The 60,948-nt window shown below is 47.9% G+C and overlaps 3 protein-coding genes across 3 annotated transcripts in view; 2 read left to right on the top strand and 1 right to left on the bottom strand.

Moving 5' to 3' along the window:
* Positions 1–249: 249 nt before the first annotated feature.
* Positions 250–19,517, bottom strand: Lman2 (lectin, mannose binding 2). The gene is made up of 8 exons (XM_047556029.1): positions 19,133–19,517; positions 18,842–18,960; positions 8,734–8,851; positions 7,958–8,037; positions 7,616–7,777; positions 7,390–7,504; positions 3,885–4,004; positions 250–1,516 (listed from the first exon to the last, which is right to left on the bottom strand). Exons 1-8 carry the CDS (start codon positions 19,326–19,328, stop codon positions 1,473–1,475), a joined length of 954 nt encoding a protein of 317 aa, XP_047411985.1. The 5' UTR covers positions 19,329–19,517; the 3' UTR covers positions 250–1,472.
* A 5,909-nt stretch (positions 19,518–25,426) lies between these two features.
* Rgs14 (regulator of G protein signaling 14) lies at positions 25,427–39,292 on the top strand. Its single transcript, XM_047556059.1, has 15 exons — positions 25,427–25,603; positions 32,315–32,336; positions 32,527–32,705; positions 33,070–33,162; positions 33,244–33,387; positions 33,757–33,900; positions 34,031–34,142; positions 34,492–34,604; positions 35,061–35,264; positions 37,293–37,369; positions 37,625–37,751; positions 37,840–37,921; positions 38,027–38,073; positions 38,153–38,267; positions 38,561–39,292. Exons 1-15 carry the CDS (start codon positions 25,559–25,561, stop codon positions 38,761–38,763), a joined length of 1,707 nt encoding a protein of 568 aa, XP_047412015.1. The 5' UTR covers positions 25,427–25,558; the 3' UTR covers positions 38,764–39,292.
* Positions 39,293–52,358: 13,066 nt separating this feature from the next.
* The window catches only part of Slc34a1 (solute carrier family 34 member 1), an 11,953-nt gene continuing 3,363 nt past the window's right edge, over positions 52,359–60,948 (top strand). The window contains exons 1-9 of the mRNA XM_047556410.1: positions 52,359–52,467; positions 52,617–52,766; positions 52,854–52,982; positions 53,056–53,199; positions 54,162–54,273; positions 54,395–54,590; positions 54,671–54,766; positions 60,170–60,239; positions 60,455–60,622. Of these exons, the coding sequence (XP_047412366.1) occupies positions 52,359–52,467; positions 52,617–52,766; positions 52,854–52,982; positions 53,056–53,199; positions 54,162–54,273; positions 54,395–54,590; positions 54,671–54,766; positions 60,170–60,239; positions 60,455–60,622 (1,174 nt within the window). The remainder of the gene's footprint in view (positions 52,468–52,616; positions 52,767–52,853; positions 52,983–53,055; positions 53,200–54,161; positions 54,274–54,394; positions 54,591–54,670; positions 54,767–60,169; positions 60,240–60,454; positions 60,623–60,948) is intronic.

Below are 60,948 nucleotides of genomic sequence, written 5' to 3'. Positions count from 1 at the left end.
GTTTATAGATCAGTGCAGAGCTCTGGAGAATGACAGTGAAAGGTCAAGGGGAGAATAATTCTTATTTGCTTCACTGGCTTCTACACTACCTATATTTTTTGCAATAAGAACCTATTTGAGGGATGGGGTTGTAGCTCAGTGGTAGAGCACTCACCTAGCATGTGTGAGGCACTGGGTTCGATTCTCAGCACCACATATAAATAAATAAAAATAAAAAGGTCTATCAACAACTAAAAAAACAAGAACCTATTTGACAATGCTAACCACAAAAAGCAGGACTACGACAGGAAGACAGGGTTTGGTTTTTTTTTTTTTTTGTGAGATGGGAAGACCCAATGTTACTGAACTGTGAGTGGGAAAGAGATGATAAAGACAAGAGATGGAACTGGTAAGGACTCTTTGGGGACAGATTTGGACTGGGCAGGGACACAATGCAGCAGGCCGTGACCTGGGTGGAGGTGACCATGAAAGGTGACACACGGGCATGCTCTCCCTTCAGCAGCTGGCTTCCTTCCACTGTTATCTTTATTCCCTTACGGAAACCAAAGGGAATACCACGGCTGACCCAAACCTGTCCTCCTGACCCCACCAGTCCCTCCAGGTCAACCAGGCCTCCTAGACTGTCACTGCGTCCTACCACCTGCCCTGGCCTACCCTCGGAGCCTGGGTTGAGGCAGTACCCTCTGCATAGTACCCCAAGTCTTCCCTACCCCATCCTTTCACCTGGAGCGAGGGAGGTGGCAAAGGCTGAGAGCTGCAATGCAGTGGCCAGCTGGAAGTTATCAGAAGAAAAAGAAAAGCCCTGAGGGCGTCACGCAGCTGAGGTTGGCTATTCCACTTTATTTAGCAAATAGTCACACTATGGGCCCCACCCAACTGCTCCTCCAGCCTCGCCTGAGGTCTGCCTTGAGAAGCTCAGGGGAATGGGAAGGCCCAAGTTCTCCAATTTGGGCCTTGTCAGTCACCACACAAAACACACACCTTAGAACAAAACCACTGCTCTGGGTCCTCAGGAGCCACCCCAATGTAGCCTGGGGGATCCTCCAGTGTTCAACGGCCACCTACAGGGCCTCAGCTCTGCCCCAGGTACAGAAGCTCCTGCTCCTGAGATGCCACCCAGGGCAAGAGGCTTGTCTCCAGCTGTGGAGTTGCTACACCCTGATCCTGGGCCTGCCACCTGTCCCTGCTGGGCAAGAAGCAAAATGTATGAAAATACTATTAATCATTTCTTTGAAACGGTTAAGAAATAAGGTCGTCTTATTTTTCTTTTACAATCCCAGTAAAAAAAAAAAAAAAAAAAGAGTTCACATTAGTGCCTGGGCCAATGGTCAGGTTCTTCCCTGCCAAGCCAGGTGCTCAGTAGAAACGCTTGTTCCTCTCCTGGCGCTTCTGAAACACCACAGCACCCACAACGGCACAGACGATGATACCCAGGAGTGCGCACAGCAGCAGCAGGAACACCCTCCACCCCGTCAGGGTCCACTGCGGAAGTTCCCCGTGGGGTCGTCCACATTGTCTGAGGGAGAAAAAAAAGGGGGAAGTGAACAGGCAAAGAGGCAGGGGCCTGCCCTGGGTTGGGCTCCAGGAAACAGGACTAATAGGACCACATAAAGCCACAGTCCTAGCACCAGGGCCACCACACCCACCCTACACGTGGGACCTCAGTGAAAACCAAAGATTTCTGGGCTCCCTCTGAAAACTTGATTCTGTACAGGGAGGCCCAGGAAATTACTTTATAAGGCCCCAATTCCTCCATGTTGTAATAATGTGAGAATCTCCCTCCCCATCTGGAGAAACAGCTCTGACCAAAGACTGCCCCTACCCATAGCTCTCAGTGACCTCCTCGGCTAGCCTATAGGTCCTGAGCCCCCACCCCACCCTGCAACTCTCTCTGGGCACACCACTCTTCTGCATGCCACTGTCGATGAACCCTACTGGGTGCCATGCCTTGTCACACGTGGTATCTCACAGATTCTGATGACCCTAAAAGGTGCACCTGTGATCTCCCTTTTCAAAGCTGAGAGAAGGAAATGACTTTCCTGTGAGTAGGCTGAGTGGAGGAGCTGGATCAGGACAGAGCCTATTTCTGCCATTTGGCCTCCTCCACACCATGGGGTCTACACAGGCCTTTCCCGCCAAGCCTCAGATTCAAGTCTGGCCTCTCAGCTGTGTTCATGCTGCTCATTTGACAGAATGTCAGCTATGAGTCAATCTATAGCCTCCAGTTCTGCACAGCCCGACCCCAGGCTGGCCTGCTGACCAGCCTCTTTGCCCCTGCACAGTGATGACAATGGTCACTGGCTGAACCACAGAAGCCTGAGAGATGGTGCTTCCCTGACAAGCGGCTCAGCTTTGGAGCTCCCAATCCTCCCTGGTCCCTTCTCTGCCTCAGTTGCTAACTGAGCCCCAGCAGCAGGGCCCGCCTGATAGAGCTAGGCACAGAAGGAAGCTTTGAAACATCTGCCAAAGGAATAAGTGGATCAACATGTCTGAAAACAAGTTAATCCCTTCTTTGTTACAAACTTAGGGATGTTAAATGGGGCAAAGCAGGTAGTGTCTCTGAAAGTACTCAGCAGTCAGGATTCTTCTCCTCTAACCAGATGATAGTCTGTAGCTGGATGTGTTCCATCCCTAAAATGTTTAAAAGCAATGTGAATCTTTAAAAAGTAAGATGTTAGTGGGGTGTAGTGGTATACAACTATAATCCCAATGACTTGGGAGGCTGAGGCAGGAGGATTACAAGTTTGAGGCCAGTCTTGGCAATTTAGTGAGATCCTGTCACAAAAATTTTTTTAAAAGGCTGGGAATGTATGTAGCTCAGTGGTAAAGCATCCCTGGGTTCAATCCCCAGTATCAGAAGAAAAAAAAAAAGGTGAAATGTTGCTGAGCATGGTGGAATACATCTGTAATCTCATCCACCCAGGAGGCTGAAGCAGGAGGATCTCAAGTTCAAGGTCACCCTCAGCAATTTAGTGAGACCATGTATCAAAAATAAAAATGGTTGGGGATGTAACTCAGTGGCAGAACATGCCAAGGCTCTGGGATTAAATCCCCAATACTGAAGAAAAGAAAAAAAAAAAAAAAAAAAAGAGGGGGGTGGGAGAGAAAGAGGTGGGAGAGGGAGAGTGAGGAGGGAGGGAGAGAGGGAGGGAGGGAGAGGGAGAGGGAGAGGGAGAGGGAGAGGGAGAGAGGGAGAGAGAGAGAGAGAGAGAGGAGAGAGAGATGAGAGAGAGGAGAGAGAGAGAGAGAGGGAGGGAGAGAGAGAAAGAGAGATATCATCTAAAATACTGAACTCTGTCTTCTAAAATACCAGAAAGATAGGGGGTTGGGCTCAGGCCTGCTTGATGCAACTCCATCACCCACTGGCCCACAGGGTCCTGGGACCTGGAGGTGGAATGGCGTAGAGGTGCCTCATTCCTCCAACCATGACATTCACTCCATGCAGCAGAATTCATGCCATGAGAAGAACCTGGACTTTGGAGTTTTGCAAAAACCCAAGTTCAAATCTTGCCTTGTCCTCTTTCTAGATGAGGAAACCTAAGGGTTTCAGTCCCTTCAGCCCCTTGACTTTAATGGCCATTGCCCCCAGCGCCCAGCACAGATAGGAGTGAACACATGTGCTCTGGATGTACTGATCACTGGCTGCTGCCTCAAAAATAAACATACATGGAGGAACCCTCATAGTTAGACTGCCTTTCCTGCCTCAATCATTTACTTAAAAACTCACCAGAGCTCACTGGACCCAAGCTCCTGGCCTCCAGGAACTCCAGGCAGGACCAGCCAACACCACTCACCAGGGACAGGGCTGATCAAGAGCCCAGACCACAGTCAGAACTAGACCAGGAAGGGCAGAGAGCTCCAGCAGGGAGAGTGGGTGCACATACCTTTAGGTGACTTGAGGAAGTTGACACCAGGTTCGATCTTAGTCCAGTCGATGTTTTCCTCATCAGGCGTGTGCTCTACCATCAGTTGGAACAACTTGATAGAGATGATGTCATGATTGTCTGCAGGATCAAAAATGAGCCTGTGATGGCATAGAGCCAGCCTCAGAGCCATGGCCCAAGGCACTCCTCAAAGAGAAGCTGCTATCCCTGACATGGAGAGCACTGCTCAGCCTGTGGTTGGGCTGTTTTCTCCCTACCTACCACCAACCACCCAGGCAGGCAGTATTCCAGGGACTGAGTGTCTAGTTAGTAATAGAGTATGTGTTCAGCAAGCACAAGGTCCTGGTTTCAATACCAAGCACCAAAGAAATGAAGAGAAACCAAGGAGGAGGAGGCAGGGTGAAGAGGAAAAGAGCTTTATGTCTACAGGTATGAGGCCCTCTTTGAGGCTCAGTTTCCTCTTCTGTGAAACAGGAGTAATAATCCATCATGGGTGGTACCATAGCAAGTAAATGAGAACACATATATCACATGGAAGACACAATGCAAGGCAGAAGGTATATATTTAAAACAGGAACCAGATAAGGGCTGGCAGAGAAGCTGATCCTCCTGAGGGCAGGCAGCATCCAGCTAAGGGCCCAATCCCAACACACACTCAGAAATTGCACCCGAGGAAACCTGGGAAAGGCAATGGTCCAACCAGCATGAGCAAGAAAGGACCACCACTTGATAGTAACAGCTCACCCATTTTAGTGGGGGTGAGGGCTTGAGTCTCAGAGCCACAGTATGACGCCCAACTGCCTAACTCTAACTGTAAGCTCAGCAAAACTCGCTAAAATCTGAGGAAAGGTCTTTTATTTGGGGAGCAGGAGGGACAGTACTGGGGACTGAACTCTAATACCCTCAAGGGCCCTCTAATACCAAATAACAACTCTAGCCACCTGACCCCCTTTTCCCCTTGAGACAGGGTCACGCTAAGTTGCTGTGATTGGCCTAGAACTTGTAACCCTCCGCCTTAACTTCCCAACTCATTGAGGTACCTGAGCCTCAGCTAAGAAAGGCCTTTTTTACAGGGAGAATCTCTGGGGTCATGAGAAGGGAGAACCTACAGAGCAAGGCGGTGGCAGCTAGATCAGGCAGGATGAGGGCACTGACAAGTATGCACAGTCCCTGGAGGCAGTGAGTAGCTAAGGGGAAAGATCAATTTTGAAGTCAGACTCTAGTTCCCACCTGACTCCTGTCCCTTCCTGTTTGTAATCTTGGGAAAATCCCTCAATTCTGAAATTCCCAGGGTCTTGTTTATATAAAAAATGAAAAGATCATTTCCTACCAAAGACTATATCACCGGATTGCCCACAGGCTGCCTGGTATCAACAACTCTCCAACAAACCCACAGACACTACCACTTTTGGCATTTTGCCATTTCCACCACTCTTTACTGGGTCCCTCCACACAGCCTTGGAGAGCATCCACCTGCCACAGATCTGGTTCTGTTCCCATCAAGAACCACTTGCAAAGTGGGTACAGTGACATACATCTACAATTCCAGCTACTTGGGAGGCTGAGGCAGGAGAATCACAAGTTCAAGGTCAACCTAGGCAACTTAGTGAAACCTGTCTCAAAGAAAGAGCTGAGGATGTAGTTCAGTGGCAGAGCACTTGTCTAGAATGTGCAAGACCCTGGGTTTAATCCCCAGATACACAAAAAACAAAAATGAAAACAAAACCCTCTGTAGACCCAGGCAGAAACACTTATCAGGTAACCAGGGGAGAAGATGCAGAAAAGGTTATGGTGGCTCCATCAATGAAATGAGACTGGCCATAAGTTAGTAAAGCTGGAGATAGGAACAGGGGGCTTATTAGATCAATCACCTCTTTGGTGTATACACTGACCCTCCTCTATTAAAAAGTTTAAAGCAGCAGGTGATATACTCCTATAATCCCAGCAGCTCTGGAGGCTAAGGCAGGAGGATCATGAGTTCAAAGCCAACAGCAAAAGTGAGACACTAAGCAACACAGGGAGACCCTGTCTCTAAATAAAATATAAATTGGGCTGAGGAGGTGGCTCAGTGGTGGAGTACCCATGAGTTCAATCCCTGGCACACCCCCCAGAAAAAAAAAGTTTAAAGCAGCAGGCATGGTGGTGCATGCCTATAATCCCAGCTACTTGGGAGGCTGAGGCAGAAGGATTACAAATTTGAGACCAGCATAGGCAACTTAAGACTTTATCTCAAAATAAAAGGCCTGGGGTGTAGTTCATGGTAGAGCACTTGCCTATCATGCACAAAGCCCTAAGTTTGATCTCCAGTACCAGGAAAAAAAAAAAAAAAAAAAAAAAGCAAAACACAACTTTAAAACAAAACAAAGGACATGCTGGGACTAAGTGGACCCATGTAGTTCTCTGGAGAGGAGTGGGGTTGCGGGGAGGTCTCTGGTAAGTGAACAGGTTACAGGCCCTGAAAATGTTTATCCTGAAGATAAATAAACTCTTTGTCAGATCACCCACATCATGTCCCAGTTCTGGTCAGCAGGAGCTAGCCTTGATTTGATGCCTTCTAAGCATTCAGGAAAAGACAATCACAGCTGAGGGCCACCATTAAGTGTTTCCAGGGCCTGGTGACCTGGCAAGGTTCACAAAGGCCAGAGGCATCACAATGCTTACTGAACACCCATTGCTGGCCAAACAAGACATATCCCTGACTTCATGGAGCGAGAGAAAGGGTGTGAGTATATGTGTGTGTGTGTGCGCGCACGCGCGCACAATAAAATCAAATATATGACTGACTCAAAGATAGTAAATGCTATGAAGAAGGGTAAAGCCTAGGGAGTGTGCTGGGGACTGAAGGAGTAAGTGCAAATTCTAATGAGGGAATACAGAAAGACCCCACCAAGGTGGTGACATTGAAGCAAGACTCTAAGAAGATGAAGGTCAGACAGCAAGTCAAAAGCCAGAAGCAGGAGGACACTGGTGTGTCCAAGGAACACCTTAAACTAGGTGAGAAGTAAGCCCTGAATCAGATGTTGCAGGGTTGGGGAGGAGCCTGGTAGACTACGCTGGGACTGTGCCATGCAATGAATTTACCAATACATTGGAGGTGGCACGTGGAAGAAAAAGAAGAGTCCAGATGACACCAGGGTTTTTGGTCTAAGCAACTAGAAGGTCAGAGGAGTCATTTACATCTTGACTGACAAGGTATGGCCTTGAGTTGTGGGTATGTTAGGGCTCAGATGGGCAGCTGAGTGGACACTGGCTACTGCTTATGTAGGGTTGAAGATAGAAATTTGGAAGTATACAATGTCTAGATTCAAGTCTATCTCCTAAAGATAAACATTGCTAATGGATTGCTCAAAGGCTAAGCCATGGGCACACCAGCATTTATAGATAGTGGGAAGAGGAAGATGGTAAGTGTGGAAATCAAAGAAGGTGATCAACTACGTCAAAAGGTTCCAACAGACCAGGGAAGACTCCGCCTGAGTATGGTGGGCTCCTCCATCAACCCACTCACCAGACAGGTCTCCGGTGCCAGCCGACGCTCCAAAGTAGTAGCCAGTGGGCAGGCGCACTCCCGTGATATCAATGCAATTTTTCCACTCGTTCTTGTCCTCCAAGTCAGTCATCACCTATGGCCATCCAGCATGTCAAACACACCTGCAGGCCCCAGCTAGCCACTTCCCCCAGCCTCTACAGAACCAGCAAAGGCCCAGTAAGCCTCCTCCCTCACATCTGCTCACCGTCAGACGGCCCCGGGAGTAGCGCACAGCCAGGAAGGTATCATGGTCCCGGTTGCGGAAATCAGCAGTGCAACCCGCCAGCTCAGTCCAGCGTCCATCTTTGCTATGGTCGTAGGACAGGGAGCCATTGTTCACCATCACCGAGATGTACGGGAACACACGCTGGGAACAAGACCCAGGTTACTACGTTACTATCCCATTCTGCAGGAGGAAGCAGGCACGCCCACCATCCCAACCCCTGGAGGCTGCTTTGTTATAGGACCAGGGAGAAATTCCAGTCCCCACCCTCTAGCCAACTGCCTAGTCCTTGCTTTCCTGCTCCACAGGAGAGCAGGGCCCTACCTCAGTGGTCTCATCATTGGGGTATGTGTCCAGAAAGATGGCTAAGCCGTGGAAGTTGTCTTTGCTTCCAAACACAGGCCCTGGAATTATAAGGAGATACTCACACAATGGGAGAAATTGGAGATGTCCCATGGGTAGTTCAAAGGCAATGTGGGTAAGGGGTGGGATAGCCCAACCACTGGTCATTCACACAGGAGACAAGGGAATTCCTAAAGATGAAGCTGAGGTGGGGGGGGGGGGCAAGGAGGGACTCAAATGTAGCAGGTTTGAAGCCTGAACTATAAGGGGACAGCCACCTGACCATGTGCTGTGAGGTGTCAAGGGGTTACCCAGTCTAGGAAAAATGGATAAAGACACAAAGGACCCTCTCAAATCATGGCAGCACATTTTCTATAAATGGCCACACAGGAAACATTTATAGCCTTGAGGTTCACATACAGTCTCTACTGGATGGTCTTCATATTCTAACACTTATAAAAAACACAACCCTTTAAAATGAGAGAATGGTTAAACCAGGCCACTAGGGGGTACAGCACTGAGCTGCAGGACCAGCTGTTTCTCTTCTTTCCCTAAGAGGCCCTCCTTCCAGAAGAGTAGGACTTTATCTTCAAGTGGGAGCAGACTCCTAACAGGATTGTGCAGAGTAGAAGACTCTTGGCCCCAGAAGCCCAGGTAACTTCTTGCCTTGCCCACCCTGACCTCCCCAGTGGGCCAGCAGCCATAGGGGCCCCACCCTCCAGGGCTTAGTGGGGTCACCTGAGCAAGTACTGCTCTACCTGGTACAAGGCGGTCCCGGGTGTACCACAAGGCGATACCATCTCCATGGAGATTCTTCTTCCCTGTGCCGTGGACTTTGAAGTGGACGTGCATCTCCCAGTCCTTGAGGAAGCAAGGCTGGATGGGGGTGGGAAGAAGAGAGCACTGCTAGCTCAGAGGTCCCCAGGATCTTCAAACAACTTTGTACAAACCTTGCCCCACAGAATTATCTTCTTGCTTCTACTAAGACTAGGCACTTACTCACAGACACAGAGCTAAATGGCAGGGTCACAAATGTCACTGACCCCGGATTCCCAAGCATTTTCAGCAGAAAGAGAAGGGATTGCTGGGCCCCCAGATGAGAAGAGGTAGGCCATGCAGTGTCCCAAGGCTGCCTGAGGCCCTGCCAGGCCTTTTCGCACCCTGGTCTCCACACCAGCCAAATCTCCTAGACTGTTTCACCTCCGTCCCCCCACTGTTCCTACCCTGGGATCTTGAAGAAGGGTTACTACCCCTATTTGAGCCAGATATTTTAAATAAACAAAAACACATAGTGGGACAAAAAACTCATCTACAACAGATGTGAGAACAGTCCTGATACATATCCAGCTCTATTTGACCCCAAAACTTCTGCTCTCTTTTCTATATATCCTATGGCCTTCAGGTCTTTAACATAAATTACATCAACTCCTTTCTCCTACCCTACCCCCCAGTCTTCTGTTCTAACCAACCTTCCAAAGTGAGGAAAATCAGGCTGAATCAGTGCCCAAAGGACTCTAAAGCCTAATTCCTGGTCAGGACACCTCCTGCCAACTAGGCCCAGCTTAAACGAGGTACCAGTACCAGTGCTGGAGGCTGACCAGGGAGGTGCTCTGGGGCCTCTTGGCCATCATGTGAGAGAAGCAGATGCTCTCTGACAGCCATGGACATCAAGTATAGAGCTGAGCACTGCCTATAGCAAGGCAAATGGCTGGTCTTATGCATCAAGCTGCTCATGAAAACTAAGATGTCAACCACTACTATGAGCAGGAAAAACTGCAGAAGTTAAAGATGTGTATAACCACATGATTTAAAAAAAAAATCAGAAAGGCAAACTAAAACAAGATATGATTAACCTACTGATTGGCAGCTATTAAAAACATTATTATCTCAGGCTGGGGTTGGGGCTCAGTGGTAGAATACCTGCCTAGCATGTGTGAGGCACTGAGTTCGAGTCTCAGCACCACATATAAATAAATGAATAAAACAAAGGTCTTTCAACATCTAAAAAAAATTATTATCTAATGTTGACAAGTATGCATAGAAACAAACATTCTCAAACAACTAGCATGACTGTAAATGATCCGGTTTTCTTAGGGGCAAGTTGGTTACAGCTTTTTTCTTTTTTTTAATAATATTTTTAGTTGTAGATGGACACAGTATGTTTATTTTATTCATATTTCATGTGGTGCTGAGGTTTGAACCCAGTGCCTCACCAATGTGAGACAAGCACTCTACCACTGAGCCACAACTCCAGCCCTTGGCTACAGCTTTTTAATAGAACAAGGGAGACTCCAGTAGTACTCATCACCTAAAGATATCAAAGATACAAAAAAAAGAGGCTGGGAATGTAGGTAGAGCATTTGCCTAGCATGCAAGAGGCCTGGAGTTCCTGCAAAGAGTATCAATGATCTGGTCCTGTGGGGAGGGTTATGAAATAAAAAAGTAAAACATGAACTGATATTAGTGATAGAACTGGGCGGAATGTTTACTTTCTATGTTTGAATATTATACAATGAACATTGCTTCCATAACCAGGAAAAACTCAAATCAAAAAATCAAAAACAGTGTGTCTCAATGTAGGCAATCTGGTTTGTTCATTCATCAATTCGCTAGATTCAATGTTTCATCTTGGGGCACCAGGAACACAAATAAGAGCCTGGCCCCCAAAAACATGGAATTAATCAGAACCCACATGGCAGCTCACAAGGAGTATAAAACTTCAGAGTCTTTCTTGCTTTGGACAATTCACTAGTTTGGGAACATTTGCAGAATGTGAAGGGAGTGACTAGGAGGTGACAAGAACTGGCTCTCAAGGAGTCTGAGGACTGTGGAGGCCTTGCTCTGAGTGGGGTTTGCACAAAGACTGAAACCCAAAAGTGAGAGTACATTAGAAAGGTCCTCAGGGATTCAGCTCAGTTTTGAATCCTCTCCACCCCTGGAATTTAGACTAAGGTGACTCAGGCCTCAAATTTTCTATAATTGTACAAGTGCAATGTCTGGCATACAATCATAAAAAAACTGGTATACAAGTGACAAGATATGAATAAAAACCAGACAGAGAAAGAAAAAGAAAAGAAGCCAATAAGTCTAATAAGACTTTCAAATAACTCATGTACTATGTTCAAAAAGATAAAGGACAAGATTGGGAATTTTGGCAGGTAACTGAATATTTTAAAAACTCACACTAAAAAAAACTGTGAATACAATAACACAATGGGCAAGTTCAACAACAGATTAAAAATAGTTAAAGGGAGAATTAGTGAACTCAAGGTCAGTGGATAAAAATATCCAGAATGAAAGCAGGAGAACTAAGAATAGCAGATATAGAATTGTGGTAAAAGAAGTAAGAGTAAGCTGGGGTTGTAGCTCAGTGGTAGAGCGCTTGCCTGGCACGTCTGAGGCACTGGGTTCGATCCTCAGCACCACATAAAAATGAAAAAATAAAAGATCCATTTACAACTACAAAATATTAAAAAAAAAAAAAAAAAAGAAAGAAATAAGAGTGAGAGAGTCTAACTTACATAAAACTGAAGTCACAGAATGAGACACCAAAGAATGGTACACAGGAATAAAGAGATGTCTAAGCACTTACTAAAACTGATTCGAAGACATCACATCACAAACTTTAAATATTCTACAAACTGAAGGAGATGAATAAAAACCATATGCTATGTTTTAGATAACATTTGAGTATATCCCCTAAAAGTCCATTATTAGCAGCCTGGTCTTCAGTATGGTGATAATTAAGAGGTGGTGGGAGCTTTTAGTTGGTCCTTGGTAGATTCAATAATGGCTTCTTCAGGTCTCTGCATGTCATCTCTCCCTTTCATAGGTATTCCAGCAGTGATGCCATTTGTCCTGAAGTCATGTAGCCAATGGAGCCCTTGCCATAGTCAGCATCATGCTATTTGGACTTTTAGGCTCTTAAACAGCAAACTAAAAAAAAAACCTTTTTTCTTTATGAAAGTTATTCAGCCTCATATATTTCATTATAGTAACAGGCAACAGATTAACACACCATACCTAGACACAAACACACATACAAACAGAGGCAGAGACAAATAAATAATTTTATTAAATAAATAAATAAGGGAGGGAGGGTTAGAGAAAACAAAAACAAACCATCTAAAAAGCAATCAGAGGTATAAAAAAAAAAAAAGAAAGAAAACATACTTTCAAAGCAGTAACAATTGGCCTGATACCTGATTTCTCAACAGAAACAATGGGAGCAAGAAGACAACAGATGGATTACATTTGGAAAAGAAAGGAAGTAATAGCCACTGTAGGATTCTATACTTAGCAAATGTACCCATTAAGAATCAAAGGGGGTGGCTGGGGTTGTGGCTCAGTGGTAGAGAGCTTCTAGCATGTGTGAGGTACTGGGTTTGATCCTTAGCACCACATCAAAATAAATAAAATAAAGGTATTGTATTCATCTACAACTAAAAAAAATTAAAAAAAAAAGAATGGAAAGGAAATTAAGACATTTTTGGACAAACAAAAAAATTAAAAGATTCACTATCAGTGGATTCATACTATCTTTCATTCTTTGTGAAGATGGAAAATAATCCAAATGTAAAGTCAGAGATTCAGGAATGAAGAACAATAAAGAAAAAATATGAAGGTAAAAAAATCTACATAAATATTTGCATAAAACAATGTGTTGTACAATTTAAAACAGAAGGCATTAAAATAAATGATGGCAATAGGGTAAAGAGTTTAAAGTGTCTCAAGATCCTTGCATTATGCAAAGGAGGAGGCTAAAATACATATTACTCTTAAGACTTTGGTAAAACACAAACATATACTTTAAACTCTATTAATAACCACTATAAAATTGAGATAAGAGCATGCCACTTTCAAGCTAATAAAAAAAGGAAAACAGAATAATAAAAATTAATGCTAAAGAAATCAAACCTGAGGAGAATAATGAATAGTGTTTAAGTGATATTAATAGAAGGCAAACTTCAACAACCAAATTATATTATATTGTGTGCACGTATAAATGTTTAACAAAAAATCCCACCATTATGTACAACCACAATGCACCAGTTTAAAAAAAATGGAAATAGTAAGACAGGAGATTAAACTTAAGTGTATAGGTAATTATATGTAAATGAACTAAATGTTAGATTAAAAAATAAAACATAAGGGCACATAGGACCTTTTTATACTATTTCTTACAATGGCATGTGAATCTACAACTAATTCAAAATAAAAGGTTAAACTTAAAGGGTAACTAAATGATCAAATATCTAAATTTAAGAGTTAGCCAGGGGTGGTGGTACATGCCTGTAATCCCAACAACTTGGGTAAGGTGAGGCAGGAGGACTGCAAGCAAGTTTGAGGCCATCCTTAGCAATTTAGCAAGACCCTAGGCAACTCAGTGATACCCTGTTTCAAAATAAAAATTTTAAAAAGGGCTGGAGGTATAGCTCAGTGGTAAAGCATCCTTGGGTTCAATAACCAGTATATTTTTTAAAAAAGTTAAAAACAGAATTACCATACAACCTGCTAATTTTACTTCTTCTTTATACCCAGAAGAACCAAGAGAGACTGAGACGTCAATTCACCAATGTTCACAGCAGCACTATTCACAAGAGTCAAAAAGAGGGAACGATCCAGTGACCATCAACAGATGAATGGATTCAAAAAATGTGGTTCACAGAAATATTACTCACACATAAGAAGGAATGCAGTACTGATACATACTAAAACCAAAAGAACTTTAAAGAAATTATGTTGTTAAATAAGCCAGACACAGGATAAAAACTGGATAACAAACTTTAAAAGGAGACTCTTAATGACAAAAGATATCATTTACTTGAAAACACAAAAAATCTGTTTCTGTATATGCCTAATTTGACCTCAAAAATATATAAAACAGAAACTGACAGAATCACTGCTAATAGAATATTAATAAGGTAAATTATTAATAAGGGATATTTTTATATCACTCCCACACAGAATTTTATCCTCATATATTAATGCTTGAAAATCTCTTATTTGTTAACCTATCACACTATTTCCAACTTTTTTAAGCCTCCCTTAGTTACTGATAAAAATGAACAGAAGAAATGTCAGGAAGGATATAAAAGATTTTAACTCAATCAGCAAACTTGACTTAAAGACCTAAACCACGTGGTACACTTTGTAAGCAGAGAATCCACATTCTTTCCAAGCATGCACAAAATATTTCTTAGAAACCTGAGCATTGGAGAGACCATGCCCAACTCCTAATAGACCTTCAAAGGACTGAAATTCTTGACCATGATGCAATCACACTAGATAGCAATAATTTAAACATTTAAAAGATTACCAAAACAAACCTCAGACATTTGAAAAAAATTAAAAACATATAACACATATGCAAAAGTCAACCTAGAAACCACATTTCAAACCATCTGGGCTAGGAGTTCTCTGCATCTGGGGACAATGCACTAAGAAAAGACCCCAGTTTGGTGAGGTGTGCATTGAACAGAAGAGCAACTGAAAAAGGGAAGAGGGAAAGGAAAATCTATATTCCTCTTCCAGGCATGCTGGCAGGGAAGTCAGCTTCAGGAAAATTCATATATGGAAGTGGAGAACTGACAAAACTATCCAAGCCTTAGAAAGTCTCCATGTACCCCAGATTAAAGACTGCAGAGAGGGAGGGGGAAAAAATATATATATATATGATATAAACAATACATAGATATGTAAGGACATTAAAAATATATAATGCAGGGTTAGGGATATGGCTCAGCTGATAGAGTGCTTGTCTTGCATTCACAAGGCCCTGGATTCAATCCCTGGTATTAAAAAAACAGCTTCAAAATCCACACCTAACCTCCTTCAAATTCTTCAGAGGCTTATGTTGTCTATGTCATATAAATATGTGTATGTATGCATAATATATTTTTGTTGTAGTTGTTTTGTGGTGCTAGGGAATGAACCCAAGGGTACTTAACCACTTTTTATTTTTTATTTAGAGACAAGGTCTTGCTAAGTTGCTGAGGCTGGCTTTGAACTTGCGATCCTCTTGCCTTAGCCTTCCAAGTTGCTGCAATTGCAGGTATGTGCCACCGCACCCAGTTGAAAGCTCAGAAATTTTAACACCAATAAAACCAGAATCACCTGGCAGGAACAGACAATTTTACAGTCAGGTAGTTTCTCCATCTTTGCTTCTAACAATGTGGAAGGCAGATGCAATCTAATTGTCAGATGACACATCATTGATAATTCTGATAGAAGATCACTCACGACACAATTTGGGGTTTACAAACTAAAAGAAGTTCAAAATATTGAATGGCCCCTTATTCCAACACTCCAACTCTACCTACTATTTAAGTGAACAGTTTCTCAGAATTCACATTAAATTAAAAAAAAAAAAAAAAAAAAAAAAAGTGAAGTGGTATTGAAGCTTGTCTCATTTTTCCACTAGCATCTATCCATACAGGTGAGACTAGGAAGACAACATCTCATTGACATGTATTTCAATAAATTTCTACTTCTGTATAATAGATATTCAAAAACTGTGTAATGCATCCAGGCACAGTGGTGCACACTTGCAGGCTCAGTTACACTGGAGGCTAAGCCAGCAGAATCCTTCAGCGCACGAGTTTGAGGTCAGCCTGGGCAACACAGTGAGACTTTACCTCCACACTAAAATAAAAATAGAAAATTGTGTACTGTACTTATTTTGATCAATTATGAACCAATAATCCCAAAGAAAATATTAAAACTTAAATATTAAATCTTCACAAAGTTAAAAAATTTAAATCACAACACATATTTTGAAGTTGCAAAGAACTATGAAAGGATAAGGAATAAGAGATTTTCAAATAGTAAATATATTGTATGAAGATAAAATCCTGTGTGGGGAATGACATGAAAATACAAGTTCAATTTAAACAGACTGAGGTATAATGTAAGTTTATTCATATTGCCTAAAAGAAAAGTAAACATCCAAGAAGCAATATTTAGACACCACTAAATATTTAAGAGTACTGAATAGTTTTGCTGGAAACTTTATCCTTTGCTGCTGCTTCTTTTTTTTTTTGGGGGGTGGGGGAGGTGGGCTGGGGGGGAGGTGCGGTGCTGGGAGCCAAATCCAGGGCTTCAAGGCAAGCACTATCCTACTTAGCTACACCCTCTTCCCCTTTGCCAATAGTTAAACATAAGACAATTTTTCAATAACATTTTAAAAGGGATGTATAATTTTAGATTAGCAGGTCAGAAAAAAAATGTTTAAAGGCCACTGCTCCAGCCTCCACACAAGACTTCCTCAGGATGGGGCCTGGGCAGCCTCTTCAGCCTCCCCAAATCCTGTGTTCCAACTAACAGGCACTTGGAGTTCTAGTCATCTCTAAGCCACAGTTCAGAAGGCAGCTCAGGGAGTGTATGCTAATTTAGTACCTCTCCCAGATGGAGTGTGAAGAAGACAAAAAGAAAACACTGAACACAAAATTATGAGCAATTTCTTTTGGAAATTTAGTGAGCACTCCAAACATTTATGGACTATCAGCAGGGCCCAACAGATAAGGTCCCTGGACCTGAACAGGAAAGTGAGGGAAGGCAAGGTAATTTTTAGACTGAAAATTTAATTAAAGGTAAGTACAGGGCTAGGGCTGGGGCTGGGGTTTAGTGGTAGAGCAAGTGCAAGGCACTGGGTTCGATCCTCAGCACCACAAAATAAGCAAACAATCTACAACTAAAAAAAAAATTAAAATATAAAAAAGATCAGTGCAGAATGCCCTCAGTCCTGTGATATCTCCAAACCACTGATAAATGCTAACCATCAGCTACCTACAACCCTAACTTAAGCCACTGCTTGGATGTGTCTATTGTTTGTGGCCAAACCCAATTTCTAATAGTTCTAGTGCTATTTGTACCTTGCTTTTTTTTTTTTTTAAACTTAATGCTATATAGAACTCATTTTTATGAAAAATATAAGGCTACATTGTCATTTTTAAATACTAAGCAGGCTAGGGGTGTAACTTAGCGGCAGAGTGCTTGTCTGGCATGAGTAAGACCCTGGGTCTGATTCCCAGCATCATTAAAAAAAAAATTGAAAATCTACAACCCTAAGACTTAACTCCCTGGTGACACTAGAGTTGGAGGGCTTCTGGTCCGAGGTCCTTAGATACGACACCCGGAAGGTGGAAGACATAGGGCAGAAGTGGCAGAGAGAAAAGGAGAATGGCAGCGGAGGAGTGGTTTTGGCACTGGGGCTGGGGCAAAATAAGACGAAATGTGATTTGTGGAAGATAAGGTGGTTAATGAAGTGCTCTCTGAGTGGGTGGCTATGAACTGAGACTTAACAGATGAAAAGAAATCAAGCAGGCAAGAAGAACCAGGAGGCAGTGTCCCAGACAGAAAGAACAACAAGTGCAAAGGTCCTGAGGCATGAAGGCAGCCAGAGGCTGTAATGAAATTAACAGAGTAACGACTGGAGATGCCAGGCACCAAGAGTCAGACTGCAAAATGCAGTTATTCCTTCCCAGGAGACTCCAGGCTCTGAGGATCAGAGCAAAAACTGAAGAAAGTAACCCCAGATGCCCCCAACAGCAGTTTAGTGGCATGGAGCAGGAGGAGAAGAGGCAATGAGAGGACAGGCAGATGAAGTAACACAAGGACAGTGTGGGCTCTCAGAACTAAATAAGAAAGTCAACCAGAAGGGACAAAAGAGTAGAGTGATGAAGAAAACTAGGACTCTAGCCAACAGTATGGGCTGCAGGAAGGGTGGGATCAGGCAGGCTGGGGTGGGAGCAGGTTGCTTCCCAAGTTTGTACCCAGCTCAAAATTACTCCCTTTTCACTCTTTTCCTAACCTAGACTTACTCAGTGTGGAGACTATCCTGATCTTGGCCACTGTTCATATATGACATGCCAGAGATACCTCAGGCTCCCTGAACTCCAGAATAAAGGTCACAGAAACTAAAACTGCCCCCAAGTCCAGACTTTCCATAGTACTGATGACAAGACCCTTGACCAAGCAATGGGGAAGGGGACTAGGCTTTACGAATGTCAGAGTGAGGGCTGGGGAAGATAGCTCAGTTGGCAGAGTGCTTGCCTGTCTAGCACGAGGCCCTGGGTTCGTTCCCTAGAACCGCAAAAAAAAAAAAAAAAAAAAAAAAAAAAGAATGTCAGAGTGAGACTAGGATCCTGGCTCAGTGGTAGAGCGCTTGCCTCCAATGTGTGAGACACTGGGTTTGATTCTCTGCACCACAAAAAAACGAATAAATAAAATAAAGGTATTGTGTCCATCTATAATTAAAAAAAAAAAAAAGAATACAGAGGTGTTCCTCCACTGTCCAAAAGAAAGGGGGTCATGTGTACCAAGTGTACTACTGGGCTCAGAGAACAGACAGATCAGTTTACTGTTTCTGCCATTTATTGGCTGCATTACCTCTACATAAAGACAGAAAGCCATCTATTTCAAACAGCCCATTTGAGAATTAAATGCAATCATGTCTGACAAGGTCAGTGCCTATCACACAGCAAAAATACCCAATAATGATCCAGTTTGTTTCATTCTTCCCACTATTAAAAGGGGTTCAATTCAGACAATCTGAAAGTTCCACTATTTTATGGCTATGAGACTTCAGGTAAGGCACTTTCAACTCTTAGTAAAATGGAGATTACATCTCTTACTGTGCATGGCTTTTGAAAATAAGTGTCAAGTGTCAAGCACAGCTCCTGACACATAGTAACTACTCGATATACATTATTTTTTATCACTGGTGAGTATAAATAACCAAAATGGGGAAGAAATGGGCAAGGGAGGAGGAGGGCACGCCTATAAACGAAGTTCAGGACTTGGCTGCTTGGAGAGGCAAGGAGTAGTGGCTTCAACGGTATGACTAGCCTCTCGAGAACCACTCACCTGGTGGTTCCAAATAGAGCCCTCTTTGCTACGCTCATCAGGGGTCAGACGCACATACTGGCTCGTAAGCATAGTGCTGCCTTGGAAGTCCCAGAGAGGCATGGAGCTGGAACCAACCCCTGCAGGCAGAGAAATGGGCATAGAAAGGTGCGTAAGAGGCCCTGCCAGGACTGGTATTGAGAAGGGTGGGGAACCCACAGAACTGCTCGCCTTTAAAAAAAAAGGCACGCCCTCCCCCACCCCAGTTCAGTCTTGCCCTCACCCTTCACTCATTCCCTTCCCGGGCCTCACCTTGGTAGGGCTTAATAAGTGAATGCTCCCGCTTGAGGTGTTCACTGTTGCCGTCAGTTATATCCGCAACCACTGACGCCAGCAACAGCAGAAGATGTAGAAGTGTAACGGGGCCAGGGCCGGGGCCAGGAAGCCCAGGTCTCCCTAGGCACCGCCGGCCCCAGCCCCAGCTCCAAAACCAGCTCTCCGCCGCCATTCTCCTTTCCTCTCGGCCACTTCCGTCCTAGGACTTCCGCCTTCCGGGTGTCCTATCTAATGGCATCCGGCTGGAAGCCCTCCAACTCTAGTGTCACCGGGGAGTTAAAAAACAAAGCCTCGCAGCCAAGGGGACGGCAGCTTTATTAGATGGGCAGCCCCCTGTCCTGGTTGAGTGCCGTTCCATCACCTTGTAGGTTCCAGGCACCTGCTAGCCGGGCTCGGCAATGGATTCTCACGCGCGACAGAGTTGCTGCCAATCATAGAGCAGCACGTTAGGTTTGTAAGCCAATGAGCAGAGAAATGGTTTGAGCCGACGGGAAGTGCGCGTGCTTCTTCCGAGCGGAGCATCGCGGAATTTGTAGTTTTTATCGGCTGCTTTCGCTGACTGGACCCGCAGCAGTACGACGCCCTTGGCCTCTTGCCGCTACTCAGTTCTCAGGAAAGCTCTTTCCCAGTTTAAAGTGGGGGCTGTTGGGGGAGGTGAACTCTAAATAGAGGTAGCAGGCCTGATGCCTTGGACTCACTGAGTAGCCTTCGGTAAGCCTTTAAGGCGACTCTCACTTTATCTGTTCCAGCTAGTTCCAGGCGTTTAGAGACTTAAAATTCTCCACTGTTTAAAGGCCTCCACTGCCTCCGACTCCGCAGGTCCAGTCGGGTTGAAGCAAGGGAGCAGACCTGTGTCTTGGCCAGGGACCCTAGTGATGGTTTGAACCCATCTGGATCCAAACCATGACGATGCCCTATCTTGGAAGAAACATCCAAGTTTGGGAAAGCTTGCCGTGGATAAGAGGTTGAAACTAGTTCAATAAATTATTTAATTACTAATGCTTCTAAGTCAGGGTTCTTAAATTCACATCGGAAATCCCGATTGACGCTTTTTCAAGAAAATGTTGGAAAATCTAGACCCACATTCCAGCACGAGCACTGCAGACTGGGGCTGAGAGGACTGCCTCTCTATAAACGCAGCCCTCTTCCAACCTAGCCTCCTGTTGGCCACTAATTTACATCAATTGTCTCAATTAATGATTCCTGTTATGAAACCACAGGATGTGATGTTGGTTGGGCGCTCCTTTATTTTAAAAAGCTGCCCTCTTAAATGAATGAATTTATTCAGCATTGAGTACTGAGACTTCTTTTCTGGGTCATTTATTTGTTTTATTTTTGTGGTACTGGGAATTGGACCAAGGAGCACTTTACCACTGAGCTACATCTCCATCCCATTAAAAAGCAATTTTTTTTTTTTTTTTTGAGACAGGGTCTCCCTAAATTACTAAGACTGACCCTGAACTTTTAATCCTGCCTCAACTTCCAAGTAGTTGGGATTATAGGCATGCACCCCCATGCCCAGCTCTGAGTCATATATTTTAAATTACTGTTTTGTGATAAAGCAATACATTATCATGGTGTGCTTGTATATACACCACAGAGTATCTTAAGGGGGATTGGCTCCAGGGAACCCCCCAGTACCAAACTGGGATGCTTGAGTCTCTTACATAAAATGGCATTGAGGCTGAACATGGTAGCATAGGCCTATAATCCAGTGACTTGAGAGACTGAGACAGGAGGATCCCAAGTTTTGAGGCCAGTCTCAGCAACTTAGCAAGGTCCTAAGCAACTTAGTGAGACCCTGGCTCCAAAAATAAAAGGGGTGAGGATATAGCTCAGTGATAAAGCACCTCTGGGCCAAATCCCCAATACAAAAAAAAAAAAAAAGAAAGAAAGAAAAGGAAATGGCATAACATTTGTGCATATATAGAACCTATGCACATCCTCTCCTATTTAAGTCATATTTAGATTACTTATATCTAATACAATGTAAATGAAATGTAAATAGTTGTTACATTTACTTATTTAGGGAATAATGATAACAAAAGTCTGTATACAGTATAGATTCAAAAATTTTTCCTAATATTTCCCATCCACAATTGGTTGATTTGGTGAATGTGGAACCTGCAAATTCAGAAAGCTAGCTGCATATATGTATACGTATATGTATATGTATATGTATATGTATAGAGAGATGGAGAGACAAAGAATACAAACATATGTGCAACAAAAGTCCTCCACCTCCCCTCCAACAGGTCTACACTTCTGGAGATTTATCTATACCTGTGCAAACAAGGACATGGATGTTCCACTGGACCTCCATGAGGACTGGGATTTTTGTCAACTACAGTCACTGCTGAATCCCAGCATCTAGAATAGTGCACATAAGAAGTGCTTAGTTGGTGAAAGAATATTTGTTGCAGATCCTGGAATTGGGTCATGAAGAATGAGTAGGAATTTACCAGGAGGGAAATGGCATTCTCAGTAGAGACAACATGAGATACAAAATCAAGGAGGATGCATCAGGAATACAACAATTTGGAACAGATAAGAAGTATGTGACTGGAGACGGGGAGTAGCTGAGACAAAATTCAAAGGATCTTAATTCCCCACCAAGGAGTATGGCCATTTTGAAGAACTCAGTGAGATGGTTTTAAGTACAGCAGTGACTGAAGTGTGCGTTTCTCTTGCTGGAATGGGAAGAGACTGAAAAACTGAATTCATTTTGGCCAGATAAGAGAGGGCAAGTCCTAAGCCAAGGATGTCTCTACAGTGAAGAAGGATCAGAAGTCCCAGTCAGAAACTAGATATTAGTAACTGTTCTGCTGTGGGAAGCCAGAGAGAGGGAAGTTGACAGTGTTCTGTGGGTCCAAGTATTCCACAGAGTGGAGAAAACTAGATGAGGGTTAAGAGATGAGAAATCCCAGGATTAGCTGAGGTCCCTGTGCTAAAGCTGTGGGTAGAGTTAGAATTGGCATCCCTGTTGGAGAGTTGGGGAGAGGCATTTTGGCAGTTGCAGGAGACGACAAACTTAAGAGGAGATACTTGGACTGGGGTTGTAGCTCAGTGATAGAGTACTTGCCTACCACGTGTTAGGCACTGGGTTTGATCCTCAGCACCACAAAAATAAATAAAATAAAGGTATTGTGCCCATCTACAACTAAAAAAAAAAAAACTTTAAAAAAAGCAATTAAAAAAAAGAGGAAATACTTGTGACTCATTCTTTGAGGGGAGGAAAATGAACTATTGGCTCCTGAGCTGGTGGAGGCTTAAGCCCAGGTCCCAGCATCCAAGGTGCATTTGCCATTAGCAAGTCTCTAACATGATATAGATAGCCGTGGACAACTCACTTCTCTCTGAGCCTCAGTTTCTTGATCTATAAAATAGGAATAATGAACACCACTCACAGAATGGTTAGGAGGATCAATTCAAATCCTGTCAGAAGGCACTGTAAACTGTAAAACATCCTATGAGCCTTGACCTGGATCTATATATAGCACAGCAAATAGACTCCACTTATGGCATACATCTTAAACCCCCTCATAGGTACTCTGAGAAGACCACCATTGAGCCAAGGTATGGCCCAGTTACAGAGCACTTGCCTAGCATGCATGAGGCCCTGGGTTCTATCCCCAATACTATAAAAACAAACAAACTCATCTTTTAAAAAATACCATTGACAATGATCTATGTCTGAAAGCAACCTCATCTCCACCCCCTACACAAATTAAGTCTAACTGAATCCCTCTGTCTGAATAAACTGAAGCAAGATATTTGAAAGAGTTGAATCAGGTGTATTAACTAGGGTCATGCTAGTTGCTGTAACAAATAAACCCTAATGTGTACAATGGCTCAAAGAAATTTGTTTCTGGAGAGCTGCCATAGCTGTCCAGGGCTCATATTCCAAGTTGATGGATGGCATCCTTCATGAGCTAATGCACAGACATCACTTTTTCCTTTTTATGACTCCACAATCCTCTAGGGCCTCATCTTCTATACACAGTGAGTTAAAGGAGAAAGATGTGGAGGACACACACCTATTTCTTCAAAACCTGGTCCAGAAATGGCACGTCATTCCACTCACACTTCATTGATGGGAACTGGTCACATGATCATAAGTGCCTATAATGTTCTTACTTTTCTTTTTTCTTTTTTCTTTTTTTTTTTTTTTTTTGCGGTGCTGGGGATTGAACCCAGGACCTTGTGAATGCAAGGCAAGCACTCTACCAACTGGTTATATCCCCAGCCCCACAAGTGCCTATGAGGGGTCCTGGGAAGTTGAGATTAGCCATGTGCCAGGGAGAGCAGGTGTGTAGTGAGGAGTGACTCGGTTTCTGCCATTGAAGAATTCAGGTCATAACCCTAGAAGTGGGCAGTGGGGCAGAGATAGATTATGGAGCAGGGGGTACTACCTTGTCTCTATAAAAGAAGTATCCCAAACCTGAGTGGTAGGTGCCTTGAGGTTCCTAAGTAAGCCCACACTTGGAGTAAAATATGAGTCCTTGTCATGGGAACGTGTATGTGTAAGTAGGAGGCAAACTGAGGACTCTGGTTAAAGGACCTGAGTTCATGTGTATCGCGCTCCCTCTGCCCGCAGAGAGAGACACGACAAACGTCTGAAGCTTTGGAAGTTTATTGTGCACAGTCCCTCTCCTATACTTCTCTTACTCCTAGCTTCCGCGCACTCCCAGCTTCTCTTCTCTCAGCTTCTTCCTCCGCCTCCGCCGCCACCGCTTCTTCCGCTTCTGCCTCTCTACTCTCCCACCCACCAGGCTTATATACACTTCAACCAATCAGGGGAGAGTACACGAGGTGAACGCGGACAGCTGCAAGCATAGGATAGGTACACGAGGGGGGCATGCTCTAGTCACATCGTTAACTAGCCAATCATTGGAATTCGCTGGTTGTTTACTGTATAGCTGGCCGCTTTTGGCTCAGCGTCAGGCGCCATCTTGACCATGCCCAAGGCTGGGGGTCCTGGAAACCCCGACACATGTGGGGTTCAGTCAGGGCTGAGGGTAGAGGTTACCCTTCAGGCAACAGTACTTGCTATGAACTGAATGTTTATATCCCTTGCAGTATTCATATGCTGAAACAATAACCCCCAATGGGATGGTATCTGGAGGTGTTGGAGATGAGAACTTGGGAGGTAACTAGGTTATGAGTAGGAATCTCTTATGGTGGCATTAGCACCCCTTAAGAAGAGACAGCAGGGTGCATATTTCCTCTTCTCTGCTTTTTCACTTGAGGATATAGACAGTCATCTGAAAACCTGGAAAGGGGACTTCATTAGACACGGAATCTGCCTGCACCTTGATCTTGACCATCCCAACCTCCAGAATTGTGAGAAATGAGTGTTTGTTGTTTAAATCACACAGTTCATGGCATTTTTCTTATCGAAACCTGAACTGAGACAGTCCTACACCAAGACAGGATTTCTATGTGAATGAAAATGAATGCACACAGCCTTTAGCATAGATGTACCTGATCTGTTCTCTTACCCAGGTAGGTGAGATGCACGTACCTGGTTATGTATGTCATTGGGGTGTCTGTACATATGGGCCTGTATACAGGTGTGCTTGTCACATGTGCCTATCCAAGGAAGTGAGCGCCTATGACTGAACACCCAGGCCACTGATGAGGGAGATCCCAAGTGTTTATGATATGTACACCTGAGTGGCCTGTGTGTGCATGGCCATGAACACAAGGTGTCTAGTGTATGTACACCTGGGCACATGCATGAGATGAGAGCCTATAGGTGTCTGGGATTAGGGTGGTAAATCTGCACGGTCACAACTGCTGGGGCACAGGTATTGAGCATGGCACTGCTCACACACAGTAGGTATGAGATCAGGGTGTGCTAAGCAAAGTTCAGATGTGGATATGCAGGACCCAGAGCACATGTTGGCATCTCCACAGGACCCTCTGCCAGGTGCCAGGTATGTAGGGGCCAAATGTGTGACCATGCACTCTGTCATACATAATCTTGGAGCTCCCAGGACTGAGCCAGACCAGGCGGGTCTCCTCCCTGGGTGCTGGGAGGCCTCTGCTGTGTGTTGATGTCTGCGTGGGGTGCTGCCAAGGGTGTGTTGGCAACGTGTGTGTGTGCGTGTGTGTGCGTGTGCGCATGAATGTGTGTGTGTGTGTGTGTGTGTGTGTGTGTGTAGGAAGAGGCGTTCGCTCTCTTAGACCTTGCTTCTTTCTGTGGTTTGGTTTCTATAGAGACACTTCCTGTGGCAGAAAAAAGAGGTAGTGAGCTGGTGTTTCAGGATGTGAGGGCCCGGAGGAGCAGAGCCGGGCTCTCTCTGACGCCTGCCTGCCACTGTGCAAGCTCTGGCCGGCACTGCCCACAGTCCCCATGGTGGGCGGCCCCCGCAGCAGGGACCTGTGATCAGCAGCGGCATGCCAGGGAAGCCCAAGCACCTGGGCGTCCCCAACGGGCGCATGGTGAGTGCCAGCTGTGGGCCAGGGCCACAAGGAGGGGGTGGGCACACCCAGGGTGGAGCCCAGGAGGCACACCCGGTAGGGACAAGCAAGAGCCCATGGGCTGACACCAGGCGGGAGAAGTAGGGCACAGATAGCCACAGGCAGTGGACCTGGTGCCCTTGCCCCAGGACCCTTCTGGATGGCCCTGCCAGGAGCCTGGTGCAACCCTGGGAATGAGACGAAAGCAGAGTGGGCAAAGGCTTCTGGTCCAGCATGCAAGCCCAACACGCTACTCCCTTACCAGCTACTGATGCTAGCCTCATCTGGAGCAGCTTGCATCCCAGGCTAGCAGGGAGAGCTGATATGCCCCTGGCCCACTGCTCACCTCTATTGTGGTCCAAGCCCCCACATCTCACTCAGTCCCTGTCCTCCCCTCCTCACTCCATGCCCCAGGTGCCCAAGGTCAGGTTAGGGGCAGCCCCTGCTCGGTCACTGCCCTCTATTTCCACTGCTCTGAAGGCTTTCTGCCCAAACTGGCATTCTTTGGGCAGTCTCAGATGGGTCTTCAGGGTTAGGCCAGGTTGGACAACTTCTACTTGTTCTATTCCTGGGCTTCCAGGAAGGGTGGGGGTATCTGAGCATTAGGATACCTCTGGCTGCAGTTGCTCCATCCCTTACACCCTCTCCCGAGTTACTTAACCCCCATCAGAGTTGCCTTCAAAGGTTCTAACTCTTTTCATTCATTCAGCAGATGGGGCAGGCTGTATAGGCCTCCTTTTCTCCCCTAGGGTTCTGAATTACTTGAAAGAGCCTCCCAACAACTCCAAGAAGACAGTATGTAGCACCCCCAAAATGGGTCCTAGCCTAGTACCACAGGACAAAGACAATGGATCTAGAATGACCTGGGTTTCAGTTTTAGCTCTGTTGTCCCTTACTGGCAGGGGTCCTCTCTGACCATCAGTTTCCTTATCTGTAAAATAAGGAGACTGAAATGTATCACAATCTTGTTAATATGACTAAGTAGAATGATGAATATGAGGTCCTTGACCCATTGTAAGAGCTGGGCAAATGTCAGCCCATTCTTCAAGGCTCTCCTGCCTCATCAAGAACCACCCCCAAGCCCTACCCCTGTTCCAGTTTCCAAGATCTGTCTCCATCTCTCCTCCCAGCATCTCTTTCTTGTTTATCTCTAGGCTGGCTTGGTTGGGAGACAGACAAATTTTTCAAAGCTCGCTCAACTCCATCTCACTGTCTTTACCATCAACCCAACTTTGAATGTTCAAGGACCATGAGGCCTTGTGCTTCCACCCCAGGGGAATGATGCTTTGCTTAACCTTCCCCAAATGTCCAGGCCACAAAACTCTTGGAGTAGCCGCAGGCCCACCTCAGAAGGTCAGTTGGATTGATGTATAAGAACAGAGCCCAGAACTGCAGGGCAGCACAGGGGGCCCAAAGACAGACCCAGCCTCTGGCCCTCCAGTGCTATCCATGGCTTCTCTACCCCAAAGTCATTCAGAGTAGGAAGAGTCCCCCAAGCTTTGACCCCAGTCCTATCAAGCCCATAAATGCACTGGCTCCTTGCAGCAGCTGTCACACACAGGATATTTTCACCTTCCTGGACCCATAATGAACTCTCTCTGTCAGCTCTTGGGATCCTCAGCATCACAGATTGCCTGCTGGCTGGCCACTGGATAGCTCTTTGAGGCTGTGCTCACCTGGGGGAGGGAGCAGTGGACAGGCATTGGCAACTGTGGCAGGGATGGGGATGGAGAGGCACCTGTTGGCCAGGAGTCTGATTCCTTCCAGAAGTTACCTCCCAAGGGAAGCTCAGAGGAATAAATAATGTGCCCAGGTCAGTTGTCAAGGAGAAGGGTCAGCATTTGGACACCTCCCCTCAGCACTACCTGGCTCTGGTTTTCCCCTCTGCCTGCCGCCACCCCCACCCTTCGTCATCCCCTGCTGATGCAGCTTCAGTTCTCAGCCTTTCTGTCACTCAGCTTATCAGGGAGTTGCAATGAAATTGTCATTTAGAGATGGCTCTTGGCCCCCTCCCAGGAATATCTTTATGCACCCCAGCTGCCACTGCACTTGGGCACTCTTGCTCACTCAGTCACTCGACCCTCCTCAGGGTCTACTGTGTGCTGCCCCTTCTTCGAGGCACTTAAGACCCAGGCCAGTGGCCCCAGTTCCTTCCCCCAAACATCTCTCAGTTTGGTAAGGCACAAAAGACATGGGTGAAATAAAATAGTGAAATAAAATTCAGTTTTGAGTTAGAGCTGCAGGTCAGGGATAGGGAAGGCTAAGAGGGGCACAGCAGGAAGAACTGAACTTCGCCACTAATTTCATGCACTGGAGAAGACGGTCCCTAAAGCTAGATGGAGAAATGGTGTCGAGATGCCTGCATGTGGGCAAACAGTTGGTGCAGATGGACTTGGACCAAGGGGAGGCTTCAAGTTAAGCCTGGTGAGGGGCAGTTATCACATTCTGTCACTGTCAGAGGGACCTGGTTAGTGTTCCCCTCCTGCCAAGGAGACCTACCTAGTAAATTCCATGTGTCTCTTTCTGTGTTCCTGGTGTCCAGCTTAAGGACAGGTGCTCCGGGGCAGTGTGGCCTTACAGAGGGGCTGATTCTGGGGTCAGCTACACAGGGCTGGCTTAGGATGAAGGGACCAGGCACCCAGGGTTGCGTGTAGACATCCCTGGAGAGACTCTCAGGGCATCCATTTTCTGAAGAATGAAATAAGACGATGGTAGAGGTGTCCTGGACAGAAGATGCTCAATAAATCTCCCTCCATTTTAGATCTGATCCCTTCAAAGGACACAGTTTAAGAGGAACCCCTAGGCTCTTCACCCCTCCTGAGCCTCCAGCCTCCTCTGCTCACAGGGAAGCAGTGTGGGGAAAAACTCATGTTCCAGAGGTGGACTAATCTCAGATCTGCCACTTCCCACCTCTAATTTCTTTGGTCCTCAGTTTCCTCATCTATAAAATGGGGGCAATGATACATGCTGCAGAGCATACATTTACATATTCTTACATGAATGGAGTGAGAACATGTGTGTAATGCCAAAGGGTGCCTGTCACACAGTTGGAGCTCAGGAAATTTGGGACCTCATCCTCACTTTAGTATCCCTCAGGTGCCAGCTGGTCCCTGAGGGTCCACTTCCTAAGGTCAAAGCTTGGCAAACTAAAGCCCAACTGTGGTCAGGGGTGTCACTGGTCACCACACCCTTCCTCACCCTGTCTTCCCCTTTTCTTCCATTCACTCTCCACTTCTCCTCAAGCTGGCAGAGACCAGTGAGGGGTGAGGGGGGCAGCCCTGCTCAACAAGACTTTCCCAGGCCAGGAGGAATCTGAACCCCACTTTGCCACAGGATGCAGCTTTACCAGAACACACTGGTTTCTTCACACACAGGGCCTCATTGAACCTTCACAGCAGCCTCAGGAGGTTGGGAAGGCTAAGCCCCCTGCTACCCAGCAGGAAATGGAGGCTCAGGGAAGAGAAGGTACTTGCCTCCCAGTGGCCAAGCTGGAATTGAACTCTATCCCTCCTCCATCCCAGTTCCAGATTTCTGTCCCTATACCTGCTCAGTCCCAACTGTGCTGTCAACAACTAGTGGGGCCAAAGAGGCTCCAGATGAAGGAGGCAAAGGCAGATGCTGGGGCTTCCAGTGACTGAGTCTTGGGGATGAAGGGTCACTATGGCCCTGAGGGCTGCTTGGGAGCACCCAAAGAGGGTGCCTTTGGAGCAGGGAGTTCACCTCAACCAGGCCCACCCTCTAGGAGCTACCAGACCCACATGGGAGAGGGGGCCAGACTTGGGGTGGCCTAGGCTTGGTCCTAAGGAAGGTTCTGAGGGATTGGTATTGAAAGATGACTGAGGTCAATGGGCAGGGATCTGGAACATTTCAGGGGTGCGTTTGCCGAGAAGCAGCTACTCAGAGAAAACAGCCTAGTAGGAAGCAGGAGTGGGTAGGGGTATGGGGAAAATAGAAAAGTTCCAGAGAGTGTAGGGTGGAGGTAAGGGGGAGGGTTCGTAGGCCCAGGGAGGGTTTTAACTGTACCCTGGCACCTGCAACAGGACTTAGTGGAGTCAGGGTGGGCAGGGTCCCAGATGGACCATGGGGAGGGGCAGGGCCTGGAGCGCCCCACTTAAGGGCACAGACATTCCCTTGAACTTAATGTAGAAATGAAACCTCTGAGATCTGAACCCAAGGGAGCACGGGCTGCTCGGGTTCCCGCACCTTTGGCCAAGTCTGTGATTTCTGGCCACAGAGGGCCCCACGCAAAGGGGAGGCTGAGAAGCAGGCAGGACAGAGGCGTGAGGGAAGGGGCAGGCCAGACAGCCCCGGCGGAGTGCGAGGGCGATGACTCCCGGAGAACTGGGGGGAGGGTGCCGAGGTCTCTGAAGCTGGGAACACAGCGGCAGCTGCAGAGCAGCCCCGGGGAGGAAGAAGGCACGGAAGAGGGAAGGCAGGTGCGGGCTGTCGAAGCCTCCAGGAAGGAAAAAAGCGGGCCGGAAAAAGAACCTCGCAGCGGGTGGGGAAGGGATTCCACGTGCCCCTGTTCGCACCTGCCTCGCGTCCCCAGGAGTTAGGACTTTCTCCCGTAACTGTGGGAAGCACTGACATTCGTTGGGGAAGATGACTCTGATGACGCGGGTCACCTGGGGGAGTGGAGAGGTAGGGCAAGCGAGGGCGGGGCCGGGGGAGGGCGCGCAGGGCGTGGTGTGCCGGGGAGCTTGGCCCACGCCCAGCCCTCTCGGTGCAAACTTTGTCTCCTGCTCAGCAACTTCTTACTCCATGCACCAGATGGGAGAGGGGGGCTCAGGGAGGAGTGCAAGGTCTAAAACTAGAAAAAGGCAGCATCAGGCATCAACAATAATATCATCAACAGTGAACATCTATTACCTTACAGATAATCTGCTGAGTTCTTTATGTTTACTTATTAAATGGAAACTTCAAAAGTCGCCCCAATTTTAAGAGAAGAAAATAAGGCACAAAGAGGTTATGTATATTTTCCAAGGTCACAAAGCATAAATTTGAACTCAGGCTGTCTGGGGGCAGTGCGTACTTTCCACTGCTTTCAAAGTAAGGTAGATGTAGCAAACTGGTTCAAAGGCCCCCTGAGGGGAGTCTAAGTTCCTTTTAGGGAAGAGGATGGCAGCTCAGTGCCAGTCAGGGTTGCTGTGCTGGGAAGAAACTCAGGACACCTGGAGCATCACAGTCTTAAAAAGAAGACATAAAGTTAGGTTTTTACATAAAATCTATTGATTTTTAAATGTAGGAAAGTTCTTTAAACTTATTTAAAAAAAAAAAACTTCTGGGGAACAACAGTATAATAATAAGATTTGGCTTACAGATGGCTACTCTGTGATATGGATGTTACCATGGTGGAAGCCAGGAGTAGAGAAACAGGACAGGGAAGGCTTTCTGGGGGAAATGTTGCCAGGCCTGTTTCCAGTGGGGTTGAAAGAAGGAACAGGTGATGGAAGCTCTTATGACAGAGCCTAATAAAAGTGTAGGAGGTGAGAGGGAGGGAGGAATTGGGGATGACTCAGGTGATGGGAAGAAAGATGGGGAATGTAAGAAAGCTGATTCGGTTCTCCATTTTGGTGGAGACAGAGGGGTTTCCATTTGGGATTGGTTGAGTTTGAATAGTTCACTTGGTAGAAATGCTGGTAGGAAGTTGGCTACATATGGTTGGAGCAGGAGATCTGGGAGTAGGGTGGGGTGGACAAAGAGCCAGGACAGAAGGGTAGTCTAGGGAAGGGTAGAGGTCATCCTGTATGGGTAGGGGATCATGAGGAAGCCAGGGAGCTGCTAGGAAGGTAGGAAGGGAACCTACAGAAACCCAACAGTAATTTTGAGAGGAAGATTTTTCTGTTTCACTAATGATTGGGATTCCCAGAGAAGTTAGTTCCTGTATGTTGTGGGGGATGATGGAGTTGGCCTATACAGCAGTGCTAGTCATAGTGTGACCCAGTGGCATTAGCATTACCTGGGAGCTAATTAGAAATGGAGAGCCTCGGGAGCCTATCCTGGATCTACTGAACTTCTGACAGTGGGTCCCTCCTGGTCATTCTATGCTAAAGTTGAAGATCCAATGTTCTATACTATAAAAATAGCACCCTGTGCCTTGCCCAAGGTGGGATGGGACCTGTGGAAGACCTGCACCCCAAGAGGAAACAGTTGGAATAAGGTGATCATTGACTAGAGAGACCTCTCCTTCCTCTAAGACAACAGCAAGTATTGATAAAGTCTTTAACATGTGCTTGCCACTGTTCCATATGCTATAAATATATTAAATGGATTCAGATCCTCACAACAGCCCCAGGAAGGAAGCTACTATTCTTAGCATCATCCCCTATTTACAGACAGAGGCCAACAAGTGAACTGATTTGCCCAAAGTCACACAGCTAGTTAGTGGCAGAGATAGGATTAAAGTTGCAATGCACACTTGGGCTTACCCATCAAGGGCTGGGAGAAGAGGGAACCAGGGGCCACCACAGGTTAACTGGCATAAGTCCCAGCACACAGTGGTTGGCACATGATGGAAAAGAAACCTGGGCAGCCAAAGCAAAACCCTGACCAAGCAGTGACTGACTGGGGACACCCAGCATGCTTCTCCAGGTAGAGAAGAAGAACACAGTTCCAGCTCCCAGGAGGTTGGAACTGTCCCTTGGAATTCCTCATTGAGCTCTGCTCTGATTTTTTACCTTGGATCTCTCCTAGGTTCTGGCTGTCTCAGATGGGGGTAAGTGACAGAATGTGGAGACCTGGCTAGGGGGCAGAGGGGAGGGAGGTGGAAGTGACTGGGGATACTCTGTCACTTAAGAATTTTCCAGGGAAAGTGTCTGTTGAATAGATGCCTACTTGGGGGTGGGGTGGGGCCTGGGACCAGGGAAGGAAACCAGGCTCACCCCCACTTGTCCATCCACCTGCAGAGCTGAGCAGCACAGCAGGGTCCCAGGGCCAGGGTGAGGGCAGAGGCAGCTCCCTCAGCATCCACAGCCTCCCCAGTGGCCCCAGCAGCCCCTTCCCCACGGAGGAGCAGCCTGTGGCCAGCTGGGCCCTATCCTTTGAGCGACTGCTGCAAGACCCACTGGGCCTGGCTTACTTCACAGTAAGTTCTAGGGTGGGGTGAGATGGGAAGAGCAGATGGCAGATGATTCTGCAGGAGGAGGGGCAGGAGTAATGGGAGAGGGCATGGATGGAACTTCAGGCTGGTGGGCGTGGGGCTCTTTCCTCCTCTCCACCATTCAGTCTTTCTTTGGCGCCCTCCCTCTTCTCCCAACTGGGAACTCTTCCTTCTATCTCTCTTCATCTCTGCTTATTTTCTCTCTGTGCCTCCGGATCTGCAGCCATCTGTATGTCTGGCCCTATCTGTCTGGCTGGTCTCTTGGTCCAGTGTCTGTCCCAATCTCTTTGAACACATTCCCCAATTCAGTCTCTGTGTCTGACTGCCTCCCCCTTTCTCCTCCTCCCAGGAGTTCCTGAAGAAGGAGTTCAGCGCGGAGAACGTGACTTTCTGGAAGGCCTGTGAGCGCTTCCAGCAGATCCCAGCCAGCGACACCCAGCAGGTGGGCTGGGGGGAAGGGAGCTGGGTCAGAGAGGTGGGGCCGGGTCGACCCCGACCTTCTTCCCCTGTCCTCCTCCCCCAGCTAGCCCAGGAGGCACGCAACATCTACCAGGAGTTCCTATCCAGTCAGGCATTGAGTCCTGTGAACATCGACCGGCAGGCCTGGCTGGGTGAAGAGGTGCTGGCCCAACCCCGGCCGGATATGTTTCGGGCACAGCAGCTTCAGGTGAGCGGTGTCAAGGGGCCCTGCCTGCGCTGAGAGAGTGTGGCCTTGGAAAGAGACAAATGGGAAGGGGGCGAGGTCAGATGCAGGAGCCTGAGCTGCGAAGGGAAGGGGATTAACCTGGATGCGGAGCCAGAGCCAAATGCTGGAGTCTGCGGGAGGTACTAGAGGCTACGGTGAAGGACCGGCTGAGGGCGGGGCTTAGCTCAGTTGGGTGCGGGGCCCAGAGTAGGGGCGGGGCCCAGGCCCTGGAGTACCCCGGAGTTGTACCTCGGGAACTGATCCTCTGTAGGTTGGGGGCGAGCCTGCCTGAGGGAGTACTCGCCCACCCACCCAGCCCCCTGCTGACTTCCGGTACGTTTGTCCCGGTAGATTTTCAACTTGATGAAGTTCGACAGCTATGCCCGCTTCGTCAAATCTCCGCTGTACCGCGAGTGCCTTCTGGCGGAGGCGGAGGGGCGCCCCCTGCGGGAACCCGGCTCCTCCCGCCTCGGCAGCCCTGACACCACAAGGAAGGTGAGGATGAGCGGCGGTGGGAGGCTGGGGAGCCAGCTGAACGTCTTCAAGAGGGTACACCGCTGAGTGCACATCTATGGGTGTGAGCCCATGATCTGTGTGTGGGCTGGGGCCTTCCCTGTACCCGCAGAAGCCGAAATTGAAACCTGGGAAGTCGCTGCCTCTGGGTGTGGAGGAGCTGGGGCAGTTGCCAGTAGCTGAGGGTCCTGGTGGTCGCCCGCTCCGCAAGTCTTTCCGTAAAGGTGAGGGCAGGAGAAGGCCCTAAAGAAGGGGTAGGGGAGTTTGGGCAAGTTTTGGGAATGTCCTCTTCCTCCTGTTTGGCCCACCGACAATCGGTAAGTCTGAAAAATAAATAAATAAATAAATGAAATCCACGTTCCTGAGACCACCTCATTTCTCTGGGGGATTTGTTCCCATACTAGACCCCAGAAGTTAGGAAGATCTCCATAGTAGCAATACTTCCAGGGACCTATACCACGTTGGGCCTCTGCAAGATAGCTCCAAACAAGGTCCACAAGGTGGGGGAAGAAGCCTTGTGGAATGGATGGAGGGAAGAGGGGCTATTCCAGCTTATAGCTTCCTCTCCCCTAGAGCTAGCTGGAGGGGTCGCAAACTCAGTCTTGCGCCGAGAGTCTCAGGGCTCCCTCAATTCCTCCGCCAGTCTGGACCTCGGCTTCCTTGCCTTCGTCAGCAGCAAATCTGAGGTGAGCTGACTGTTGGGGGAAATGAGGTGCAGTACAGGTTAGGATCACTACTCAAAGGTCCTTTATTTGATCCCCGTCGTTCCCAGTTGATGTTCCCCCTTCCATTCCTGACTTGCCCTGCGTAGCTAGCTAACCCCTCTGACTCCTTCTTTTCTCTCTGTCCTCACTACATTGGTCCCCATGCTTGTCATGGGTGCACATCCTCAGCTGGCAGATGTGTGTGCATGTGTGGATGCCCAAGTGAACATGGCTTGTGCTTGTTTTAATGGGTGAAACTGTCTTTGAGTGCCCACAAACTTGGGTGTGCATATCTTTCTTCCTTCCTAGTAGGATGCCTCTTAGCTGCCTCCAGGTGTGTCCTAGATTCTGTGTGTGCCCCAGTGAGTTTACCTGTCTTTGTGTCTGCGTTCCTTGCATGTGTACAAACAACTTCCCCCAACTCCTGCCCATGATCAGAGCCACCGGAAGAGCCTTGGGAGCACCGAGGGAGACAGTGAAAGCCGGCCAGGGAAGTACTGCTGTGTGTACCTGCCTGATGGAACAGCATCCTTGGCCCTGGCCCGACCCGGCCTCACTATCCGCGACATGCTGGCAGGCATCTGTGAGAAACGAGGCCTCTCTCTACCTGACATCAAGGTCTACCTGGTGGGCAATGAGCAGGTATAAACTTGACCTGGCCCCAACTCTAAACTTCTTCCTGATCCTGACTCCAACTCTATTCCCAATCCACTAGAACAACCCTAATTCTAACCCCATTCCCTATCACCACCCTCTTTCTAACTCTATCCTGCACCACAACCCTACCTATCCCATGCCAACTCCACATTGACCCCAGTACCAACATTTTACTCAAACTTGAACATCTACCACGTTCCACAAAAATCCTATCCCACTCCATGCCAATCCTGGTTTATGACTTTATCCATCAACCTACTGTGATGGTCTCAAGGAGGTAAAGCCAGAAGTCACTGCTGGATCTGGGATTCCCCCCTTTCTTTCACTCCCACAGTTCAGACTATCATTCACACAGGCCCACCCCTGAAATTGCCACTTGCGGAGAAGCCATACCTCCTCTGCCACTGGGGGCATCCAACTGCATGTATCCCCCAAACAACTTTCCTTTAAATGCAAGCTAGCATTACTCTTTAAAGAGGACCCTAGAGGAAAACTTGCTCTCAACAAAACCATCCAGTCTGGGCTCAATGGTGCACCTCTGTAATCTCTGCAGCTCCAAAGGCGAGGCAGGAGGATTTCAAGTCCAAAGCCAGTCTCAACAACTTAGTGAGGCCTTAAGCAACTTAGCAAGGCCCTGTCTCTAAATAAAGTAAAATAAAAGTCTGGGACTGAGCCACAGGGATTAAGTGCCAGGAAGTTTAATCCCTGGTACCAAAACAAAAGCAAAAAACATCCAGTGGGGTGGGGGTGGGGCGTGGAAGGAACAATGCCACATTCCAGGGGGACAATCAAGATTTCATTTACCTGGTAGCCAAGTCCTAAAGCCCTGACAGGGTGGGTGAACTGAGGAACCCAGACCCAGGCTCCACCCTCCAGGCTAGTGATAACTAAGCAGAAGGAGTCAAACCTCCAGAGGGAGTCTTTTGGGGACAGGTAGGTATTTCTGGTCAGGGATGGGAGGCCTCATGGAAGAGGCAGCAATCAATGAGGATGGGGAAGAGTTTGTCTGACAACTGTGGGAGACAATATTCCAGGCAGAGGAAAGAGCTTAAGTAAAGGTCTGGAGGTCAGTACTTACAGGACATGTTCAGGGACCTGGAGTGCAGGGGTGTGATGGCAGCAGTAGGAGGCACTCTGCCCACTCTCTCAGGCCACTAGAGCAGCTGCCAATAGCCCAGATGGGTTTTCATGCCTGCTAAATATAACTTTGCCACCCACACTCCACCTGTCCCTGTAGCACAGCACAGGCCTACTGTCTGGGAGAGGCTGTCCCCCTCCCTCTCACACTCCCCACCCCTGGGCTAGCATAGGCAGTGGGGCCTCAGGGTGTGGTAATCACTAGAGTTACTCTTTATGTACCTACTGTGTGTTGGGCACTGTACCAGATGCTTCGATTCTTTGGTCTCATAGAAGTTTGGGCCTTTTTTTTTTTTCTTAGTATTTTTGTTTTGTGGAACTGGGCATTGAACCCAGGGCCTCTCACATGCTAGGCAATCACTCTGCCACTGAGCTTTATCCCCAGCCCAAGAAGTATCCTTAGTAAGGAGGGAATGGAGACAAATGAACACGTGTTTAAAAGGGGACAAAGCTTGGGTAGTTGATCAAAGGTGGGTGGTGAGGGAGAAAATGTATCCAGCTGTTCTGGTTGAGTTTTCCATGACAAGAGGGCAGCTGTTCAGGAGGCAGACCAGTGATCCAGACCTGTCTGCCTCTTACAAAGCATCCCAGTTATTGTTTAATGTCCACTACACCCCTGTTTCTCATAAACTTCCCAAGTTTCCTCCAGCATATGTGCCAATCTTTTCCTTGGCCTTGGCCTTATGAGGCTCCAGCTCCAGCTTGGTACAACTTATTACCCCATCTGCCTCCTACAGTTCTGTTACCTATGGGCCCTTCCCTCTAGTAGGGAGCCACTCTGGAGGCCAGAAGAGGAAATTAAAGTGGTTTCCCAATACCCCCAGGGATGGCTCTGGGTGGGGGGAGGGACTCTTAGAACCTGCCTGGCTTCTGCAGAAGGCCCTGGTACTGGATCAGGATTGCATTGTGCTGGCGGACCAGGAAGTGCGGCTGGAAAACAGGATCTCCTTCGAGTGAGTGTTCCTCCCCGAGGCCAGGTCTCTGGTCCCAACAATCATTTCCAGCCTGATTCTGTCTATTGTTCTCCTAGTCTCATCTTGGGCTACACCCCTTGTGATAGAAGCTCCGCCCCTGGCTAAAGCTCCTCCCCAAACCTGTTCGGCCCTACCTACCGGTTCAAACCCTGCCCCTTCTGGGGCCCGTTATGGGAGGGTTGCGGGAGAGAGGGGCTGGCTATCCACCCCTCTGTAGCCGAGGGTCCTGTGCAGGCTCGAGCTGGCAGCACTAGAGCGCGTGGTGCGAATCTCGGCCAAGCCCACCAAGCGGCTGGAGGAAGCGCTGCAGCCCATCCTGGCGAAGCATGGCCTGAACCTGGAACAGGTGGAACTGCACCGGGTGAGCAGTGGGGCCTCTGACCTGGGCGGGGGGCAGTACTGTGGGGAGCGAGTATCCTGTCCCCAGGGCTGCTGACCTCTCCCCACAGCCAGGAGAGAAGCAGCCGCTGGATCTGGGGAAGCTAGTGAGCTCAGTGGCGGCCCAGAGATTGGTTTTGGATGCTCTTCCAGGTAAGGGGACATTGGCCCAGGGCTTGATCTGGTATGGCTCTGGCCAAAGAGGAAGAGGGTCTAGTAGGGATGCAAACACACCATCGGTGGCTCTCACTATCACAGGTGGGAAGATTCGTGAAGCCCGCAACATATCTCCCTGCCACAGCCAGGTGAGCAAAAACCCAGGGTGCCATCTACCACCTGCTACTTTTTGTCTCCTACTTTGTCTCTGACCCCACATTTTTGCAGGGATGCCCTCCTAGAGTCCAGGACAAGGCTTCTCATTCCTCTCCAATGTCCCCCAGTTCACTGGTGGAGGTGCCTAGTAGTTCCACTGGGAAACGGCAAACCTGTGACATTGAAGGTACAGTGGGGGGATGGTGGAAACTGGAGACAAGAGGGACTAAGGGATTAGGCCTGGGAACCATTGAAGGTGGCATCGGAGAGGCTTGAGCTAAGACAGGGGACTGAGTACCATTGAGGCTGAAGTGGGCGGGCTGGGGACCTTGGAGTTGGGACCAGCAGGGTTGGGGTAAGGGGCTGGGTGCCATTGGTGCTGGTTCAGGGAGGCTATGGCCATAGTGAGGCAGCAGAACTGAGGTGGGTTCCCATAAGCAGCTCTGTGAGGGTGGGCCTCCTAACTGTGGCTGCTCCCAGGGCTGGTGGAGCTGCTGAACCGGGTGCAGAGCAGTGGGGCCCATGACCAGAGGGGCCTCCTTCGAAAAGAGGACCTAGTGCTTCCAGAATTTCTGCAGCTGCCTGCCCAAGGACCCAGCTCCCAGAAGGCCCCACCACAAACTCAATCATCTGTCCAGCCCAGGGAGGGGCCCTCAGACTCCGCTGTCCACCCAGCCCTCTGACACCTGTGTAAGAGTCCAGGCCTGCTGCATGGTACCTGGCAGGCCAAGCATGTCATGGCTCCACTTTGCATGCCCTGTCTGTGCCATGAGTGTCCCTGGTCCCTTCCTGCTATGGGCAGGCCCATTCAGGAAGAGTCAGGAGTGGGTGGAAAGGACACTCAGAGGAACCACACCCCACAGCTGCCACTACCTGGTCTCTCACAGGCTCACTCAACCATCCTTTGTAGCCAGGTCACTGGGGGAAGGTGGATATGGCCCCTTGGTGTGGTTGTGCCCAATGCAGAGGGGTGGCGTTGGCTGTGCCAGCCTCCCCAGCCTGTGCCAAGTTTCAGCAGTGGGAAGGAAAAGGGGCTGGCCCCTCTTTAGGGAGTTGGTATAAGTGAGGCCTGGGGGTACAGGTGGGTAGCCCCTTCCTCCACCCACATAGACTCTACTGTACATATGGATTTAGCAGTTGGCTTGGGGCAGCTGGGTTTGTCCTGGATGTATTATACTGTTATTATTATAATAATAATTATTATTATTCTGCCATGAGGTGTGTTCCTTGTGTGCCAGTCTGCCTTGTGCACCCCACTACCCCAACAAACCACACTGCCTCTGTCACCAAGGTCAGTGCCAGGAAGTTCTTGGGCACTCAGGATGTACCTCCTGACTTCCTGTTTTCAGAATCTCTCTTCCTGACTGCAAAGAATATGGGGGGTGGGGGTGCATGTGTGAGAGAGAGAGAGAGAAAAGAGAGATCCCTCCCTCCACAGCTGTGCCTTGACCATCATCCAGCTGTTCCACAGTCTCTGTGGATCTAAATATGTCATTCTGGTTGCTGTTCTCTGCTTCAATTTGGGACCCAATGTATCTCTATGCACATAACTGGGGGCTCCCTTAAGTGCATCAAAGGCCTATCTTGTCACTGGCTGTGGGAGGCAGATTCTCATCCTTGCTTGCTTTGGCTGGGTGGTCTTCCCTGTCTCCAGGAGGGAAACAGGGAGGACCTCCCAGAAAGAGGGCCCTCCGCCTGCAGGGAGAGAATTGAGACTTGGTCCCAGCCCAGAGAGGTAAGTGCTTCCACAGGGGAAGCAAGGGGATTTAAGGGAGCCTCTCCAGAGGGATGAAGGGGAATCCTTCCTGACTCAAATAGGTCAGGCTGCATTTACTGATGTCCCTTCCAGGAACTTCCTCTATATTCTCCCTTCTCATCTAACTGGTTCCTCTTCATCCTTAAAAATTATGGAACAGATCATGGGTTTTGCTGGACCTCCTCCCTTCTCTGAGGACTTCAGTCCTCTGCCCCCTCATCTCATTTTATCTAGCTAGTTTAACTGAACCCCAGACTGCTGGGGTGGGCTGATGTTCATGCCTGGCCAGTCAGACATTCCATTTCCCTGACCAATCAGAGTTTGGTTGAGTGTTGGTTCCCTAACCACAGTTGTTCCAGTCAGAATTTCAACCTGGTTCATTTTCTACCGTCCCCTGGGGATTTGGACAAAGGACCTGCAGGAAGAGATTCTGCATGCAAATGAAGCCGACGCAGGAGAGCAGGAGGAGAGATGGAAGGAGATTCCTGACAAGGTTTAGGACAAAGTTCACTCTGCCTGAAATCAACCATTCCTAGACTTTCCCTTTAAGCAAACCTACACACACACACACACACACACACACACACACTGGGGACTGTACCCAGGGGTGCTTAATCACTGAGTCATATCCCAGCTGTTTTTTATATTTTATTTTTGAGATAGGGTCTTGCTAGGTTGCTTAGGGCCTTGCTAAATTGCTGAGGTTGGCTTTGAATGTGCTCCATCCCCCTGCCTCAGCCCCCTGAGCCACTGGGATTACAGGCATGAGCTACTGCACCAGCTGTGTTAGGTTTCTAAGACCTGTAACTACAAAAACCCTGCTTCATTAACAATATCAGCAGTCTCATTCTCAGTGAAATGTGCAGGGACACTTTGGGATCCTGGCAGGGGATTGCATAGCACTAGAGTCACTGTGTAAGGCCAGGGATGGGAATGGGAAGACAAAGTCCTATCCCTTCCCAACCAGCCACAGAACTTCTGCCAAACTTCCTGGGATGTGGAACTTTTCCACTGTGGTTGTAAACATCCTTCTATGTGCCCCAGTATATAGAGATGGGGGTAAACAGTTAATGGGTAGCCTATCTCCCCAAAGTTGGCAGATCTTGCAGGCCAAACCCACTCTTCACCCAATCCTAAACTTCTGCAGATTCAACCATGATGCCTGTTACTCTTAGGGATCAATGGGATTGCCCTGTGGGAAAGGGGTCATGGGTCAGGTAGAAGATCTCCCACAGAAGTTAGCTTCTGTGGTTGTGTGGTGGTACATACCTGTAATCCCAGTGACTTGGGAGGCTGAGGTAGGAGGATCCCAAGTTCAAAGGCAGCCTCAGCAACTCAGGGAGGCCCTGAGCAACTCAGCAAGACCCTCTCTCTAAATAAAATATTAAAAAGGGCTGGGGATGTGACTCAGTGTTTAAGTGCTCCTGGGTTCAATCCCTGGTATCCCTCACTCCCCCAAAAAAGTTAGCCCCACTCAGAGGAGGAACTCACATTTACTAAGGTTCCCAAGTTAGATATATTCCATCATTTTTGTCTTCACAACAAACAACCTGGTGTGTTGCAGGAGGGAAAGTGACAAGCCTAGGATGCTGCAAAGAATTGTCACTGGTGCTTCACCAGTACTCAGACTGCCTGATGCAGGACATATGCCAGGGCTTGGGTGATGCAGAAGCCCTCAGCGAGGAGCCAGGGTCCTCCTGTGCAGGAGGTATATAGGTAGAGCTACTCTAGGCAGTGATTTGGGAGTACCTGCTAAGAATTAAAAATAGCATATGACCCTTAGTGATGCCCCTAGAGAATCACTCACTCCAGGTATGAGCAGGCCAGACCCTGTAGGGTTATCTGTGACACAAAATTTGGCAGACAACCAAATGTGGGTGAGATGTGGGGATAATAAAATAATAAAATGTGGGTGAGATGTGGCATGTCCATGCTCTGCAATACCACACAGCAGGTAAAGAATTGGGTACAGCATGTCCTAATGTGGAAAACTTTCTAAGACATGTTTTTATTCCACAAAATAAAGCAGAACAGTGCCTATGGCATGATACCTGTTTTAATCTGTTTTCTGGTGCTATAACTTAATACCACAGGCTGGGTAATTCATAAAGAATAGAGGTATATTGGGTTGGGAGTGTGGCTCAGTGGTAGAACATGTACATAAGCATGCTGATTTCAATTCCCCACACCAGAAAATTAATCAATTTTACTAAATTAAAATAGAGGTTTATTTAGCTCACAGTTCTAGAAGCCAGGAAATCCAGAAGCATGGTACTGGCATTTGGTGAGGGCCTCCTTGCTGAATCATAACATGAAGTACATCACATGGTGAGATGGAGCAGACTAGCCTAAGAGCTGGCTTTTATAACAAAACCATCCTCCAAATAACACGTTAATCTATTAATCCATGAATGGATTAATCCACTAACGAAGGCAGATCCTTCAAAACCCAATCACCTTCCAAAGGTCCCACCTCTCAGCACTGCTGCACTAGAATCCAAGTTTCAGCACATGAGCTTCTGGGGGACACGTTCAAACCATGGGAATGCCTTTATAAAAATCACAGACAAAAACCTATGTACAGAAAAGAGAGTGAATATTCTAGATGTATATACACCAAACTGACAAGGAGACAGGGAGGGAATCAGGATTGGTCAAAGGAGACTTTCACCTTAGATTTAATGTTTTTAAAGAATGCATTTAAAAAATAAATTTAAGGGGCTGGGGTTGTGGCTCAGTGGTAGTTTGCCTAGCTCGTGTGAAGCACTGGATTCGAACCCTAGCACCACATAAAACTAAGTAAACCAAATAAAGGTATTGTGTCCACCTGCAACTAAAAATATTTTAAAAATAAATACATACATAAATAAATTTAATACTGCAAAGAACTACCTAAGGAACCTTCTTTGTCACTGCTAGCCCACAGATGCAGCAGCAGGCTGGTGCTCCATGGGGCAGCCATTCCTGAGAATAAGTTGCACCTGAAGGGATCTGGCCTGGTAGTCAGGGGACTCTAGATTCTGGGGGTTGTGGAAGCTGGAGTTCATTTCCACAGGGAAACAAAGGCCCAGTTGGGGAGGCATTCACCTGGTTGGTTACGTTGAATCTGATGCAGCCGAGAACAGGCACAGGGCCAAGAGCCACATAACTCCAGTGGGTGCCATTCACATTCCTGATAGTCCTGAAGGGGCCAGGAGAAGCTGGGAACCTGAATGTGTAGATGTGCCCCAGGTTCTGGGCAAGGGCATCTTAGCATCTGTCTCCAGAGAACTGGCTTGAGGGTAGAGCAGAGACAAAAAACAAAAGGAGCATCATGGAATCTGTGTCCTACCTCCAAGCCAGCCTAGGGCATGTCTGGTTGAAGTTGTGGCTGGTAAAGATGAGTAGATGGGTATAACCCCACTGGGATCTGCCAAGATCCTACCAGATTGCTGAGGACCAAAGGATCCCAGAACCCATATAAAAACCTGGAGCCCAGACTGGACCTTAAAACTTGGAGCCTAAAGCCTGAAACTGGGGCATGGAGCCCAGAACCCAGAACCAGGAGCCAAGGGTCTGAAGTCTAGAACCTGGAGTCAGCAATCTGGAATTGGAGCCTCGGCCCAGAACCTGGAGCTCAGGACCTAGAATCAGAATCCCAACTTGACATCCAAAGCCTGACACTAGAGCTAGCAAACTTAGTGGAACTCAGATCCCAAAGCCCAGAACCCAAAGCTTGGACCTAGGAATTCAGAATTCACAGTCTAGAGCTCCAAGTTGGAAGCAGAATTTGAGTGTGGATTCTAGAATGTGGAGCTAAGCTCCAGGACAAATAGAACCCAGGACCTGAAGTCTAAAGCCAGACCTCAGAACTTTAGGGCTAAAACCCAACTGCCAGAGTATGGGACAATCATTTGATAGCATACTGTCTGTGCTGACCATCCTGTCCAGAGGCTTACTCTCTGGCCTGGACCCTGAGGCCAGCATGAAGGACATAAGGTTGGAGCCACATGAGAAAGGGAGCCACAGAGAAGAGGTGATTTCTGAGGAAAGTTCAAAGCAGCCTCAGCTTTTTTGGCTCCAGACTTTGGCCTTGTCCATAAATAAGTGACCAAGGCCTAGGCCACAAGGATTAATAATTATACAGGATGCTTATCCCCTAAACAGGGATGGGGCACCATCAGGTCAGCTACCCCAGCCCTGGACCCAGGAGGAACCTTAGGCTTCCCAACTGGAAAACAGAAAATGTCTCAATGCCCTGCCTGCTCTGGGCTGGCATTGGGAAGCTCAAATTGAAATCTAGTTTCTCCTAAAGAGGACAAAATCAAGAAGGTCAGGGGAAGGACTGCTGTGTTCCCCAGAGAGAGGTAGCAGGTGGACCCTCTACTATATCAGCTAGCCCTCTGGTGAGAATTCTTGCTTTGACCACAGATGTGGAAGGAATAAACGATGCATACTCACAACTGTGTACATGTGCAATCGTAGTGGTCTTAATGCTAGGATAAAGTGACTGCTGCCCTCTTCCCATTTACAGCACCGTGTGACCCAGAGTGGAGCTTAGATATTTATTGAATTAATAACATGCTTTCGAGAAGGGTTGGGAAGTCTTAAACTATGTTGATGGGGAACCCTGTTGTAAGATTAGCAAGACAGAATGTTCTCGAATGTTGATTTTTCTTCCCTAGATTGTCCTCAAACTTTAGATTCCACAGAAAACTCACGTGCCACAAACTGTGAGTATTTAAGGAGCAAATGGATCTTAACAGAGAGTTGCAGAATCAGCTGGTCGTGCCAACTTCCACAGCCTGCTCTGTTCCTGGACGCGCATACTTGTTCTTGGGACTGTTCTCTCCCTCTGTTCATGCCATTCCTGGGAAAATCGTTTTCATTGGCGTGATGAAATTCAATATGTGTCAGCCTCTCACATTCCCGCTGGCCATGCTGTTGCCATTTCCTTACCACCTGTTCCTACCCAACCCATGGCAGCTAGCTCCCCTCGCCCCCTGTATGGCTCTGTGAGGTCAGCAGGGCCCCTGGTTGCTAAATCCACTCTGTTCTCAGATTACCCGACATCTCAGCAGCATTTGACCCAGCTGAGCTGCAGGTCTCTTTCAAAACACGTCGACACTGGCATTTGGTGATCCGCTCTTAGGCTCTTTCTCCTGATTGCTAGTTGTTCCTCTTAGTCTCCTTTACAGGTCTCTCTACCTCCCTTAACTGTTGGTGTACCTCTGGCTTCAGGCCTGGGCCCCTGCTGTCCTCCTCTACATGCTCTCCTTTAGTGTGAATTTCCATACACAGCCTGAGACCAACAAGATGGTCAAGAAGCCAAGTCGCGCTGGTTCTCCTGGACTTTGACAAAATACTGGGGCTTTTTTTGTAGTTGTTTGTTTTGTTTTTTTGGTACCCGGGATTGAACCCAAGGGTGCTCAACCACAGAGTCACATCCCCAGCCCTTTATATTTTTTATTGCTTATCTTGATAACAGGGTCTCAATAAGTTGCTCAGGGCCTCACTAAATTGCTGAGGCTGTCTTTGAACTTGTGATCCTCCTGATTCAGCCTCCTGAATTGCTGGTATTACAGGTGTGTGCCACTATACCCAGCTAAGATGCTGGTCTTCATGCTAAGCATTTAGCAGGGACAGGTTTTTTAAAGGAAAGGATGTAGCATGATTAGGTTTGGATTTTTGAAAGGTCATTGGAGGATTTCTTTGGAAAATGGATTGAGGGGCAGCCAGGACAGATGCAGGCAGAGCATCCTCAGGGAAGGTGATGGTGGCTCAGTCCAGGAAGGTCGCCATAGAGATGTTTGACAGTGAGAGGATGGGGAACTCCTAGAGAGGTAAAATTGGTAGACTGGGAGGAAGGGTTGGAAGCCAAGAGGAGGAGGAGAAGCAAAAATCGAGGATGCCTTCTTGGTGTCTGGTTTCCATGAATGGGCTGAGTACTGCTTACAAAGATCAGGAATATAAAGGAGGCCCAGGATGGAGCGAAGAGCTCAGTGTGCTCTGACCTGCAGAACCAACTGCTCCTGCCAGAGGCCCTTCTGACACTGCCTGTACAGAAGCATCTTCTCCCCAAAATGGCTCCCCCTCTGTACCTCTTCCCATTGTGAGATACCCTCAGTCAGCCAGGATCTGGGCCAAAAGAAGCTGTGGTCAGACAGGGTGGGAGCTGCCACCTAGGGGAATACACAGACTCTGTCACCAACCAGCAGGGAGACAGGCCCTTGGGGCAGAGAGGCTGAAATCAGATTCTTCAGGGCTAGAATGGAGCCACTTTCTCCACTGCTTTTAGGAGTTTTGAAAGCCACTCTGGTCAGTTCTAAAGTTTCATTGCTTTCTTTAGGGTTGAAGCAGCCCTAGAAAAATGGAAGTGGTGGATATATGAGTTCACAGCATTTGGGAATTATATCTCTTAGGATACATTTAATCAATAACTAATTGCCTGCCCCATTAAACCCCAAGCTCCATCATTACTGGAAAGGTAGACTTCAAAATGTCAAAAATCATAACCTCATTTAAAAGGGAAAGAACCCCAGTTCATCAGGAACATTTTGGTTGTGGCTGCTCCTGCTCAGGGTTTGGCCCAAGCAGGACAAGGGAGAACAGGTCATGTGAGCAGGGGTCACTGGTCTTGCCATGTGGGGGTTCTCAGACCCAGAGAGTCTCCCGAACCCATCCTTAGCATGACTTTGAGCCCAAGGATGGTGTTATGGTTTGGATCTTAAATATCTCCCAAAGTCACTAACCTTTGGAGTTGTTGGAGGTGGTAAAAACCTCAGTAGGTAGGGCCTAATGGAAGGAAGTTAGGTCACTGGGGAGTGTGCCCTGGAGAGGGATATTGGGATCACAGCCCCTTCCTGTTGGTTTCTTTGCTTCCTGCTGCCATGAGGTTGAACAGACCTTCTCTACCACATACTCCCACCATGATCACCGATGCCACCCAGGCCCAAAGCAATAGGGCCAGTGACCACAAACTGAAACTCTGAAATCATAAACTAAAATAAATCTTTCCTTCCTTTAAATTGATTATTTTAGGTATTTGTCACAGTGACAGAAAACTCACAGTTGGAGACGTTCTCCTGCAAAAATTCAGTAACAAATGAATCTCAACATTACTCAATAATGATTAGATCTGACTTGACACCCCTCCCACTTGCATATGAACCCCAACCTTACCCAAATCACTCCCTCCAGGCTGAAGAGGTTCTAAGACACACAAAGTTTCACTAAGTAAATCAGGGTTCATGACGGAATGTGATGTATGTAATCATTAAAAACATCTGGCCAGGTGTGCAGGTGTGTGCCTAAAGTCCCAGCTACTCAGTTGGCTGAGGTAGGAGGACCGCTTAAGCCCAGGAGTTCAGGGCCAGCCTGGGCAACAAATCCAGACCCTGTATACAAAAAAAAAAAAAAAAAAGAAAGAAAGAAAGAAAAAGAAAATACACAGGAAAAGGCTGATCTAATGGTAAATGAGAAAAGAGCAAGCCACAGTCTTGCCAGTCTCAGTAATTTAGAGAGGTCCTAAGCAACTTAGTGAGACTCTGTCTCTAATAAAACATAAAAAGGGTTGGGGATGTGACTCAATGATTAAGCACCCTGTGTTCAATCCCCGGTACCACAAAAAAAAAAATAATAAATAAATAAATAAAAAAGACATAGGGGGAAAAGGATGAAAAATTATGTTTCAAAATGTTAAGATGATGTTTCTGAGAGGTAGGATTGTTTTTTATTTTTTCTTTTTGCTATTCTAAGAATTAAAAGACTCCACCCCACAACTGGGAATTGAACCCAAGGGATTCTACCACTGAACTACATCCCCAGCCCTTTTCTTTTTTCTTTCTTTCTTTTATTTTTTCCTAAATATTGAGACAGGCTCTTGCTAAGTTGCCCAGGCTAACCTCAAACTTTGGATCCTCCTGCTTCAGCCTCCTCAGTTGCTGGGGTTACAGGGATGCACTACTATTCCTGGCTAACCCGAAGACTTCATAGTTAGCATTCTGAGGTAGCTAATCCTCTACTTTCCATTCCCCAGAATCATCCCTAAACAGCTGACTAGATGGTTTCTTGTCCATGCCAGGACACTTTCCAGAGTGAAATAGGCCCCTGGGTCAACAGCAATAAAGAGAACATGGCCAAGTAAATCAGGTCTTATGGTCATTGTGCCCCAAACCAATTCCAGCAGGGTGGGCTGGAGTGTGGCTCAGTGGCAAAGCACTTGCCTAGCATTGTGTAAGGTCTGGGTTCGATCATCAGCACGGAATAAAAAAAAAAAAAAAAATCCAATTCCAGCAGCACCTTTCCTTTCCCCTCCCTACACCCCTGTGCATTCTGTGTCCTAAAGTGTCATTTTATGGTTGAGCACAGACCCAAATCTTGGCTGGGTTTGTTCTCTGCTCCTGGTCACTTCACAGAGAGTCAGCTGTGCCCAGTCTTTCAATTAAATATTGACTAGTTAACCTTTGTCGAATGTGCAGAAATGTTCATCTTCCTTGATGAAAAAAGGCTGGATCTGTCTTACCCTGAAGATGTTAAGTGGGACTGCTGCTCAAGGGACCCTGAGAAATCAAAGGACAGTGGTAAGTCATGAAGAGTTGTTGGCCCGACATAGGGCAGGGCCATCACTGTGGCTGCGGAATTTCGCTATCCTGGATGCTCAGTGAAAAGAGCATGAAAATATGAAGAAATCAACCTAAGGGACTGTCCTGAGATAGGTCATTTGTCTCACTGAACACAACAACTCACAAAAGAAGCATTGCTAATTAATTGCCATTTTACAAGTGAAAAAGGTAGGACCCGAAGAGGTGAAGGGACTTGCCTCGGAATCCCTGGTTGATTCAGATATTGCTTATGCCAGAGGAGAAGCTGGCCTTGCCAGTCTTGGCCCATCATGGAGTAGGAGTTCAACTGATGTGCTTAGGAGTGGATGGGCAGACTCATCCATCACTGACTGGCTGGGGAGCGAGGTGGGTGGATGATGGATGGATGTGTGGGTAGTGAATGAATGGACCACAAGGAGGATGGATTGATAATGTCAGGCAGGTTACTCAGGTAGTTGCCTAAGTTAGCTCTTGAATAGAACTCACAATTGCTGGATCTTTTCATATCTCACCTCTTCTCTCTATCCCTTCTGTTCCCACCTTAGTTTAACCTCATCATCTCTTCCCTGGACCATCTCTTCAGTCTTTTAACTGGTCTCTCTGCTTCCAGATCCCCTTCATTTAATTTATTTATTTTATTTTATTTTTTGGTACCAAGGATTGAAACCAGGGTGCTTAACCACAGAGCCACATCCCCAGCTCTTTTTATTTTTTACAGCTCAGTGGTAGGGGATCTTGCTGAGTTGCTGAGGCTGGTCTAGAACTTGTGATCCTCCCTCCTCAGCCTCCCAAGCCACTGAGATTACAGGCGTGCACCACTGCGCCCAGCATAGATCCCCTCCCTTTTGACACATTACAACCCCAAGCCAGAGGAACCAATCTAAAATGCAGATGAAGCACTTCCCAGTCTGGCCAGTGACTTCACATTCTCATAGTCCTGAAGGAGGGGCCTGTCACTGACCTAACCAACTCCATTTTGTCCTTCTCTGACTCCATTTGCCTTTTTAACTCCCCCCCACTCCCACCCGCTTCTGAGTCACTTTCTTCTGCGGTTATCTTGGATTCCAGGAACAACAGGCATGGTTGATAAGCATCTTTTTTTTTTTTTTTTTTTATTGTAAACAAATGGGATACATGTTGTTTCTCTGTTTGTACATGGAGTCAAGGCATACCATTTGTGTAATCATAAATTTACATAGGGTAATGTTGTTTGATTTATTCTGTTATTTTTTTCCCTTCCCCCCCACCCCTCCCACCCCTCCCACCCCTCTTTTCCCTCTATACAGTCAGTCCTTCCTTCCTCCATTCTTACCACCCTCCTTATCCCAAACCCTAAACCAAACCCTAACCCTAATGCTAACCCCTCCCACCCCCCCATTATATGTCCTCATCCGCTTATCAGTGAGATCATTCGTCCTTTAGTTTTTTGAGATTGGTTTATTTCACTTAGCATGATATTCTCCAATTTCATCCATTTGCCTGCAAATGCCATAATTGATAAGCATCTTTATGACAAGGGACCCAAACTGCCCCCGAGCAACAGTGGGCTTCACAGAACATATCACCCCATGATGGGATTGTCCCCCCAACAAGTGGCAGCAATGACCCCATGATGAAACCAGAACTGCCCCCTTAAGCAGGAGCCCAATTGCCTGCTCAAGCATTGATGTTCTTCTCAAAGTTTCACAGAACCAGTACTGAGATAATGATCAACCAGACCAAGGCCTGACCAAAATGACCTACTCTGCCAGCTATGCAAAACCCCCAGCCATGCAAGCCCCCAACCCTTGTTCCTCCTTTTTCACAAAACTGGAAGTTTCTTCAGCTCCTTGAAAACAGATCTTTGCTTCCCGTGTTCCTGTATCTGTTCTTGCTGGCACGGCCACACTGCCCTTTACCACCACTCCTCTCTTTGATTGGCATATTGGAATGGGTGGCAGAGCCTGGACCATTGGGGCTGGGTCTTATCCCAAGGACTCTGGTAACAGTCTCGCTTCTTGGATCCATGGTCAGGCACTAGAGACCCTCCACAAGTCAACACTACCCAACCTCTCCGGGTTTATCTCCCATGCTTTCTCCATCCCATATTCCATCTCTGAACATCACAGAAATACCATAGATACCCAGATACATGAAAAGGCCATAGAATGTTTGGGTCACTCTCTGTGGAGTTCAGTCAGGCCAAGAAAGAAGGGAAGGGACAGGGGCCATATAATCTCTTTCAGGACCTTGGGAACAAGGTGTGTGGGAGCAGCGGATGTGTCTGCACCCTGGCAGGGTACTGCTTTAGGCTGAGTGTCTATGTGGAGTAGGGAGAGCATGACCACAGACTCCCCCTGCAGAGTCAGCGATTAGCAATTAACTGGGAGGAATCTCAGGGGTGAGGTTAATCGGGGAACAGAGGGAGGGTAGCTAGGGTTCTAGGGACTTTGCCCTTGACCCAAAGGTATAAAGAAGAGGGTCCCAGCTCTTCCATAGGCCCCTACAGGCTTCTCTGAGCTTTTGAACAGAAGCTGGAACAAAGAACCTCAAGGTGAGTCCAGGAGCCTCATATCCTACTCCAACCCCCACCCCCTTAACTCTTAAAAGGAAACAGCCTCACTCAGCCCCTGCCTCTGCTCTATCTGTGCTGCCATTTCCTGCTTCCAGTAGCATCTCAGTCTCAGCCCAGCCTGTCTCACTCTACCAAAGTAAAGGAGCTGATGCTCTCCCTAGGTTTGATTTTTTGTTTTGTTCTGTTCACTGAGCTACAGTCCCAGCACTCTTCTGGGATTTGAAATTCAGCTCCGCACCCTCCCCTACTCCAATAGTCAAGGACCCCTGCAACAATGGGGAGAGATGCTGAGGAGGCTGAGGTACCCCACTCCAATAGCCAAGAGCTCCTGGGACAGTGCAGGAGGTATCTAAGAGGTCCTGGTCAAGCCTTGTTCATGGAAAACACTCTCAGTGTTTATTCATTGCCACTTGCGGGGGCAGATGGGGAATCCAGGACCTTAGGATCCAGGACGGGAAACCCTCCCTCAGAGGGAAACCCTCCCTCAAACCTGCCCTCACCTGATTTCATGAGCCTATAGGTGTTCATGGTTCCTCTCTGCTCTCAGGATAGGGGGGAAAAATCCATGGCCCACACCTGTAGCCTCTGCTAACACCACCTGTTCCCTGGCTCTCTCCAGCTTATGTATGGCCACCATCTCAGTTCCTGAGTAGTCGGGCTCCTTCCCCATGCACTCGTGCCCTTCTTCCTCTGCACCCAGTTACCTCCTCCTTGCTGTTCATCTCAGCTTGTTTCTTTGTTCCCCTGTGAGCCCACACCCTGCTGTGGGGTACTCTAATGGTATCTGTATCTATCAAAACACCCCTATTGCCACTTTCCATCCACCAAGAGATTAACTCATTGATATCTGCTTTCCCACTAGACTTTAAGCTTTCTGAGGCAGAGGCTATTTCTGTCTTGAATCACCACTGTACCCCAGTATCTAGCTCACAGCCTGGGTAGAGTGAACTTGAGAGGCTGAGGCAGGAGGATAACTTAAGCAAATGAGCAAGACCTTGTCTCAAATCAAAATGGGTTAGGGGTGCAGCTTAATGGTAAAGCAGCCCTTGAGTTCACCCCAGTAGCATCATCATCATCATCATCATCATCATCAATCATCATAATTCTTCGGGGGCTGAGGATGCTGCTCCGTGGTAAGAGCACATGCCTAAGCATGTGTGAGGCCCTGGGTTCAATCCCCAATACCACACACACAAAATAAAACTTGCTGAATGAATAAACAGATGATCAAATTGGTGCTGAGCTCTGAGGTGCTTCTCGGCTGTATCTAGGGAGGAGGTTGGATGGGACCACACACAATGGGTGCTCATCTGCATGTGTGTGAGTGTGTGTCCAGGACACAGCCATTGTCATTCAGCACTGCTCCCTGACATGCAGGTATCCAGGATGATGTCCTATGGAGAGAGGCTGGGGGCCCCTGCCGTCTCCCCACTTCCAGTCCGTGCGGGGCACATGGTACATGGGGCAGCCTTTGCCTATGTGCCCAGCCCACAAGGTGAGTGCTGTTCCCACACCATGAACCCCACTTGCCCACAGTTGCCCACATCTTGGGTGAGGTCCCTATTCCTCCACCTGCCTCATCCCTGGGCTGCATCCCTGGGCTGCTGGGTCCTCTGTTAACTTCTGACCAGCCTCCCTCCCCAGTCCTGCACAGGATCCCAGGGACATCTGCCTATGCCTTCCCCACCCTGAGCCCAGTAGCCCTCACAGAGCACAACTGCCCCTATGGGGAGGTCCTGGATTGCCATGACCCACTACCTGCCAAGCTGGCCCTGGAGGAGGAACAGAAGCCAGGTGGGCCAGGGCAGGAGGGTGGCAAGGATGTGGGCAGTCACTGCTTTGGTCTCCAAACCACTTTGCTCATGCCTGGCCCACCTCCAGAGCCTGGGCTGGCCCAGAAGCTGCACCAAGCTGGTGTGATGCTCCTCAAGGTGCCGCTGATGCTGGCCTTCCTCTACCTCTTTGTCTGCTCCCTGGATGTGCTCAGCTCAGCTTTCCAGCTGGCTGGAGGTAGGGCCTGGGTGGAGAGGGATGGGGAAGGGCATCGGAAGAACCTTGGACAATGCTGGCTTGTGCTTCCCAGGGAAGGTGGCTGGTGACATCTTCAAGGACAATGCCATCCTGTCCAACCCCGTGGCAGGACTGGTGGTAGGGATTCTGGTGACCGTGCTGGTGCAAAGCTCCAGCACATCTACATCCATCATTGTCAGCATGGTTTCCTCTGGCTGTGAGTTGGCTTAGCAGGGCTCAAAAAAGAGTCCAGGGGCTGGGTGGTACTGGTTAGGGGGCTAAGGTAGCATGTCAGGGTTGAGGGATGGGGGCAGGAGAGGAGACAGAGCTGAAGACAAAGGGCAGGGTTCCATCATCTTCCACTTTGTCCTCTAAAGCCTGGTCAAGAGTCTGAGCCAGAAGGGGTACCCCAGGAAGCTGGGAAGGGTGCAAATGGGGGAACACAGCCTGAGAGAGGCTTATCTTCATATGACCACACGGCCACACATTGCATCATTGCATCAGTGAGAGAAACCAAATCTGTGGGAGATACATATATGTACATATAATTCATTGTAAAGAATTGACTTACAGAATTGAGACTGGCTGGTCAGGTCTGAAATTCACAGGCAGGCCATCTGGAAGGGTAAGCTAGAATTCTCAGGCAGAAGCCAATGCTGTAGTCCACAGGTAGGATTTCTTCCTTAGGGAAACCTCAGTTTATCTCTTCAGGTCTTTCATCCCATTGGATGAGACCCACCTAGATTATCAAGAATTATTTCCTTTACTTAAAGGCAACTGATGACAATCACAGCTATGAAATAGCTGCACAGAAACACCAGCCTAGATTAGTGCTAGACTGAATAACCGGGTACTGTAGACTAGCCAAGTTGACATAAAACCAGCCATCACTCCATGTGTCTGTGCATACACAAGCACAAATATATATTTGCAAATAGCAAATAATGCACTCTCACACATGCACTCATTCACCTCTAGTCACTTGAGTGCAAGGACACACACTTGTGAATACACACACATGCCCATGTGGACCTGTGATGTTCAGTCTTGGCAATCAAGAGTATGGCAGAAAAGGCTGTCTGGGGCTGGGACATGGGTCATGGGTCTGGCAGGAGCTCTTGTGGGGGTGAAGCTGGGTGGCTTCCAACCAGTTAGTTAAGAGGTTCCTGCTTTTATCAGTGCTGGAGGTGAGCTCAGCTATCCCTATCATCATGGGCTCCAACATCGGCACCTCTGTCACCAACACCATCGTGGCTTTGATGCAGGCAGGAGACAGGACTGACTTCCGGCGGTGAGGCAGGGTAGGAGGGTGGAGGCTTATGCTTATGGGGGGGGCAGCCCCGGAGGCCAGGAGCCCCAGCATGAGCACACCCAGACTCCAGGCTGCCCTGCAACGTAGCCTCCCTGTCCAGGGCCTTCGCGGGGGCCACAGTGCACGACTGCTTTAACTGGCTGTCCGTTCTGGTCCTGCTGCCCCTTGAGGCTGCCACGGGCTACCTGCACCATGTCACTGGACTCGTGGTCGCCTCCTTCAACATCCGCGGTGGCCGCGATGCCCCTGACCTCCTCAAGATCATCACGGAGCCCTTCACAAAGCTCATTATCCAGGTGGGGGGCAGCACCTGACATGGGGTGGAGGATAATAAGAGCCCTCACCCTCATTCCCTCTGTCCTCATCCTGCCCACAGCTGGACAAGTCTGTGATAACCAGCATTGCCACAGGGGATGAGTCCCTGAGGAACCACAGTCTCATTCGAATCTGGTGCTACCCAGACCCTTTGGAGGTGAGTCCCAGACCTGGCCTATTGGTTTCAGTAGAACTTGGGGATCATTTAGCCAGGACAGAGTACATATGTGGCATTTTTTCTGTGACACTGCCCATGGCAGATATTGCTAATCACTCTAAGACTCACACACTGCTTTAGGCAGACATCACCAATCAATGAGAGTTGGCACTGGGATCTAGCCTAAAGATTCTCAAAGTGTTTTCTCTGGACCAGCAGCATCAATACCACCTGGGAACATATTGGAGATGCAAAGTGGGTACAAATCAGGTGCAGATTGGATATACATTCTTCCCTGGACCTACTGAATCAGAAAAACTCAGGGTGCTTCAACAAACCCTCTGGATCTGCTCCACGCTCAAGTTTGGGAACCACTGATCTAGTTCAACCCTCTGTTTTCGCAGGTAGAGACACAGGTTCAAAGAGGTGAAAAGACTTGTCAGAACTTGTCCTACTCTGTCAATGTACCAGTGGGGTTAGTGACTCAGCTCTACCATGTTTTGGGGCCCAGGTAATGTGGGGAGGAAGCAGGAAGAGTAGGATGAATGGGAATCTGGCTCAGGAGCAGGTCAGGTGAACTGCTGCATGGAGACCTCCTTGGAGACACTTTTGCTGGCATAGGGGCTCCTTCTGGAGACTGTCACAGGTGTGAGTCCCTTGTCCTTTTGCATGGTTTTTGCTGCCTGGAATACAACACTGTTGGGATTGGTTGGACACTCATGGACAGCCATTACACCAGGCTAACAAAGACACAAGCAATTAGCACACTTTCTTACTCAGTCATAAAACGGAAAATGCTCCATCACAACCATGATCTCCCAAATTTGCCTGCTACATTTAAGAAGTGACTCCATTTAGAACAAGCTACGAGGAAATCTGACGCCCACAACATAGCCCTTTGCCCTCATTCTCTCCACTTACTACTTGATGTTACTGGACCTTTATCCCAGCATGAACAGAAAACACTCAATCGAGTGGCCTACAGTGTTCCTTTGCATCTGAAGTGGCACAGTGATCCAGATCAGGCCTTCTGAGAGTTCAAGGCAGTTTGACATAAAAAAAACCCATGCAGGCAGCTTTGAAGCTGGTTTTGTGACCTCTTTAATATGTCAACCAAGAGCTCTCTGGGCACTCTTCGAGTTCTCTGAAACACCACAGCCTCTCTACTTTCAATGCAAAAGCCAAGAGAGAGAAATCACACTTTGATCTTCACACAAAAAAACAAATCATGGAAGAGAGCTCTGTTCCTCATCCCTCACTTCCTCTGGGATGCCCACTGTCCACCTGCTGCAGCATTGAGCAGTACTGAGGTCCCCGTTTGCAGAATGTGCCACCTCACCCAGTGTAATCCTCCTGGTGAAAAGGACAGCAGGCCCCATTTTACACTAATGGTACCGAAGCTCAGCGGTGTGAAGTAACCGTCCAAATTCACCTGGCTGAGGTTGTCCTCCGGTTTTTTCTCTTCCGCCCCAGCTATCACTTGCCAAAGCACTGGTTTCATGTCCCCACTCTACCAGGAAACCTATTCCTGAACAGCAGATTGGATTTTCTTGACTTGAAAAGTAGCTGGGGGTGGGGGATCTGAGATCCCTGCTCTCACCCTCCCTCTGGGACTGTCCCTGTGGGAATGTGACTCATGCAGCAATGTGTGTGCTCTTGTGATATGCGTTGGTGGCTTCTGTACCAAAGACTGCACCCAGGTTTTGCCTTTGACCACAAAGTTCCTCTATACTTCCATGCACTTCTCGTTGCCTCCAGCTTTCACCACGTGGGACCTGACTTTGCCCAAACCATTCTCCAGGAAACCTATGTTACCAAGGAAAGGATAGGAGTCTGGAGAAAGAAAAAAACAGAGACTGATTTTTCAAACACTTCTGGATGTTCCAAGAACCTGGCACTACCCTAGGAATTACCTTCTTGTGTGGTTACATTGTGGATTGCCAACCATACTTGCCTGGTTTAAACAAACATCTTTTGAGGACTTGCAACACGGAACCTAAGGATTATCATGTTCCCATTTAACGGATGAGAAAACAGGGCGCAAGTCCTGGTAGAATCCTGACTCCTCATCTAGCTACCTCTCCCAGATTCCTGTCTGGGGTCCCATTCATTTCCCATTCTGCCGGTCAGTCTTGAATGCCACAGAGTAACCTGAGACGCTCCAAGGGTGGCGGGTGGGTGTTATTCTGAGGAGTACTCCTCGTAGCCACCAGATGGCGCTGCTGGTCCGGTGTTCTCAAGGCTTTCAGAAGAACAAAGACCTGGAGCTCCCCTTCCTCCAGGGCGAAACTATATCGCTGGCACACATCGTGTGTTTCTCCCCTGGGAAGGGATTCTTGGAGCCCAGCAGTCCTCTGTGAGCTTAATAACCTCCTTCCGTTTCCAGAAGCGTCTCCTTAATTGGGCGTGTCCCTGCAGGCATTAAAATCCCAACTCCCTCTTCCAAGATGCTTCCAAACTAGCCCCCAGGGAAAGTCGCACAGCATTATAGACCTCATGTCTTGGAGAGGGGGACTGAGGCCCAGAGGCTTAAGTGTGTGGTCCAGTGTCACACAGCTGAAAATGACTCAGCTGGAGGGTGAGCCCAGGGCTATGGAAGGTCCATTTATTCTGTTCCTCCCTCAACACCTACCCTCCACAGTCTCTTGCTCCTCCAACTTCCCCCTCCACCCCCGGCCCAGGCAAGATGCTCACATCCTAGGAATATGTTCCTGATCCTGGGCCTTAAAGCTCTATTATTTAGGCTGGAGTTTCCACCAGCTCCCTTTGTCCTGCAAGAAAGCCCCAGGGTATGCTCCCTTCCCTTGGTTGCCCTGAGCTGATTTTTCAGGCTACCCACTTCTCTGTCCTCCTGCTGCCTCTACATTCCCCTCTTGCTCTTTAGGATCTCTAACTTCCCCTGTGGATTCACCCCCAAATAGAAAAATCAAGATTCTAAAACTCCAGAGTGGGACTTGGGAAATAACTCAGTGGTAAGGTTTATGTTTAGCACGCATGAGGCCCTGGCTTCAATCTCAGCACCCAAAACAAAACAACAAACACCAAAAATCAAAGGTCCTTGGCCTTACCCTGTCCCTGATTTTGCCAACTCTAAGGTGGGATCCCAGCAAAGCTCCTCATCATCCTCTAGCCTCTCCAGGATCCCCCAAGCCCTCCCCTAGGAGATCCCTGGACCTAGACCAGGGAAGGTTAGTGGGGACATATTGGTCAGGTACTCAATTATCTCAGGTAGTCATCTGCTCCCTAGGCCCCCAGGCTAGGCAGCCCATGGGGAAGGTCCACCAAGCTCCTCCCCACAGGGTCAAGAGCCATTGGTCTGCAAGAGCCATTGGTCCTGACCTAGGAATTCAACCACATTCCACAGGATCCTGGATGGGCCCAGGGAGGGAAATCATCTATTGCTTATTTGGAGACACAATTCACTGAAAGCTTGTCATGGACCAAGCCCTGCAATGAGGGCACTACATATATATTCTGTAACCTTTACAATTGCTCTTTCATTATCCTGCTTTAAAGAAAACTGGTTCAGAGGTAGCTTGACTGATCCAAGTAGTTGGTATAAGAAGCAGGATTGGCCTGGTACAGTGGCACATGACCAGAATCCCAGAAATTTGAAGGGCTGAGGCAGGAGGATCATAAGTTAGAGCCAGCCTGGTCAATTTAGTGAGACCCTGGCTCAAGATTAAAAAATTAAAAGGACTGGGGATGTAGCTCAGTGGTACAGTGCCCCTGGATTCAACCCCCAGTACTGAAAGACAAAAAAAAAAAAAAAAAAAAAAAAGAGCAGAATTTGAACTCATATCTGCCCAACAGCAAACACCTGGCTCTCTCCCTTACTGACACAGTAGCTGCCATCACTTTCCCAGCCTGGTTTTCCATTCTAGCCATCAGAGATGATTTTCTCTCTATGTCTTGACCTGTAATTCAGGCCCCAAGGGTCAGACACAGCAAACTGAGAACACAAATGAGTACATTGTCTCATTTGAGGGAACACATCCCACTAAAATAAACCCTGATGTTAAAACCAGATGCCATAACAGTTCTTCTCTACATCTTTTTCCCCCCTGTGGTGCTGGGATCTAACCCAGGGTCTTTGCATATTAGGTAAATGCCATATCACTGAGCTACATCCCCAGCCCATCATACATTATTTAAATGGCACACAGTTTGGAACAAAACCTAAAGAAACTGTAAGCATCGAGGTGCCAGTACTTGACCTAAGCCCTGACCTTCAGCAACAGAGGGAGGTCAGAGGGTCCCTAACACAGAGCCCCTGGGGGAATGAGCTCATACCAGCTCCAAAGAGAGGCAGAAGGAGAAAACGGGGAGAAATAGCTCTTGCATTTTACTTGGGATCCTGGTGGCCCTTGCTGATGTGTGGCTCTGGGAGTTACCACTCTTTACAGAGGCCCAATTCTTCTTTTGTGAAATGGGCTCCTCCCCAGGCAAGCCCACCAAGTACTCTGTTGTTTCTGGGTTCTTTGGGGAAAGGTAAGGAGCCTGGGGTTGCATTTTGGATAATGCAATGAGGCTACCCAATGAGGCTACAAATAGGTGGTCCAGAGGCCAGACAGGCTACTGCTTCTGCTGACCCTAGAATTGTGCTTCCTAGAATTATAAAGTATATCTCAGGGTGGTTGCAGCATAAAAGTTCAGAATTCTTGTTTCTCTTGTAGAATTGGGCTATGCTGGACTATGTTCCTGCATGGGGATAGTGGCCAAGATCTAAGTAGTTACTGTCCCTATAGGCCCAGCACACACTCTCCAACCACCTCCACAACTCATCTAGGCCTTGAGTTTAGGTTACTTTCCTAGTCCTGTGGCTCTCTGAATCTGGGCATCCCTAGGAGACACCCTCATTTCACTGATAGTAGGTGGGAAAGGAAGAGATGTGGGGGCTGGACCCCACCACTTGTTCCCTCCCCATTTGATACCTTCAGGGTAAGGAACTGAGCACAAAGAGAATGGAGCTGACAAACTGCCTTTGGACCAAGGGTGTCCTGGGAAAGAGGGAAGGGCACCAAGAAAGGGACTGATAATAAAAAATGGAGAAGGGAGAGTTTTCAGAAAAGGGGGCTCATGGTCCAGGCATCCATTGCCGCTGAGAGGTAAAGGAAAACAAAGACAAGATGCTCCTGAATTTGGCAATCAAGGGCCCCTACTGGTCCCAGGGATCCAGGTCAGTGGAATAATGGACAGAATATGCAGGGGACCTACTGCAGCCAGATGCTTGTGTGGCAAGGTTTTCATTCACACTTTTTTCAGTGGAGGAGACAGGCTCAAAGAGGACAAGAGACCTGTCCATGAGCACAGAGCCTGGAGACCTATCTCCAACTTTCCCATCTTAGCCCCCAACCTTAGCTGTTTTCATAGATTCTCTAAGTCACTTTCTTCTTAATATAGGCTTCTACCTCCATGTCCAGGGCAGAGACCAATGCCAGCCAGACCCTTGGAAATGCCACCATGGAGAAATGTAAGTACCTGCAATATGGGAGGTATCCCCATTTCTTGCCCAGCCACTGCTGTGTCCAGCCCCAGGAAAGACAGCTGTCAATAAGTCTAGCTCCTGGGCTTGGGTCAGGGCTGGTAACCCAAAAGGTGGGGCTTTAGGCTCACAGCCCAAGGGGTGTTGAAGGTGGGAGCCAAGTATGTGGGTCAGCTCTCAACAGCTTGACACCACTACTGCAGGCAATCACATCTTCGTGGACACGGGTCTGCCTGACCTGGCTGTGGGGCTTATCCTGCTGGCTGGTTCCCTGGTGCTCCTGTGCACCTGCCTCATCCTCCTGGTCAAGATGCTCAACTCCCTGCTGAAGGGCCAGGTGGCCAAGGTCATCCAGAAGGTCATCAACACTGGTGAGCTGTAAGCAGTGGGTGGGAAGACTGCAGGATTGGGTAGGGCTCCAGGATGGGTTCCTTCCAGATCTGGCCAAGTCCTGCCACTGCCTACCATCTGTGAGCCTCTTTCCCCACATGAACAAAGAAGGATTTGGACCAGGTAACTTTGGAAGTTCCTGAGGTACTGACAGCTGAGGAACTGGGGCTTCCTCTGACTGTAGTTCCATTCTAGCAAGCGGTGATTATCAGAGGCCATGGTTTAATTTAATCGACAAATAGACATTAATCCCCTTCTGTGTGCCAAGGGATAACAAGGGTGAGGCAAGTAGAGATGGATCCTGATC

The sequence above is a fragment of the Sciurus carolinensis genome, chromosome 6, assembly GCF_902686445.1.
Source record: "Sciurus carolinensis chromosome 6, mSciCar1.2, whole genome shotgun sequence".
NCBI classification, from domain to species: Eukaryota; Metazoa; Chordata; class Mammalia; order Rodentia; family Sciuridae; genus Sciurus; species Sciurus carolinensis.
The sequence above is the reverse complement of the archived record's forward strand: the minus strand, read 5'-3'. Positions and strand labels throughout refer to the sequence as shown.

Coding starts and splice junctions, on each gene's coding strand:
- Rgs14 (XM_047556059.1), top strand. CDS start 25,559: ATGCCAGGGAAGCCCAAGCACCTGGGCGTCCCCAACGGGCGCATG. Junction 37,922..38,026: donor GGTTTTGGATGCTCTTCCAG/GTAAGGGGACAT, acceptor TCACTATCACAG/GTGGGAAGATTCGTGAAGCC. Junction 38,074..38,152: donor TATCTCCCTGCCACAGCCAG/GTGAGCAAAAAC, acceptor ACATTTTTGCAG/GGATGCCCTCCTAGAGTCCA.
- Lman2 (XM_047556029.1), bottom strand. CDS start 19,328: ATGGCGGCGGAGAGCTGGTTTTGGAGCTGGGGCTGGGGCCGGCGGTGC. Junction 18,961..19,132: donor ACTTATTAAGCCCTACCAAG/GTGAGGCCCGGG, acceptor CTCTGCCTGCAG/GGGTTGGTTCCAGCTCCATG. Junction 7,505..7,615: donor ACTCCCGGGGCCGTCTGACG/GTGAGCAGATGT, acceptor GGATGGCCATAG/GTGATGACTGACTTGGAGGA.